Source organism: Gavia stellata, chromosome 27 (assembly GCF_030936135.1).
Source record: "Gavia stellata isolate bGavSte3 chromosome 27, bGavSte3.hap2, whole genome shotgun sequence".
In the NCBI taxonomy this organism is placed as follows: Eukaryota; Metazoa; Chordata; class Aves; order Gaviiformes; family Gaviidae; genus Gavia; species Gavia stellata.
Window position 1 is genome coordinate 4,953,299 of NC_082620.1, and position 58,946 is coordinate 5,012,244.

The 58,946-nt window shown below is 45.8% G+C and overlaps 3 protein-coding genes across 3 annotated transcripts; 2 read left to right on the top strand and 1 right to left on the bottom strand.

Annotated features, from left to right (window-relative positions):
• Positions 1-9,521: 9,521 nt before the first annotated feature.
• GPR157 (G protein-coupled receptor 157) lies at positions 9,522-24,662 on the top strand. The gene is given in 7 exon segments (XM_059830035.1): positions 9,522-9,608; positions 9,611-9,642; positions 11,869-11,918; positions 13,436-13,889; positions 20,944-21,157; positions 23,618-23,812; positions 24,339-24,662. Coding segments are annotated over 7 exon segments (1,254 nt in total). The 3' UTR covers positions 24,561-24,662.
• An 8,236-nt stretch (positions 24,663-32,898) lies between these two features.
• On the top strand, positions 32,899-42,827 carry LOC104257906 (solute carrier family 2, facilitated glucose transporter member 5). The gene is made up of 12 exons (XM_009812829.2): positions 32,899-32,955; positions 34,553-34,651; positions 35,049-35,209; positions 35,720-35,844; positions 38,211-38,363; positions 38,447-38,572; positions 38,869-39,056; positions 39,435-39,545; positions 40,040-40,141; positions 40,550-40,625; positions 41,767-41,894; positions 42,594-42,827. Exons 1-12 carry the CDS (start codon positions 32,899-32,901, stop codon positions 42,825-42,827), a joined length of 1,560 nt encoding a protein of 519 aa, XP_009811131.2.
• A 2,051-nt stretch (positions 42,828-44,878) lies between these two features.
• CA6 (carbonic anhydrase 6) lies at positions 44,879-56,167 on the bottom strand. Its single transcript, XM_009812861.2, has 9 exons — positions 56,146-56,167; positions 53,837-54,019; positions 49,835-49,983; positions 49,331-49,426; positions 48,712-48,778; positions 47,965-48,122; positions 46,649-46,772; positions 46,037-46,135; positions 44,879-45,513 (listed from the first exon to the last, which is right to left on the bottom strand). Exons 2-9 carry the CDS (start codon positions 53,856-53,858, stop codon positions 44,879-44,881), a joined length of 1,350 nt encoding a protein of 449 aa, XP_009811163.1. The 5' UTR covers positions 53,859-54,019; positions 56,146-56,167.
• Positions 56,168-58,946: the final 2,779 nt, after the last annotated feature.

Genomic DNA, 58,946 nt, shown 5'->3' on the forward strand with positions numbered 1-58,946 from the left:
CTAGCTCAAGGCTTGTGCCTAGGTCGTCAGAGCTTAAAACTCCACTTGTTGACAATAGGAGGATGACACAGTGCTGGGAATGAACTTGAAATAAATGTGCTTGATTAAATGAAGCTTATGGTGTCACATATTTCAGTGATGAGAAAGTGATTGCTGCAGATCTTACCTGACAGGACTTCTTACCTTTCATGGAATGCAGTATTTCCGTAACAGGAGAGTATTTGCATCTTCCCCACCCATCAGCTTGTTGGTTTATAGTAGTGATTTCTTTATAGGCGAATTCCTTGTACTGTTAGGTGATCCACCAAACAACTTCTTCCTGTTGCTTTGTCACCCACACAGTAACAGCAAGATTAGGCACAGACTTGCATCTTAACCTAGCACAGGATCGATGTGAGTTGCTGTGATTTGTGCAGACTGGGTCCCTCTCTACAGGAAAAGCACCCCAAAACCCAGTGTGAAGTGAAACAGGTCATATGTTATCTCTTCTCTAAAGGGAAAATTGTCTTTTTGGGGCAAACTCTGAGCCCTTAACTGGCAAATTCAACTACATGTGTGTGACCATGTAAACTTCCAGTGGCACCTCTGGCCTTTAAAATGTGCTCAGGGATCCTAACACACACAGTGCTGTCATTGTTGGGTTTGGTCAAATTCCCTAAAGCAGAATGCTGTCCATAAATGCACAATCACACTAAATTTGCCAGGTACTTGAACTAAAGAGAGGAGAAAACGATTTGCTGTTAGACAAGCTGCTGAAACAGAAAAGTTGCTCAGCTTATTGGCCAGCACATTTGCACAGGTCTCTTCTAACACTAATCTAGTTTAAAGTTGTTTGTTTTCCCCGTAAGTCTGCAAAGCTGTTCAAGTCAGTCATCGCTAGAAATAAAGCTTCTGACCATCTAGAAATAAGAGCAAACTCAAGAGCTGGATAACTTTCTTCAGTATTGCAAATGCTTGTTTTTCCTGCAGCCACTGCAGTAAGTAATGAGAGTTAAATGATTCTATCTCTCTGCAGAGGGGATGCTTTTCTGTCCCTTAGTTTTTGCTGCATAGCTTTCAAACTGGGCTTGTAAAACTCGAAGGAACCTTGCCTGATTGCCAGATTGTTTGGATTCCACATGATGGTAAATCCTATTCACATCTGTGGAGGAGGCTTGTGGATTTATTATTTGTGGGGAAAAACAGACTCATGTCTATTGTCCCAGACTCATGTAATTAAAAGCTTTTCAGTTGCAGTTTATATGTTCTCTCCAGATACATCAATAGGAAGGGTGGAGAAGGATGCTCCTACGTATCTGCCTGTGATGAGATTTCATTTATACTTAATACCATGAAGATTTTCTTTCCATATTAAGGAAAGATTATGTTTTTCTAAGATGACTCTGCATTGAATTTGGAGAAAGAATTAATATCTTGTCTCATGCCACACAGTTGTTAATGTTGGTGCAGAATAAACTCTTTAGGGGTAGGGATGCATTCTTCTACTATATCACTGTACTGTGCCTAGTACAGCAGTCCCCATTCAGTTGACATCTTGGATTGTACCGTAAAAAGCATGAGCTGCACTAATGTAGTAGATATTGTCTAGATTTATTGAGTTCTTTGGCTGCCAGGAACAGGACTGAATGGATTAGATCCAATTGAGACATACATTTGCATCTAAGATGCTGGCCCCTCGCAGCTGAAGGCTTGAGCAGATTTGTCTGGACCAGCTGAGTGGCATGCTGCTCTCCCTCTGTTCTACCTCTGGGTGTTGGGCACTTATTTATGTTTTTGTGGTCTGTCCTTCCTGTAAGGCTTGAATACAAGGGGGTTTTGCTGCTCCATGTTCTCCTGGACTGTGAAACAGTTTCACTGGATGACTTTTTTCCTCCTTTCCTAAAGCACTAGGAATTCTTATAGGTAGCAAGCAGCAGCAGGGAGGTAAAATGATTTGAAAAATTAAAAGCAGGATCATTATCCTGCTGCATAGATACAAGGTTGTTCCCCAGAGCATCTCTTCCCTGGCCCTGTCGTGCTTAATTTTTAGTGGCTCAAAGGAGAGGTTGACAGTTCCCAAAACAGCAATTCTGCAGTCTCGTATGTCCCCGGAGGAGGATGAAAGATGAAGTAGTATCTTCCTCTTCTGTACCAGATTGTTTTGCTCTCCTATAGCTGTGCTTGTCCCTGACCTGTTAATTGCCTTTGAGATAGTCTGGTTTGTTCTGATCCTGATGGGAAATGTTGGAGGGATGATTAGGTCATTGTTTAAACAAGACAGCCAGTTCCAGAGTGGGACACGTTTTCAGGGCAAGAAGGTGGGTACTGTTGTGATGTCTTGATTTTGATGTTTTGGAATTGTTTGCTTTTTTCCTCAGGGTGAGAAGGTTACAGTCAAGAAGTGATTTGTTAATTGATGCTGTCTCCTGGGACACAGGGAACGGAGCCCTTGTTCAGTTATCACAATGTTTGGTGGGTATTATTGTTCTCTTGTGCTGGTTTGATTGGCGTGCAGTTACAGCACTTCATTTCACCTTTGTCAGTCTCCTTTGATATTATATAGAGGGCACGAGCTTTTTCCATCACCTGCACTGTCATCCTGTACAGTAGAAGCCCCTGAACTTTCTCAAGACTCTTGGAATAAACCAAACAGGTTTGTCTTGGGTTACTGTATGTCTTTGGAGATAACATATGCTCCCAAATGCTGGCCATTCTGAAGAGCCGGTGATAGCCCAGAATTTGGGGTTTTAACATCTACTTTTCAGTTTGAAGTGTTTCCAGTTCTTGCCTTTCAGTTGGTGCTCGTGTCTGTCTTTGCAGGACGGCAGGTTTCTGATACTTGTTGGAAGGTGAAATATAGTTTCACTGTGAGCAAAATGGGGTGAGAGCAAGAAAGAATTCAGTCTTAGCTCTCTCTGTCTTGCTATCCAAACACAAACCAAATTCCTGTGTTTTTTGAATTGGTAACCTGGCGCATTAGAAGGGGGACTAGAAGGCTTGGATGTCTCAGAATATACAGATGTAGTGTTGCCAGTGGATCACTGAAAGAAATTAGAGGCCAGTGAGCTTCTAGTTATGCAGCATGTTTTAACTTTATACTCAAGTGTTGCTCAAGAGGCCCTAGAGTAATAACTTGCTTTTGAGGCTGTGATGCAAGAGTTAAGGAATTGCTTTGCCCTGAAGGTTGTCTTCTCATATGTTCATGTGTTTCCAGGAACTGAGGATTGCAGGAATGCTAGATAACACCGTGTCTTGAGTATCTCAGGCTGTTCCACATGTATAATAGGAAAGTCAAATGGCTTTAGTACAAGTAAGTATTGGTCCCTTTTTCATTTGTTTTGCAGATGATTGTGTTCCCAGTGAGTTCTCTTTCTGTCTAATGCAACTTATGCGTGACCTAAGAGCAGAGATGTGCAGTCAAGTGAACCCACCAAGAGTTTTGTGTCTTGAACTATTAAGCATCTGGAAACACTTTATTGTTCCATTGTCTTGCCTGAATGGTGTTGTGTGAAACGGGAACTCATTGAGATAAATATGGATTGCAGACAAGTAAGCTGGGTTTATCTTATTAATATTTGTAATTCTTAGAGGCCTTAACCAAGATTGGGGGTAAGCTTGAACAGCTTGAAAGGTGTTTTCTTTAGTACTGCTGCAGTTGCTTCATTGACTCTTTGTTTGTCCCCAGACTCTTGCCTTCTGTGAATGAGAAGAGAGGAGGAGCTCAAACAACCTGCCCTAATTTCCCTCCTTGCGTGATGCCATCTGTGAGTGTTTCTTTGGCAGTGTCTTAGCTGGTTGTTGTGAACAATAGTCAAGGAAGCAATCAGCAAGTATACTGCCCTAGAAGTGCTACACATTGTTGGGCCTGCCTCATATCTCCATGGCTTGAGAGGTGCATACTTCTGTATGCCTTTTTTTCCAGACATGAACATAATTGCACCAATTACAGGGGGTTGTGAAACTTCATGAATTGACTATAAAAGTTCTGCACTCAGAAGATAAAGGGTGGCCAGAAGGGAGTATGGTATCCTTCTGTTGCAAATCTTCTGAAACGTCATCTCTGCCTTCACAGGACATTTGTCATGAGACAGATGTTTTGAGCTAGTACATCAGATTTCCTGATAAAATACTACTTTCCTATGGCTTTTTGCTTTCAGGTTTTTTCCTCTTTGTGGAGCCAAAGATGACCATCAGTTCCAGGCTTTTTGGGGAGAAACAGGGTGTGTTGTTATAAGGAATGGGAACGGCTAAAAAGTATCATTCAAAGATCGCTACGGAGAGTACCTCTTTGTATTCTGCATAAATGCCCTTTCTAGTGCCCTTTCCCAAAGTGCCACTGCTCCATACTTGAGTGTGAGTTGGGTGTTGGCTGAATGGAACTAATGCAATGACTGGAATGTGGTTGGGGTGACAAACATGTGGGGCTTGACCTGTCTCACTTAGCATGTAATTCCTGAGCAACTTCACCTGTGTTAATCAAGTCAGTGAGTTTGAATTCCAGCTTGTAAAATAATGTTCTGCCCTTCAAGTTTCCTGTACATAACTTTGCAGTAGTGCTTAAACCAGGATGGCTAGTAGTGACTGACCATCCCATTATTTTCTGCAAATACATGGGCACTGTATTTCAAATAGTTCTGTTAAATGTGCTCTTTGCTACCTGGGCAAGAAGCATGAGGCAAACAGCATTGTTGAATGCCAAGCGGTGTTCTGGAGTCCTGCATCAGGAATCTGACCGCAGCTGATCCCTTAGTTGGATGAATGATAGTGGCTGTGCCAGGACCCGAGCGTCAGCACCCACGCATGGAGGGAGAATCTGTACATTGTTTAACACAAATATTTTACGTCTGCCTTCAAAGAAGGAGGGTGAGGGGTATGATATGGTGTTTTATTGCCCATTTTCAAGGTCATATTTGGATTCTGGACTGTAGATGTTGAGTGTCCTTGTGTCAATGAAAGAAAAAGTCTTCTGGGCTCTGCTGCACCCTTTCCCTTGAGCGGAATTCTCTTTGCTGCTTTGGACTTCATCTCTTTCAAATAACTTGTGTAAAATAACTTGAGTGAGGCTTCTAGCTCAGTAACCAGGGAAGCAGACATGCTTCATGACTTTTTCTACTTGAGGGTCTCATTATTAGCTTTTATATTCCTGTCTCATCTGTGTTAAAATTACAGGCTGTAGGCAGATCTTCCTGTTGCAAAGTACAGTGTATATCTCCAGTAAAAGCTACACCCCCAAAATACTACTATTTGGCCTATTTTCCTACTACTAAATACAAGAGATGCAGTCCATACGTTTTTATTATAGGTGATGAGAATGGCTAAAAAAATATCATTGAAAGATTGCCACGAAGATCACTACGAAGAGTGCCTCTTTGTATTCTGTGCAAGTGCCCTTTCCCAAAGTGCCACCGCTCCATACTTGAGTCTGAGCTGGGTGGCCTTAAGACTGTGTCTTAAATGTAATATTTGTTTTTGTTCATGGCATACTGTTTCATTATGAATGTACAATATTAATACCTTTATTTTTCTCCATGCAGCCACAGCATGAAGGAATATCCCATATTAATCTCCTAATTTAAATTTGAAATTAAAAACTATCACAACACTTGGAGCATACTTTAATTCATTGACTGTGCTGGCTTGATTCCAGTGGTGTAACTAATTACATTCTGCCTGTGGAAAATTCTTTTTGCTTGTGGCTTTTTTGAGAGCTGCTGGCTTGAATTCTTGTGCGATCTCTGCAGCCTGACTACGCATTTTTGATGCTAATGGAAAACTGCTTAAAATGACTAAGCATATCTCCGTGATGACAGAAAAGCCATTGTGCTTGCTAAACAGATCCAGAATAGTGCTCTGCTGGTAGGTGATGAGTGTGTCCTGTTTCAGCAGTTGTGTACACACACTCCGCTCTGCGGTTCTAGTGCACAGGAGATGGAACACAAAAGACTGTGTAAATCCCAGGCTCATCTTGATCCAGGAGGTTTTTACACGGCCGCGCTTGCCTCAGGGCCATTCTTCCATCCCAGTGCTGAGCCTGCCAACAGTTGAAATGTTGTTACTCTAACAGTTGCCTGTCATGTTGGTCTGGTTAAAGACGATAAGGGGAGTGCGTATTTCAGTCTCTTAAGAATCACGGGGAGCCAGGTTGGAATAGCAGCTAACATGCCAAAGTTATACTCGGACACTGAAAGCAGACCTGCCTGCCTTGGAGAGTGTACTTCCATGTTACTGTTGAACAACAGAGGGATGGGAAGCAGGAGGATGGTGGGTATTAACCCAGAAGGAGCAGCAGCAGAGAAAGTCACAGTATTTGGTCTTACGTAATCAAGATAAAATAGGAATTCATACAGCATTTGTTAATTCCAGAGGACTTAGAATGAATTTAAACTAACTAGTTGCAGTGCTTATTTTCAGGTAGTGTAATAGCATGAGGGCAGCTTCAGTAGTACTTCACCGATGTTAGCTTTCATTGTGTGATACATCTGTTGCCTGGTGGACCGTGGGGTTATTGGTATTAACCTTCCTTCGTATAGGGGTTAAATTGAAACAGGAGGCTGTTGTCTTAGTTGTGACTGTCTTACCGCTGCGGGAGTTTCTTGTACTCAGTGCAGGTCACATCGTTCTGCACCCATATCTCCCTTCACTGAGCTTAGTAAAATGCTGCAGGTGATAGACAAGTACGTGCCCTAGCAGAGATGTGTGTAAGAGGGAGCTGTTCCATGTATTAGCTTCACTAGCCTAGCATCTACCTTTTCCATGGCATCCAATACTTTTTTTTAGCCAGTAGAGGCTCAGTCCTTGCTTTGTTTAGATGCCCGGGGAGAGAAGAAAGAAGCGTGTACCTAATTCTGTGTAGCTAGTATAAATTCTGTAGTATAACATTATTACCTGTGTGGTTGAGTGAGTCCTGTTCTCCATGGGCTATACCCCAAGTTCCTCTAAGCATGCCTGGATCTGCCATTTGGGGGAAGAGTTCTCCTATATCCATGTTAAGCATATTCCTTCCAACAAGATCACCTGTGCAGAGCCCTAGACAGACAGGCCTGAGTGGATGAAAGATGCTGGTTCAGTGCACTTTACCTCTAAGCACCATTTTATCCTCTGCTTCATGGGATGCAGATGGAGGTGAAGGCTTTTCTACGTACGCCTTATTGCCAGCCAGAAAACTATAAAACTTTGCTTTGTAATTTCCCACACAAAGGAGAGTCAGGGAAAACAGTACATATCCTTTATAGCTCCAAATTACTGTATTGGCTCTATGCACCTCTACATGTATTGCCATTCTGCTTCCAGAAAGTCTGTTCTCTGTATGTAACATGGCCGCCCGCTGTGCCCAACTTCCAGCATTGCGCTTTGCATGCAAATGTCAGATTCCTCCTAGTTGACTCGGTAGTACCTAGTTGTACTTGTTAGAGCTGTCTTGACCCCAGTGTTTGCCAAATAAAACCTTTCAAATCTCTGAAAACTGTTTTTCTGAGACGAAAAGCCACATGAGAGTTGGTGATAGTGTCTGCACCTATTTAACTGACTGCCTTGTTGCTTAGCGTTCTTGGGAGACACGTAGGGAATATTTCCTTGTGGGTTTTTTGCTTGATTCTTCTAAATCTATTTGAAGAAGTTGTTGTCTGGAGGGGGCAGCTACTGAGAAATTGTTATGAAGGCTGTCAGTGAGCAGCTCTAGATGTCTTTCGTTAATGCTATATCAAAAGCTGTTTGTACTAGTGTCTATCCAAAATGGAATAGATGGGGTTAATAAAGTCAAGGATGAGGTCCTTAATCTGTGCCAGGACTGCTAGAAATGTAGATTATTTTTTTGTCGCATGCTAGAAAAAGCAACAAAGGACAAACATAAGGCTTTTCGCCTCTCTCTTGGAAGCCTTCTCTTAATGATGCTTCCCTGGCTTCCTTTCAGCTGATGCAGTGAACCTAAGGATCAGGTGACGACTTAGAAAACAGTCTTGTTCTCCTGGATACGAAGAGCTCGAGTGCTGGTAAAACTGTTGGCTAGCTTTTTTTATTGTTACGGTTCCAGAGTTAGGTTTATGTTTCCAGAGAAGCAGGCTTGTTAACTCGTGGCTAGATGTTCTCATATACATCGTGTCTTGCATAGGCATAGCCAGACTATGCCAAATATCTGGGTCAGTGAAAGGTAACGCACGATGCGTTTAATTTTGCATTCCTCTTAGAAGGGCGGGAGTTGGGTGTCTTACTGCTCCCAGGCTGAACACTGAGAAGCTAATGAGTACAAGAAACAGTTGTACCGACTGCCTTGAGAAGAACTGCATGGTGATTTGAAAATGAAAACGTTAAAGGGGTTTTGCCCAAAATGAGCCTCTAATGGCTGATTTTAAATTTTTTTTCCTTGTTATTTCAATACACATCTACTTTTTTTTATGGGTGCAATGAAACTGGGCTCTACTTTTTTCCAGGCTCCTACTTGGTACTACTGCCTAAGCTGCGGGCATGACGTAGGGACGGCAGAAGGTGACCAGGGTACATCTGCTGGTGTTAGAGCCATCTGCCTTCCTCAGAGATACAGACATGGCAGAGGAGCACTTGTTAGATCAGGACAATAGTGATGGGGAAAAATATTACTGCCTGGACCAGCAGTGACCTCTTGTGGGTAGTGGGGAAGTGAGGATGGCTGGTTATGGTGGCAGTTGGCACTTGGAGTCGGAGGATATTATTCTGTTGTCATTATGTCTGTGGCCTTAAAGTGGATGTGGCAAAGGGAGCTCGGATTCTCTTGGCTAGGTGTTAAAAACAAACAGCTATAAAGGGTGTTAAGTCTTTTCTTCCTCGCATGTATGTGCTCTGAAGCTGTGATGTGAAATAGCGTCCTAATTGTTCAGGAGCAGTGCAGACTCCCCTCTCCCTGGGGAACCTAGCGTTGGCCTTCGAGCACATCAGGGGAGTAAGATAGAGCGAGACCAGAACTCTTGCTCATGTACTTTTTCCGTGAAGCATCTTCATCTCTGATAAAAGCTGTCTCGCTGATCTGGCGCAAAATCAGGGGAGTAACGTGGTAGTATGCAAGGAAGCATTGTGTCTCTGACGTGCAGAGGTACTGCAGGGCGCTCAGCTCCTAATAATCACTTAGAAGCCCCAAGGCATATAAGCAGGTTCCCAGTTAACTGAGAACTATGCCTCAGCCCAGCTTCCTAGCCAGCTGCAAAGGCAAAGTAAAAACTTCTTGTTGAAGCCCTTTTTTTTTTTTTAAAGGTTGTGTCAGTACATTGTCTCTCACAGTTAGTGGAGGTAAATTTATGTAGTTACAGCTCAACTGATGCGTTATAAGATGCAGGGTGTAGCCTGTGTGTCAGAAAGCTGTTTGAGTAGTTGGTGAGATAAGTTCAAGTCAGGAAAGGAGACTTTCTGTGTCTTTCCACCAAATACCAGGCTGCTTCACCTCCCCGTGCTTTAAGAGCATCTGAAGGTGAAATTCTCAAAGGAGAGTTTGTATGTAGCTTTACATGACAAGCTAGTTGCTTAGACTTTTATTTCTCTTCCCTCTGAGCTACGCACAACACTGCCTTTGATTTGTCATGTATCTTTGGGCAGTTTCCAGATATTTCTATTCTCTGGACAACCACGGATTCCATGGGACAGAAGGTAGGAATGTGCGTCTGGGCAGAGGCAGCTGCACCGCTACCCTGCAAGTAGAAGGTAACGATATCAAGATTACAGGAACGCCACAGAGGTGCTGGGTGGTGGATGTCTTGCATGTGAAGATGTCAAGAAAATGAAAGGTAGTGGGAATCTTCAGTAAGAAGTTACCTGCCTTTTATTACTCAGTTTTGAAGCACTAACTCCTCATGCATGCCCTTCTGTTGAGTGATGACTTATGTGTAAATTTACCATATTCCTATTTTTAGAGAACAGGGGGAGATCCAGCAGAAGATCCTATACCTGTCCTATTTCTTTCTGATTGCGAAGGGAAAGATACATCTCTCAGTGAATTGAGACAAAACCAGAATTTGCATTTCCACTAACATGAGGTTGTAATTCAGATACTCCCTTCTTTCCAGTTCTATAGTAGTAGTTTGTCAGGTCATCATAAGTTGTGGAAATAAACAACTGTCTTGCAAGACTTAATTAAGCTGTGTTGTAAAGCCACATCCGTCACCCCCAAATAAAAGCAACACTCAAAAGTTTGAAGTGGTTTGTCTGGATGGTTGTGATAGGTGAGTGAGTGTCTTGGGCTATAAAAGTGGGGAAAGGGAAACCAAAGAACAAGGAAGAAGCCAACAATGTGTAAGAGCAACAACTGGGAATGCCGCCTTGACAAAGTTTGGCTCATGTTTTTTTGGGTCAGATGGTAGCTAAAGAAAGTCTGAAATAATGATTAGTTAAAAAAAGCTATTAGCATCAGATTGTGTTCAGGGGAAATGCGAGTTGCTGCAACTTCCTTTTCCTATAGAGAATATGCAGAGGGCATCGGGCTCCAAAATAAACTACTTCTAAATGTAAAAGCCTGCTTGACTGAAGTTTAACTGAGTGCTAAACGTCAAAAAGGCACATAGAAAGATCTTGTTTCCAAAGTAACTTAACAGAGTAAATGACAGATGCATCAAGGTGACCAAGAAGCAGCACGCCAAGCCTGGATATAGCTGGAGACTTAGAAAAGACAATTTTAAAAAGCTCTGAAGCTCTATCGAGCAACTTCTTGGAAAGCGTTGGTGTGACTTGTCCTTGGAGGTGATCTCGGGAGCAGAAGCAGTGTGTTTGGATGGCACAGGAAAGGCAACTGTAAGATGGTTCAGTTGTGGGGTGCTCTGTGTGCTGACCCACGTGGCCCCTTTTTGTGCTGTGGCAAAAGTGATCTCAAGCAATCTGATAAAGAGCTCTAAAGACCTCAGTCAGAACTGGCACCCAATCCCAGGTAGCCAAGGCATAACTGAATGTTAGTGAAAAGCTCTTTGTGAACTGGCAGAGGGCGTGAAGACTTATCCTGATGAACTGGTGTGTCCCCAAGGACTTCCAGGATTCATTAGAAAATTGGATTTGAACTTAGAAGTCAAAAGCAGATGAAGATAATCAAAAGCTTAAGGAGGCAGTGGAACTGGCTGCAGGTTTTGAGTACAGCTGTGCGGCAGAGTAGTGGAAGAAGAAATTGCTGCAGTGGAAAAATGGGAAAACCTGCTCTTAAACATGTAAGCAGTAGTGGGCCTCTTACACATCTGAGGGGAATGTGGGTTTACTTTTTAAAAAGTGCAATTGTTTTTTTTTTTCCAATAGAATGGCAATAGTGGAAAAATAGAGTTCAATTAAATACTAGTTATCCTGAAAAACTTAGTTGTAAAATGGTGTGTTCCAAATACAAGACTGGTCAAAAGAAGTGGTTTAAAATGTTGAAGAACCCCTTCTCAATTGGGAAGACGGGAATGTAAAACTGAAAGGACACCATGGCCAAAAGTAAGATGCAAACACTGAATAGTTTGCGTTTTTAAAGACATTTCCATCAGATGTGTTCTCTAGGGTGTGTTAGATGGCTTTGGGGTGCTGAGAGAAGCTTGGGTGGGGGGTAAGGTACCTGGTGTTACAGGTCAGAATAAAGCTTGTTAAAAATCGTGAGTTCAGCAGGGATCCTTCAGGGCTAGGTAGCTAGGACATGATTAAGCTGTCTGAGAGAACAAGACACCTGAAACAATAACCATCTCCTCTGGAAGATGAGCACATCGCTATCCACGTCAAAGGTACAAGGTATGAGTTGTCTGGGTGGAAGCCAATGGAAGTATCAGGCAAGTTAGAAGCAAACAAGGACGTGCTTTCAACTTCTAAGTTCTTTGAAGGGGGGGGGGGAAAGCACTTTCTCACCGCCAGAAATGTAAAATCTGTTCGACAAGGTAGTGAATGCTCTATTGTGTCTGCTTATCGCTTCCCGCTTCACAGGTCGCGGGATGCTGCAAGAGGCAGTGCTGGCGTGTTTCAGCGAAGAATGTGGAAGGTGAAGATAACGTTGGTGCCACTCAGGAGGGTGAAGGAACCGGGGGAGGGTTGCTGGCCTGATAACCTCTGATCCTGGGTATCTCAACATGTACGGTTCAAATGGTGCCCGTGAGTGTTCTGTGAAGTACTGAGATATGTGTGTGTGTGTGTGTGTATATATATACACACACATATAGATGTGTGTGTATATATACACAGATATGTATATAGATGTGTGTGTATATAGATGCGTGGGTGTATATACATATATGTGTATATAGATGTGTGTGTATATATAGATGCGTGTGTGTATATACACGTGTATATAGATGTGTGTGTATATATAGATGCGTGTGTATATACATGTGTATATAGATGTGTGTGTATATAGATGCGTGTGTGTATATACACGTGTATATAGATGTGTGTATATATAGATGCGCGTGTGTATATACACGTGTATATAGATGTGTGTGTATATATAGATGCGCGTGTGTATATACACATATGTGTATATAGATGTGTGTGTATATATAGATGCGCGTGTGTATATATACATATGTGTATATAGATGTGTGTGTATATATAGATGCACGTGTGTATATATACATATGTGTGTATAGATGCGTGTGTGTGTATAGATGCGTGTGTGTGTATAGATGCGTGTGTATACATATGTATATAGATGTGTGTATATATAGATGCGCGTGTGTATATACACGTGTATATAGATGTGTGTGTATGTATAGATGCGTGTGTGTATATATAGATATGTGTATATAGATGTGTGTGTATATATAGATATGTGTGTATACACGTGTGTGTGTATACATGTGTGTGTATACAGATATGTGTGTATACACGTATTTGTACACGTGTGTGTATATATACACACACATCTATATATGTGTGTATATGTACACATATATGTACACATCTATAGATATGTGTGGGTGTATACACACACAGAGATATCTATATATATGATATACACAGATATACTACATACATGCACACACACATATATCTCTCTATAGATATCTCTGTGTGTGTGTGCACATACATAGTTCTGGCTCGGAAAAGGGTGGGGGAGTTGTGCGCTCTCCTTGGGGCAGAAAGGGGGCAAGCCTGGCTTTTAGGAAGCGACAGCCCAAACGGCGTTTACTTCTGGCTCAGTCCCCCCGTCCCCTCGCCCCGGGCCGTGGCGGCGGGTTTTCTTCTCCCATTTCAAGGGAAAAGGTCCTTCCTGGGCCGCGGGGGAGGCGGCAGGTTCTCCCTGGGCGGCCGGGGCCGCGGGCAGCTGCCGCCGCTGCCCCCGGGGCCGGGCCGGGGCGGTGCTGCCGTGACGGGCGGGGCGGGCCGGGCCCCCGCCGCCCCCCGCGCTGCCGAGCCGGCTCCCCCCGCCCCGCCCCGCCCCGCCCCTGCCCTCGCCCTGCTCATCCCCTCCTTCTCCTTCTCCTTCCTCGCCGCTCTCCAGCCGAGCCCGCCCGTCCCGCCCTGTCCCGGGGCGCAGCGGGGTGCCGCCCCCCCCGCCCGGCTCTCGCTCGCTCCGTCCGCCGCCCGGCCGGTGCTGGGGCCGCCGCCTTGTGCGCTGCCTCCGTCTGCGGCATGCCCGGGCCTCTGCCCCCCACGGAGCTGTACGCCTCGGAGCGGGCGGTCGTGCTGGTCTCCTGCGTGCTCTCCTTCCTGGGTTCCGGCCTCCTGGTTTGCACCCACGCCCTGTGGCCGGAGCTGCGGACCCGTCCCCGGCAGCTCCTGCTCTATCTCTCGCTGGCGGACCTCCTCTCAGCCCTCTCTTACTTCTACGGGGTGCTGCAGGACTTCGACAGGACCTCATGGGACTGCGTGCTGCAGGGTGCCCTGTCCACCTTCTCCAACACCAGCTCCTTCTTCTGGACCATGGCCATTGCCCTTTACCTCTATGTCACCATTGTGAGGGGCTCGCCCACTGGCACAGGCTTGCTCTGCTGCTTCCATGTCGTGAGGTGGGTGCTGTTCCCTGAGAGCACGAGGTGTGGACCCCAGTGGCACCCTCTCGGTGGCCCCGAGCCACGGCTGCGGCGTGCGGCGTGCTCTGCTCTGCGATGGAGCGCTTGGATGGCTGCTCGAGTCACCTGCTCTTTTCTTAAGGATAGCGTGCCCTTCTCAAGTTCCTTTTAAACAGGGATTTTGCTGTCTTTTTATTAAGCAGCCCTGCTTCTTTCCCCCCTCTCCTCCTACACTAAGAAATGGAGATGTGGAAAAGTTAAATTTTTGCTTAAGGTCACATAGAAAACTCTCTGGCAAGAGATAACAACTGCGAAAACCCTGGCTTCTGCTTTCCCTCCGCAGTCGCCTCTGATGTCCTAGAAATAATGTCATGAAACTTGTATTTGCAATACTAGTCTGCTGCTGCCAAAACTCCTGTGTCTGGGATCCGTTTCCACAGGTCCCTGAATTCCCGGCGTCAGCCTGGTCTGTAGATCCTTCCCCTTTCCCCAGGCAGGTTGCTGTAGTTCAGTACTCGTAGGAGAATGTAGTCTACAAGTGGGGAGGCTGCTAGAAAAGCACTCTGAAGGTTGTTTTGGCATGCTTGACTGAAAGCAAGACAAAAACAGACCACAGTGTAGCTTTATGTCTCGGTTTGTGCTATTTAGTGAGCTGATTTTCCACGTTGTGTTTAGCAAAAGCTTTCATTATGCAATTTGAGCCTGGGGAATCATGTGCTACCTCCACGCCGAGCAAAACAGTGAACCTTTAGTCCTCTCTGCTGCCAAGCTTTTGCAATAAATTGTAAGAGGAATGATCTGGTTTAAAAAGAAAAAAAAAAAAGCTATCAGGGCAAGTACTGAATTTTCTTTGGTTTCTTAGTCAAATACTTGTCACCTTTTATTTTCAAACAGCATGGTTTGGGAGATGATTGAATTAGTGTTGAGTCCAGGTAAAGGTGGGCCAGAGAAGGACATGAAAGCTAAGTGTGAATCAGGGAGGAACTTGAATTCCTGCCCTACCTGTTCTAATTATGGCTTGACAGCAAGGGCTGCCTGTGAGGAAGCCTGAGGTGACCGCACATGCGTCTGGGTACGTGGGGCTAGTGTTGGTGAAGTTGAAGTAAGATGGGGCGAGACAGTGGAGTTTGTGAGGTTACAGGCTTGGGGACGAGTGGCTGGAAAGCTGCCCGGCAGAAAAGGACCTGGGGGTGTTGATCGACACCCGGCTGAATGTGAGCCAGCAGTGTGCCCAGGTGGCCAAGAAGGCCAACAGCATCCTGGCCTGTATCAGAAATGGTGTGGCAGCAGGAGCAGGGAGGGGATCGTGCCCCTGGACTCGGCGCTGGTGAGGCCGCACCTCGAATGCTGTGTTCAGTGTTGGGCCCCTCGCTCCAAGAAGGACATTGAGGTGCTGGAGCGTGTCCAGAGAAGGGCGACGGAGCTGGTGAGGGGTCTGGAGCACAAGTCTGATGAGGAGCGGCTGAGGGAGCTGGGGGTGTTCAGTCTGGAGAAGAGGGGGCTGAGGGGAGACCTCATCGCTCTCTACAACTGCCTGAAAGGGGGTTGTGGGGAGGGGGGTGTCGGTCTCTTCTCCCATGTAACTAGCGATAGAATGAGAGGAGATGGCCTCAAGTTGCGCCAGGGGAGGTTTAGGCTGGATATTAGGAAAAATGTCTTTACTGGGAGAGCGGTGAAGCACTGGAAGAGGCTGCCCAGGGAGGTGGTGGAGTCACCATCGCTGGAGGGGTTCAAGGAACGTGTGGCCGTGGCACTGCGGGACATGGTTTAGTGGGCATGGTGGGGTTGGGTTGGTGGTTGGACTTGATGATCTTACAGGTCTTTTCCAACCTTAATGATTCTGTGATTCATTTCAAGTGAGTAGAGAGTTGCACTGTAAGAATTATGGAGAGGACGGAGTGCCGGAAAAGAGCCACATCTTGCTTAAGGAACAGAAAAAGGGAGTCTGACTTCTTTACGGGCATGCAGTCTACATCAGGCTACATCAAAGAGTTGATGCATATCTGGCCTATTTATAATTTTCCTGTCTGCTAATCACTCGTTGTGTGGCCTTCATCTGTACTTTTAACTTCTCCATCTAGTTTAATGCTTCTTAGCCTTATGAACTACGAAGTGCGGAAAGAAACAGCAGATTCACTGTAATAAAGTTGGCTGTAATCTGTCCTCTCTTTTAAAACCATAAAAATCCTGAAAGATTGCTCTGCCCTGCGACAGCGGGGAAGGGAGTGTTCAAACTGAACTTCCTCTGGGTGAATTTGCTAGGTTTATGCTCAGGTCTTCACAGTAAAAATAAAATGCTCTCTTCTGTTCTTGGTATTGATCAGCTCCACATTCGCTGTTTAAAGGGTAGTATAGATAGCTTTCATCAAAGACCTATTGCTAGGTTCTGCTTCGGAAAGACTCCCATTCTGCGCAGAGCCAGTGTTTAAAGCTCCTTCCTGCTTTATCATCTGTATGAAAAGCCAGAGGAAACAAGTGAGGACCTGTTCTCTGCCTGTCCCCTTGTGACACATCTTTCCTTCCCTGCACTTTTTATCATTACCTGAGAACTCAATCATAAAATCAAATTCTGGCCATAATGCTTGGAGATGGCTCCCCTTGCCCTTCTCAGTGCTTCAAAGTCCTCCTGGCTATCTGCGGTGCTGTTAGCCTAAAAATCTTCCAGTACCACGCAGATAGGAACTGCTGCAGGTGACACGACAAGATACTAGCACGTACATTAATTGCGGAAGGCAGGCGAGGGATATTTGTCTAGGGCAAAAGGAAAGGTGGCAAAGGGCAGATGATGTGTTGAGGGTTTAAAGGTAAGTTTCCAGTATTTTTGTCTAGGCAAGAACCTGGGATTTTTTTTTTCCCCCCTCCTCGCTTCATAGGTTGCTAACGCAGTCATGCCATGACCATTGTGTGAGGAGCCGTCCTGAGACCCTTCTGGAAGGGATTCAAGGCAGGATGGAGTTGTCACGCGTGTTTCCTCTTCACAAGCAGTTACTCGTAAGGGGCAAGTGTTTGGAAAGACGAATACTCTTTTAATGTTGAGTATAACCAGAGCCTGTTTGTTCTTTAGCTGAGTGGAGCTGACTAAATATATGTTGGAAGTCAGTACCTGAAATGTTCTTTTTAGGGAAATTGGGATGTCATGCTGGATGGAACCAGTCAAACAGGTTTGTTCCTTATTGATTCATGTGGTAACACATCCACCTATTCCCCAGCTAGGCTAGAGAACTGCAGGCGCTGTTTTGTTTTTAAACTTGTGTTGAGCTCAGGTGAGCTTTGAAAACAGCTTACAGTTAGCTTTGAAAATATTTATGTCGTCGTGAGGTGTATTCCTGTCATCCAGAGCGTACGTTTCCAGGCTACCTCGCTTGTTCTGGATTTCTGAATATCAAGTATCATTTAGTTGGGTAATGTCATCTTTGCTGTGAGAGTAGTTGAACCAAACTTGGGGTGAGGAATGGACCAGAACCCACCTTGGGACTGTTTCTTGCTTTGCTTTTGACAGCAACTGCTGCCAACTTCTGAAGCATTTGCATTTCATGATCAGGCTATGCAGGTGGTTATAAGCATATATATGGTTTTTTATACATGTAAAAAATATGTGTGCTTATATACGTTTATAACCATGCGTATATATGTACATATGCATATGTGTCCATGGAGTCCCTGGGGATCCTTTCCTGTGCTGCTGTGCTGTACGTCTGAGTCCCCAACGTGCTGCCTCATGCATGACTGTGACAGTGCCGGTGCTCGATTTCGGAACTGGACTGAAGTCCCTACACGTTGCCTGTAAGGCGCGGGGATCTCTTGAAATTTGCTGTGGCTTTATCATTTAGTTTATAAAGCTTGTAGGTCAGTCCAGTCAAAGCACGAGCTACCTGACTGCTGGTGCCTTAGCTTTTAAATTCTTGCACGCTTCTCTGGGAGGAGTCTCCGCTTGGTAGCGGGAAGCTGGGACTTGGGTACTGCAAACTCAAACTAAGGTTTGAGTGGGTACAAAAAAAAGTAAAACTTAAGTTGGAACAGACTTGCTCTGGAGTTCTGCTTACAACGTATGCGCAAAGCTCTTTCCTGAAATTGGCTGGTATATCCAGAAGAGATATTTTTCTCTCTTACAGACTAAAAACAGGAAGGCGATTCCCAGCAGGAATCGCCTGCAGGCTTGCTGGTGGGATGGTTTGTTGTCTAACCTGTGCAAGGAGGTGGCTGTCAATCTGCCCTGCTTGCAAGAGCCTCTGGAAAAAAAAAGAAGCAGCTGTGCAGTAAATCAAAACGTGGTATTAAGCAATCTGACCCAGGCATATTGAGGACAAGAAAACCAACACAGCTTGAGCTGTACGCTGCTGTAGTTCAAGGGTCCTTGTCTTCCTCGCGTAAATGCGGCATTGGTGTTAATGTGGAAAGATCTACTGGGTTGTGTGTATTCTTATTAATAGATTGCTGGGGGCTACATTAGGGAAATAAGTACTGTTGTAGCTGCCTTAGAGGTGGGATTGCCAGCCTTTTTACAGAGATGCAGCGAGTAGCCGCCTTTCCCTTCTCTCCCACATGGATTGTGTTTAGATCCAAGCGTGCTCTTGAGAGGCCCAGCCTACCTAAGTGCACTGTCTTTGGGGTTCAGAGTAAAATTTCTGCCTCTTCATGTTGTCTTGGTTCCTTTTTATTCCAGTCTTTACATGTGCCTTGGGTGTATAATGTTCTGCTTCTTCTATCCCTCCATTCTTCTAGATGGGTATGAAGCATTGGTATTTTCCAGTCCTTGGGACTCTGTCATTTAGGGGTTCTTAAGAAAACCAAATCGCTAGTCTCAGTTCTCCTATCCAGTTTTCTAAAATGGAGCTGAACAATTTCACTGAAATGCCTGATTACTTTCTAGATTCTTTCTAACTGCACTTTGAGTTTGTAATCCTTTGTCTTTGGGGTTAGTTGTTATAGCCGTCTGATCCCAATACACTGCTTAAGTGCAGTTTTCTTCCACATTCTTCCTTTTACCAGTTAGATACTTGAAGATTTTTAAGTGCCTTGCCTACTGGTCTGTTTTTTCCTACTGTGGCCTCTCTGTCCGTACGTACTTAACGCTGTTCTCTTTTATATCCATGCCTAGTAATTTGACCTGGTTTTATCTTCTCTCTTTCAGTTTCAGGTCACTGTGAAGATGATTATTTAGGCAAGTTGGTTTCTAATGCACTTCCTTTTTCTTGGTGCTGGACGCATTTGTGCTTGTGTGCCTTAATATGGTTTCTTTAAGGAAGAATTCAGTTCTCTTGAATTCTTTACCTTAGTGGTCAGTTCTTGCAAGCGTACTGAAACTTGAATCTCTTTGAATCTGCAATCCTCGTTTTCAGGCAAATCCCCATTTTTACCAAAACGAGTCTTGAGTTGTGTAGAGACTTTGGTGGTGGTGGCGATGTTTGGAACGTTTTTAGAAAGCCTGCTCTGATAATAGCACGGGGAGGGCTTTCTGCGGCCGAGCTGTCCTTAAATAACAACACTGGCTTGGATCAGCACTGGCTGTTCTGAACTGAACGTTGAAACGGAATGTTCTAAACATGCTAAAAGGTTGAGTCTGAATTTTTTACAGCATTATGTTTACATTTGTTTTGTTTTGTGAGTAGGTGAACCCAGATATTATTTAAGAGTCGGAAATAGGGTATTTTTGAGATCTGATATCACGGGATTATCTCTGATTTTCCAGTTGGGCTGTGGAATTTCAGATAATCTGGTCTAGGCAACTGCTGGGTGCCTACGTAGTCTGATGCATGTGAAACTGATTTTGGGAGGAAGATCCTTTTCACGTTCTCTGCAGCTGCTCCAGGCTGTCAGGGAAAGGCGAGTGTGAAGCAGGAAGGTAATGAGAGCAGTACAGTAATGGCTTTGTTCTCTTTGCATCTGGAGGGACCAGGAGGGTTATGCTGGAAGCTCAGTCTGAGCTCTCCGAAGCATTGGTGTGGTTTATTGAGGAGGTGTCCCTTGTCCCTCTAAGGGCTCGACAGAACCTTTCTCTGAGGATGAATATGAGAAAGGCAGGCGATGTGTTCGGGTGAATGCAGGGAAGTATTTCAGTTGTGGAGAATTGTGAGAGTTGTACATCACAGGCTAGGGCAGGCCTGTGAAGTCCTGGGAATTACCAGCACTCAGGAAGGGGCTGAGTATTTTTACATTTGGGCTTACGGAATTTTTCAGTTCTTGCTCATGGTTTTTTGTGGGCAGCCCAAGCTGCTGAGTGGCAAGTCATGCGTGTCATCAGTTATTTTTCTTCTAAATACTTCCTTATATTTGCCTCTGCTGTCAAGAGAGAGGCCAAAGTCAAAACATAGCTCCGAATTACATGAATATGGCTCCTCTTCGCTTTCTTAGCTTTTTGCTGTTACTGCCAGTGCTTTTTCTTGGGAAGAAGCTTGCCCTTAGTCCTTCAGAAGTTATTCTTTTGCTCCCAAAATATTGACTACATCTCTATATAAAAACAAAGCAAACAAACAAAACCCCCTGTGGAATAAAACTGTGGATTTCTCTGTGTGCTGGTCCTTTGTGCCAAGTGTCACGGAGGAATCGGAACGTGGGATTTGATTGCTTGCCTTCTGAAAGCTGTGAATCGGCCAGCTTGCTCTTGAACGGCTGGGTCCAACAGGATGGTCACCTTGCACAATGCTCTGGCCTTGTCAAATCCTTGACCTCACCTCTATCCAGGAGAGAATGGGAGAAGGGGAGTAGGTGGGATGTCTCTTGTTCACTTGGCTGGACCCTGACCGCTTGCTGTGCGGGCCAGGTTCTGGTTCAGAGTGTAGCACACCGTGCTGCATCTGTCCTTCAGGACTGGGGATCCAAGCTCCTAGAGAGGGTCCCTAGGAAGGGGATTTACAGTCCGCATTCATATGCTGTCAAATACTGTTTGTCAGTCACTTCCCTTAGGCCTGATGCAGGAGTGTTGATGTTCTGCAATAGGTATTGGCCTCCTGTCTGGTGAAGAATCCCTTGGTCTGTCACCCATTTTCCCTGGGGTGTGGAATGACTAAGCTATCTTCTCGGCTTAACCTTGCTCTTCATGTTCTTTCCTCAGCTGGGGAGTCCCCCTTGGCATTACAGTGGCTGCTGTTGCTCTGAAGAAGATTGGCTATGATGCCTCCAATGTTTCTGTTGGCTGGTGTTGGGTCAACTTGGATGCAGAGGATCGGGTCTTGTGGATGTTGTTAACGGGGAAGGTTTGGGAGATACTGGCCTATGTGATTTTGCCGGTGCTCTACATTCTCATCAAGAAGCATATTAATAGAGCGGTGAGTATTTTGCTGCTTTCAGCTTAGGTTACAGACTTGCTATGTGATTATATACTCCCATGCTCTGCAGATTTTGCCGCATACGTGGCGGGTACGCAGGCGGGAATTGCTTCATATGCCGCTGAAACGCACCCACTGCTGGGAGAAGCCCTACACCTGATTGAGCAGCCTGCAGCATCACTACACAATGACTTAGCACAAGAAGGATGTAAAAGCCCTTTGAAAGCTTAAAGGGTTATGGGATGTACATGAGTGAAATGTAAATCCTACAGTAAGAATTAAAACAGGATGTAAAGGACAAAATTTGGCTTTAATCGCGGTTCCACCTGTACCAAGCCTGAGTTTGGCATCTGGACTTATCTAACCTCAGTCATTTTAGGATCTCTAATGATGGTTTGCATTTATGAATCCCTCTTTTGTACTAGCAGCGTAAAGCCCCATTTGGGAATCTGGGCACTATAGCGTTAGGCACCATATGCATACACAGTACAGGAAGACACCCTGTCCTAGGAGGGTTTCAGAATTCAGAGGCTGATTTGCTGCTCTTTCTTCTGAACACAAAGAATCCAGGCATCTAGGACAACATTTGCATAATAGAGAAATCTAGATTGAAAGTGGCAGGAGGAACTACATCCAGAGATTCCTTTTTTCTCTACGTTGTATCGTTGGAAAAAAACCCAAACGTGTCTGGATAGATGTCCTGGAGAATGCTGCCACTGCAGACCTGCTTGCTGTGGTGCCGCTGTGGCAGTCGTAGTTAGGGATAAACACAAATCTGGTTAGGGTGGCAGGATCCTGCAGATGAGTTGGAAGAACAGCGTAGTCTTTAGCAGTCCTAAGGGTGCTGGGAAAGGGGAGTTGAGAAGGTTTGCTAGTGCCTGTCACCATCACCTGACGTAAATCAGACAGGACGCTGTGTTCCAGCAGCTGTCAAAGCAGTGTGACTGCGTGGAAACCTGACCCGCCACCCGGCCGGGCTCTTGCCCTCTTGCTCTGCCAGGGATTCTTGGGCACTGTGCGCTCCCTTCCCCACTCCCAGCCCTCGCCCTCCTCCAGGAGCAGTGCTGGGGGCAGGCTGCTGCCACTCTCCCTTCTCATCAGGGGGGGCCTCAGCAGCACACAGGGCCTTCTGGACTGGAGCATCTCTCTTCCCATCACTAGGGACTTTGCCAAGCCTGGTAGCCTGCTTGCCAAGCCTGGTAGCCTGCTTACTAAGCCTTTTCACAGGCAGGAGGTCTCCCACTTCCAAGGAAGAGCAATAGGCAACCGGCGCTGGGTTTGGGTTGTGCTAATGGCTGAAGTGGGTTTTGCAGTAGTGGCTGCTGCAGAGGCGGAGAGGCAGGAGAAAGGATGGAAGTAGCTGTTGTGGGGGGACACAGGGGCTTTCCAAATGGAAAAGACTGCATAAAGTGGATGGCAAGCGGCACCGAAAGCCCTTAGCGAGCTTTGACTCAGGCCACCGTGCAGTGTTGTCATACAGCTCTGTTCTGGAGGAAGTAAGGTGCCAGGACTGGGAGTGCTGGAGTGAAGGAGAGCACAATGCATCAAAGTTGTGTATGCTCTGTAGCCCTGATGGTAGGAGGAATAGTTTTCTGCAGGTCAGCTATCCTGGGATTTAATCTCTTCGCCCACATTAACATCCTGGTGTTCAGCACCACGTGTCCCGGCAGCTGCTCTGTGCGCTGTGTTGACCTGCTCTCCCCCATCCAGGAATCTGAGTGCATCCAGTAGCTTTCACCATAGGAAGGTCTCATGGGCTTTACACCTCCAACCGCCCTGATCCAGGGCACAGATCCCTGATTTTTTTTCTACATGTGCTGGTATAGAGGGGTTTGCTGGCTTGTCCAACTCTATGGAAGCTCATTGCTGACAGTATATGGTCAGAAATCAGGCAGCAGGTTCTACACAAACATACTGAAGGACTGGTTCACATGCGCAAAAATTCCTTGTGGAACTTGCTGGTTGTGGCCGTGGTGAAGGGCAAAAGTTTGAACAGTTTGAGGAGGATAAGCCAGACTTCTCCCCATATATAAATATATGTATCTTACCAAGAAGCCTTCCCAAGGCCAAACCCTTGGCCATGCATTTACAAAGTGGTAGAGCCAGCAGCGATGGGGCCGGGCCACTGGACCAGCACAGATATTTTGTGGAGTACCACTTTTTTTTCACATTGCTCTGACCTGGTTTCTTGGCAAGTCCGTAGCGATGTTTGCTAATAAAGCTTTAGTGGGACTCTGACAAGGGCTGGATACCCTTATTTGACACTCCTTGGCTTCAGCAGGAATGTTTGCATTAGCAAGGGGAGAATGTGGCTGAAGACTGGTGCTCATAACTGTGTCCCTGTTAACTTCCCACAAGGTGCAAAGATCTAGTTTGCTTTGGAAAGAATCCTTGCAGCTAAATGTCCAATGTGTGTAGCTTTTTGTTTGTTTTTTGTCTCCCTCCCGCCCTCCATGGAAGCACGCAGCTCTCTCAGAGTATCGCCCCATTCTCTCAAGAGCACCTGCACTTCAGCCCCGGACTTCCATAGCAGATAAGAAGTTGATTCTCATCCCTGTCATCTTTATCATCCTCCGCATCTGGAGCACTGTGCGATTCATTCTGACCCTTTGTAACTCCCCTGCAGTGCAAAATTCAGTCCTGGTTGTGCTGCATGTAAGTATTTTCCAGGAAATGCATTAGAAGGAGGATCTGGGAGGGAGATAAGGCTTTGTTGCTCTTAATACCACTTTTTCTGTGGCAGGATGCAGCGCGCAGTGGTAAAACAACATGCGCGGTGCAAGAACGCCTGGTCCCTACTTGCAGGCGCTGTCTGGGATGCTCAGCAATAGCTATTTCAGCAGCATCTAGTGGCAACATAAAATAACTGCAATAGGAGTGTTGGGCAATGCCGGCTGCTTGTAGGAAAAGCAGGCGCAGGCCAGAAATGTTGGGTGTCCATCCGTCAGCAGGGCTCAGCCTACTCCTGCCCCAGACCAGGCTGCAGAAACAGCAACCCACAACAGCCCTCTGGTCTGCTTTTGGGTGCAAGGTTGGTTCTTCTGAATCTGTTTTTCTCATTTAGGTGGAAGTTGCTGACTGCCAGTTGGGTGGCACAATAGTCGGTCTGACACGATGTTTGCTCTTCTCTGGGGGGTGCCTGTAGGAACGGCACTGGTTAATTCCTTTCTTGCCCTTGCAGGGAATTGGTAACACGTTCCAAGGAGGTGCCAACTGTATTATGTTTGTCCTCTGTACGCGGGCGGTCCGGACTCGGCTGTTTTCCTCCATTTGCTGTTGCCACTATGACGAGTTGGATTGGCCTTTGCAAAGATCAAACAGCCACTGGCAGTGCCCAGAACCCCGCAGGAACAAGGATGTGCCAGGCCCCGAGCGGACGAAACCCCTGCTTTCCAGCACCTGAGCCTGGGCTGCCTACATCTCAGCGTTGATGACTTCTTTCTTGGTAAAGATCTAGTGTGAGTCTCTCCTCCTGCCGTGCCTGTGCATAGCTTCGTGATGTGAGGGGTGGGGAACAGCTATCCGTAAGCAGTTGACAGAGAGGTAGGTTTCTGCTGCCACTGTGGGGGTTCCCTGTCTGACTCCACAGCAGCTCCCCATCGTGCTCCTTTGGGGTGAAACCATTTATAGAACTGACCCACGCCCCTCCCCTGCAAGCTGGGGTAGTGTCTGTTACTCAAGCCTGTAAAATGAGGAAATAGTCTGCAGAGCTGTCTGGCCAGAAGGACGGGACCCCGGTGAAAACTGAAGAAGAGGAATTAGTGGCTCCTTTTGATGTAAAATGCCACGCACACATACATTTCTTCAGTACTGCACAGTTCAGATGTATTTAGTGCCCCAAGTATTCCTCATAAGGTAATGCAATCCCTGCTGCCGGTCGTCAAAACAGAGGGTAAGTGATTCATCCAAGCTTACGTAGAAAATCTGTAGGAGCAAAAACTTGGCAGAAGCTCTTCATCATTTTGGGTACAAGATTGGACACTGATGACCTTGCATTGGTCTAGTTGTGTGAGCATCTTGTTGCCTTGTGCTTGACTTCATAAGTGATAGTGGCAGAACATTTAGGGGTGTCAGACTGAATCTATTTAAGAGCACCTGGGGCTGGGGTGCTGTCTGGGCTTCTGCCTGTGACGTGGGTATTGATAGCGCTCTCTTCAGTAAGAGAGTGTGGCTGAAGGAGGTAAAAACCTAGAGCAGCTGTCCTGACTGCTTAGGTAAATGTAAACCGTGATGTGCCAGGAACTGGCGGGCTCTGCAGAAAGAGTATGAAACCCTGTGTACTTCTGCAGTTATACTTAGCCTGCAGGTCATGCTCCGTAAAAAGGGCTGGGTCTGAAAGGCAGCGAGCCTGCCTGGGTCACGGGCACAGCCGGGGATGCGCATCGAGCATCCTGGGAAGAAAGCTGTGTTTGGGTATGGTAGGTCTCCGAGTAGACCTCTCTCATGTACGTCTGTTTCTTGTCCTTGTGGGCCACAAAGCCCGAAAAACCAAAGGATTTATTTTAATCAATTGACAATTCTTCTTAATTTGTATAACAAGTTTTTTTGCAAAAAGAAGAGGAGCCTTGTGGATTGCCTGGGGAGAGAGGGCAGCTGCCAGGCTCCCACTGCTCCGGGCACCCAGCTGTTCAAAAGCTGCTCTTATTAGTTTAATTTTAGTCATTTTAATAAGATGCAGAACAGTTAAATGATACAGTGATCTCATGGGACTATAGGCAGAGGTGAGTCCTGTTATTTCCTGAATTGAAGACTTGGCATTAAATTTATTATATTAATATATTTAAACCCCCTTGTACCCAGGCTGCGTAAATGTGGGAGAGTGGAGTCATCAAGAGCTCATTAGCTCATTTCATGGGGCTGTAGAGGGGCTCAACTCTTTAGCATCCCTTGAGTCTCTGAAGGGTAGATGCAAGTATCTTACCTCTTGTATAGATGACTTCAAGAGGTTTTGCCTCCTTTCAAGGTAGCTCCTTTGGTAGCTCAACCTCATGTTAATCCACGTGGCTTGGAAAGAGGACCTATGTTAAAAACAGGAAGGTAGGATGGTAAATCTTAAAATCTTAAATTTTACGAGACTTAGATTTGTGCTGTGTTCAGTTTTTTGGAGCCAGCACCAAAGAGGTAGTAAAATTGTCACCAACTTGGCTTAAGGGAAAACAAAACACACCACCACAAACACAAAAATCAACTGTCCGCTCCCCCTCCCACCTAACCAGGACACAGGTTCCTTGTTCTCGGTTTGCCTTTTTCCATAACAGAGCTCTGAGATGCTTTTGGAGGAGTGTGCAGCTTGACAGAATTACACTTCCAGCTCCCAGGGGTTCAGGGAAGTGTGCTGGGCTGTAAATGCCAGCTAGCGGCAATAGCACCCGTGCTGATACGAGTGGAAAGTCTCTGGTCATCTTCATGTAGGCAAGGGCAGAGAAAGAACAGCCAACGGAGAACCTCTTAGAAGTGCCTGTAGTTCCTAATGCTGAAGCTGACTGCAGCCTAAATACGGGGTAATAGGGGAGGGGGTGTGCAGAAATGCTTGGCTGCTCCTGGCAGGTCCCCCTCAGTCTCTGGCATGAAGCGCAAGTGCAGGGTGGTGCTGGAGTGCAGTTCTCCCTCCAGCCTCAGCTGTCTGTGAAGATGACTCTGAACTCTTTCCTGTCAGGCATGGACTGGAGAATTTGAACTCTGATGTTTTTGAAGGTGGCTGAGGTTGGGGTACCTGGTTGTACTTTAGGAATGGGTCCATCACGCCTGTTGTCAGCTGCTGCAAGGTGATGTCCCTGTGGCTTGAGCTGCAGCAAGCCTGTTGTCCTGGCTCAGGGCAAACCGGTGCGCACTGGCTGGAGAAAGATGGAGCAGCCCTGGATTTTACCTGTGCTTCATTTTGAGCAGGTGCGGGATCATCCCAGAGTCCCATGGAAGGAGCTAAAGCCTGGGGAGAAGCACCGCTGGAGTGGCTAAGCAAACGGAAGAGGTCCTGCTCCTCCTCGGCATTCGGATACCAGCTGCTTTGGTCTTGAACTTTGCTCAGGATCCTCTGGAAGATACTGTTTGGCTGTATTCCAACTTCCTGGTTTTCTTCCCTCCTTCCCCTCTTCCTCCACTATAAATCTTAAAAATGGTTTGGGGTTTTGCTTTTCTGTCTGACAAGGCAAACGTGTTGTGAACAAATATCGTGGTGATAGGAAAACTTTAGTAACTGCTGAATAGGACTATCCCGGGCACGGATTTCAGTCCTAGTGTGTGAGGTCTTCCAGGGAGCTCCAGACTAGCTCCTGTTCTTCACTTGAATGTGGACAGTAGTGCGCAAACACGCTTGTTTGGTGGTGGTGATGGATGGTTCCTCTTGATGGTTTATTTCTCCTCCTTGGTGTTTAGGGGTCGTCATCATCAGGGTTTGTGGTGGCAGCGTGCTTATTGCCTCCTGGGGAAATCTGAACTCTGCAGACTCCCTTGGTGCTCAGGGATATCTGGATGTACCACCCCAGCCTCCAGCAAGGACAGCCCTCACCCCGCAGCAAGACGATGCCTGGCATGTGCTCTGAACTCCACGTGTCCTCTGCCGAAGCACAGGCTACAGTCTGTTCTTGCGTTGGGAGTGTTCTATCAGAGCTGGGGAGGGGATGGTTTTTGTTTGCTATTTGGAGATAGTGTTTTACTTTATTTACAGCTCCTCACTTGTTTTTTAAACATTTTCTCTAACTTTTACAAAATAAAGTTTTGTTTCTTTACCAAGTTGTTGTCCAAGCATGTTGTGATGGTTCTCAGCACCTTGGAGAATTTGGATGAGAAATTGTTGCAAGATCTTACTTCAGGTTTCTTTTGTGTCTACCGTAAAGACTAAGGCATGTACAGGAAGACAAATATTTTCTACCTATTTGCAGATACGTTCTTCTTCCTATCTTTTTTTCTATGTATAGCAATGTAAACCTCTCATCAGTTTGAGCAACCTGTTCACCAGTATGTGGTGTTACAATTCATTCTTACTGGCTTTCTGCTATGAATTGTGAAAGGACCTCTGAGAAGTGAGTATGTGGGTCTTGTTGACCTTCTGGACTGTGGCTCTCAGCTATGTGAGATTACAAATGTTACATAAACATGAAATTACGAATTGCTCTTTCTCCAGATGAGGCCAGGCTGTAAGGTAGGGGGGACTAATGTTGGGGAGAGCTGGTGCCATCCCAGGACTTGCCCAAATAGAGAAAATTCAAGTCGTTGTGGGGAAAAAACCTGAGGCATGGGCAGGCTGACAGTTGAGTATTGCTTTGTAAGTTGCCATGGGATCCCAACCTGTGAATGAAATTTTCTCAGAATAGGTTCAAACTTTGGCATCTCCCAGGGCTGGAAGCAGCCAAGACCCCTGGTGTAATAAGTGGTGCTGGACCATGGCTATATTCACAACTGATGGAGTGACAGCGTCTGTTACTAGGGGTGTACAATGCTTCCCATCTGGGATATCTGCTTTTCTGTGGTTTGTAACTGCCTCAGATTTAACTGGTTGATCTGGGCGGGCGAGGAAAGGAGTCCAGATGCTGTAGACAGCAAGCAGAGGGAAGCTTGTTTGTACTGCAGTTAGAAGTGATTGAAGGCTCCTTGCAGTATTTTGGCTGCTCTGTCAGGGGGACTTGTGGTGTGGGCTTTGTGTCAACACTGCCTTCCGACTGCGTGACAAGCCTTTGAGAAAAATGAGAAGGATTTGTGGTAGTTGGAATTGGAGTTGTAAGTTTTAAGACTGACTGGATAAAGTACAAGCCTGCAAGGAAAGTGTTGAGTGGAGGAGAGTGGGCTGTGTGAAGGAGGCAGGAGTGGGATGCAGCTCTGGATTGAGGGGAATAAAGAGCAAAGGGCATAATGGCTGGAGGATGCTTGCCCACGCTCTTTCACAGAATCACTACGGTTGGAAAAGACCTGTAAGATCACCAAGTCCAACCATCAACCCAACACCACCATGCCCACTAAACTATGTCCCACAATCCCAACACAGGAGTTGGTTAGAACTTGGTGAGTTCACTTCTCACTTATACATACTATGACTACTGTTACACTGCTTATCACTACTGTTGATACTGATTTGGTCATTGCAAAATCCTATTCTCCTCTGTTCCCTTTTTGTCTTCTTCCCAAGACTTGAATCCAACTGTGCAAGATGATCCCTGGCTGTAGGAGTGAACCAAGGTTCTGTAGTACAGGGGGATTTTGGTGATGTTGGGTTTTACTTTAAAACCTAGAAGTTGTGTGTTTAACAAACCATCTGTTTGCAAGAGAAGGATAAATCTTGTTGCTAAAGCAGAGCAGCATCTTACAAAAGTAATTTCTGGTTGTGCCACTGCTATCTTCCCTTCTCATCATGGAGAACAGTTAGAGATGACAGCAGAGTACTCTAATGCTGCCAACCCTATTGTTTGTAAAATTTATGGTTGCATAATACAAGTCACTCCTGCTACTCAGAGCAGTGTGAATGTCGTGCTGCGCTGAATTCCATGTATCTTGTAGTCTGTGCAACCCTATAGGGAACTGCAGAGATCAATGCAGAGTGGCACGAGCTGGCAAAAGGCAGGTCTTGGCTGGCACAGTCGGTATTTCTGTCCCGGGTAGAAAAACAAACCCACTAAGGTCCAAGAGGGCAGTGTGGGTGTTTTGACAGTCAGGTGCTTCTGCTGAACAAAGTGTAGATGGAGATTAATACCCAAGCATTCCAGCACTTTCTGAAACATCTTCTTAGTCATGCAACCCTGCCAATAGAGAAAGGACCAGACAGTTCCCAAACCAACTTATCAGATCGTGATATGGTAAGTTTACAGATCTGTCTCCTCCTTTGTTTTTATTTTGGGGGTGCATCTGTGTGGCTGAGGCTCTTCTGAGATGGTCTTCGAGGACAGCGATGGATAAGGAAGAAGGTTGGCAGGATGCTACCTGGCATTGCCTTAATAGGGTCTCATTTACTACTTAGTTCCAGAGCCTCATGTCTGCTGCTGTTTACTGGCAGTATGCTTATTTATCCAGCAGCCCCCTTTCCTATTGCTGGGGATTCAGACTGCCATATCTACCTCTTGCTTAATTGGCTGGAACCCATTTATGCAGCTGATAAAGCAGTATCTGTATATGACTTATTTGCAGGCAAATAATTTGTTACTTAAATTATTATTTCATCTTGAGGCCCCAGTTGTAGCTCAGGACTGCACATGATACTGAATTAGCTTTGACTGAACATGCAATTCCTTCCCAAAATGCAGATGAAAAGGCTGCTGATGTCACTTGTTTGGACATACACTGTGGGATGTCTCCTAACAAGTCTCCTTACCGCAAGCACTGCAATCAGCATACTGCAGCATGGCTGACTGCCAGCTCCTAATCTAACCATCACTTTTCTATAGCTCACTGCTAATGTTCTCCAGCAGATTTATTCTCCTGGAAACTAAGCCTCCCCTCTTGTTTATTTTTGCCAAAGAGATCAGGATTTCATAATATCAGGATTTCATAGGATCCAGCTTTGAGCACAGACTATTGGGCTGAGTGTAAATGGTTCCCTGCACACATGCATAGGAACTCTTACCATGTGGTGGACAAGTGCAGAGGAGAAAAAGGTACAGAGCTGAGTTAATGTCTTCAGGCAAATGCACTCTAGGGTGAAGAGCAGATTTAAGAAGCTTAATATGTGCTGTAGCTGAAATGGAAAATGTGTTTGTAAAATGCCTGTAAAATTGGCTGTCTTTTCTTGTTACTGGCTCTGTTCTTTGCCCAAGTCCAACAGGATCTCAGGTGTTGAAGAAGGTATACCCCTGCAATTGCTTTGAAAGTCCAAGGAGAAGTTCATTCACCCTCCTGCCTCCCTTCATCGATCTCTTCCGAGATCATCCCAGTGCCAATTACTGCCTTACAGATGCCGTTACCAGATTCTTGCTGTGATTGGCAAATGTTCAAACTGTTCTACTGCCATAAGCAAATATTTACTCTGATGAAGGATTTCTGATTGCAAGCATACATGTCCTGTTTGATTTCTGTACGTGTCAAGATTATATCTTCAAGTTCAGGAAAGGATTTTAAAGACCATCAGAGAGAATTGTCCTTTCTTATACTTACCAAATGTAAGAGTGGCTGTCATTCTGCCAAGAGCTCCCAGAAGGATGGTACTGTCTTTAAAGAAAAGGAATTTCATCGAAGAAGGTTGTCCTCCTTGCAACTTGCCCACCCCTGGGGCAGAATGGCTCACTTTGCATTTTCCCCTCTTCTGGCCCAAGATCTGTGAAAGTGAGAACTAAACTAGTTGCTGAGTGAGCCGTGACCTGTCCCATTTGTTTTGGGGTGCTTTGAGCGCTGTTGGAAGGCAGCACAGGAAAAGCTGAGCTAGCTCAGAGTGTCTCGGTTAGTGCCAGCTGGTGACATTCTCTCAATGGGAATGCAGAGGAAGGTAGAGAAAGATGAGTTATGGGTGAAATGAATATTTTAGCCTGCACCTCTCTTCAGTTGAGACACCACGTGGCGGGTGGGACTATGAAGCAGGAGTAGCTCCTGAAAGAGACAGGAGTGTTCTTGAAGTGTCATCCACTGTCAAGATACCCTAGCAAACGGCATCCTTGAGGATGTTAACTTATAACAAATGCAATAAAAGACAAATGACAAGAAGTCTAGGGACTAAGTTCCACTACCCTGAAAGCAAGAGGGCTCTGTTCCCCTTCCTGTTTTTAGAGCAGGATGCTTTCACCTGGAGGAAGGGAGGCTGCAGCCATTCAAAGAATGCATGCGAGACATGTGAACAACTCCTGTTGCTCAACAGGATGCATTTTTTTTAAGCTGGCTGTTAAAGACAGACCAATAACAACAAGGTTTGGTTCCAGTTCCTCCAGCTGCTGGAGGTATCTGTGAACTTTGCATTTCTCTGATAAACTCTAGAAATTGTAGTCGACTATTAACCAAGTCCTGTACTGTTCAAAGTAGTCTCATAGTGTAGGAGGTTAATACTAAGCCAGCAACACGTGGTATACCTTGCATGTAGAGGGAAAGGAACTAATGTGCTTCGGTGGAAAAACTGTGTGTTCTGTGTGCTGCCAATAACACAAATCTGAGAGGATGAACCTGTTCTCTGCGAACTCCAAAAGTGCCCTGAGCGAGCTGGTCCGTGCAAGGTAGGACAACGAGCAGTATTTCAGTGCAAGGGCGGGTACGCAACCTGTGGCTGCAGGAGGGTTAATACAGTTCAGTTTTATCGCTGTGGCCCATGGCGAACACCCTCTCTGTTGCCAAGGCTGCTCCCACAGAATGCCCATTTTCCCCGGAATGCAGCAGTTGCCAGGCAGCCTTTCCAGCTGCCCCGTCCACAGCTGCCCATGAGCTGCAGCATGAAGGAGCAGCAGCTCTATTGCTATAGACTCATCTTACCCAGGTATATATAGCTGGGAGAAAACAGCTCATTTAGCAGCTTTTGCGATAAGTCTGCCCCTTCCAGTTGGACAGATGAGCCTGTTTCCCCTGCAGCTAGGCAGCACCTCTGCTTGAGTCGGGATCTGGGAAAAGAACACCTGACCTAGCGGCAACCGACTTGAACAAGGAGAAGAAAGAGAAGACACGAGGGAGTCACGCAGAGTAAGGGAAGGATCAGACAACAATAACTTCAGCTGATAGCGCTTGTCGATTGGATGTTTTCTGAAAAGTCAGAGAGCGGGATTTTCTGTGTAGGGCGTTTCCACCCCCGGCGTTGTCTGTTTTGGCTATAAAAGCCCATACTTGGCATCTGTCATTCAAACGCCAAAATGAAGTTGAAAGGAGAGAAGCGGGAGAGCTGTGACTACAATGAAGGTTCAAAGGGGGTAAGTATGCCAGACTCTATACTTCCAACCTGAGCCTCCCACAGAGATAGAGAGCAAGCTATTTGAGATCTGCAGGTACTTGCAGAGGAAGGAGAAGACTGAGATCTTTTGGGCTAACAGATCCACAACTGATCTCACAGGGAGAGCGGAGATGCATACGTTCTTGAACCCAATTTATGTCTGTCTGCAGCGTAGTGTTGCTCTGAGTCTCATGATTTTCTCTCTCTGTCTGCAGCTGACCTACCACGTAACTTCTGTGTGACTTTCCCCTTCTGTGTGTAGTTTTCTTTCTTACTTTCTAACCAGTTCTAGGTTGCAGATGCTTCTGGATGGGGGCTGCCTTACACAGCAACATTTTTGTGGAATCTTGCACAATGCAATGCTTGTGTACGCCAGAGTTTTCCTAAAAGTGCTGCATGTGAATAATTAACACCAGTGGCTCTTTTGAGCCTCTGGGATTTGTGTGATGAGAGCAAGGCAGCCTGCTTTTCATCACCCATGTGAGAATGTCAACAGTCTGCTCCTAGAAAATGTAGCTGGAAGCCTCAGCTTCCTCCTCATCCTTACTCTGAGATTTACTTGAATTTTGATCTCCTGCTGTGCCTTAAACTCTGCAGACCTCTGGAGTTGAGCTGCTAGAGCTTCGGAGGAGCAGGAGGAGTACCAGCAGCTATTTGGACAAACATTCAATTAGAGAAATGACAGCTCCTTCATGTGGGACCTGAGCTGAGTGTTGGGACATAAAACCTTGCAGATATTAAGGCTAATGACGGTGGCAGAAAATTATATGCCTCTGAATGAAAAATTACTTATTGCTGCTACATCAATATATTAGTGAGCTATTAAAAAAACCCCACCAAAACACTCAGTTAACACAGAAGGGCCAGCCTGAGGACTGAACAGCAACTAAGCTGTTGCAAAAAGCAAGTTGCTTGTAAGCCTGAGGACTGTGTACCCACAAACAGTCGTGGTTGGTGTTTGATCCTACTCCAGATGGCCATTTCACCCTTCTGTTAACTGCGAAGTGCTGCTCTTATAGCCCACAACCAAGCCCTCACTGAGCTACTTGGGTAAGTTCTAGTTGGCTTAATGGCAATCGGATTAGATCCCGAAACAGCTTGATCCTGAAATGTGGGAGGCAGGACAAGCCGGCATCTGAAAGCAGAACAAATGAACAGGAAAGGGATTTCGCCACTTCATGCAAAGTCTTTTCTTTTTAAAGCTTTCCTGTGCCAATATCCCATGTTACTTCACTAACCAATTTGCATGTTGGAAAAAGAATAATTGCATACAACTTTTTTCCCTGTGGGGTGGTATTTTAAGAATGATAGCATAAAAATTGTTTATCATCCAAATGATCCATCAATACCAGAAAAGAGTAGAATGAATTACTGTAATGACTATGTGCAAATCAAGCAGAACAAAATGAGTTATAATGAAAACATTATAATTGGGCTTTCTTTATGCAGTAACATGAAGTGAAAAACACAGAAGGCAAGTTTTAGGGTATTTCTTTATTTTTACTGAATGCCATTTATGCCTAAAAGCCAAACCTGCTTCTAAGGTGTTCTTTGTGTGTTTTTGTTCCTCTCTGCAGAAAATGACACTTCTGCTTGCACTGGTAACACTGATATCTGCATTTGGATCTTCTTTCCAGTATGGCTACAACGTGTCTGTGATCAATTCTCCAGCCCCGGTAGGTTGGGCTGGGGAGTGGGCCATGACCTAGCAGTAGGTTTACAAACAAAACCCGGCAGGAGCTCTTTGACTCACCGGGCGCCTGGTAAGAAGTGGTTCCCCAGGGAAGGAAAGGGGGGCTGTTAAGTGTTTCGGACTTTGTGCCCAGCAGAGATGGGGCATGAAGAATGCCTTCCCTTCTGGAAACCAGGCAAGTCCTATAAGGCAGGATAACTTGTAGTAACAGTTATCTAGTCCAGGCTTCTCCATCCCTCTCTTGCATTCATTTTCCAACTCAGCCGTTCTGTTTTTTATCAAGACATTTGTGTAAAACTTTATGGTATTTATTGTTAACTAGCTTTTACAGCACGAAAACTTTACATACTGTGCTAAACATGCTCTGTATTTCATTCCAGTACATGCAGGACTTTTACAACCAAACCTACTTCAACAGGAGTGGAGTGCCTATGGACAGTGGCTTCCAGACACTGCTCTGGTCTCTTACTGTGTCCATGTTCCCTCTGGGAGGCTTGTTTGGGTCCCTCATGGTGTGGCCTCTGGTCAACAATTGTGGCCGGTACGTGACAGTGGTGTTTAACATCCTTCGCCAACGGTTCTCTGGGTTCAGATAAGACTTGCCTCACCGGTCACTCCAGCTTGCCCAGCCCATCAGGAGCATGACTGTGTCACGCACACCGTGATTGTAAGGCATACGGGCCACTGATTAGGTGCTGGACTCAGCAACACGTGTGGTCTCCCACGTGTAGAATTCATATGGTTTCCGTACGGTCAAGGCCAGGCTGTATGCTGGGCACTGAGCCAGGTAGAGAGCAATGACCAAAGTCCTGGGCTGGGATCTGACATCAGGTCCAGCTTCTGCTGCTCAGGTTTCCTGAGAAACATCAGTCTTTTCTTGAAGACTTCATTCCCTGCAGGAAAAATGGGACAATTGCCACTTTACCTTTGATTAGTCTATAGGATGGTGATTCATTTGAGTTTTGGACAGTATAACACAGATGGGATCTATCTGCTCTTGGGGCCATAGAAAAAATAAACAGGATCTGTCTCTTTCTCTATCACTTTGCAGAAAGGGCACTTTGCTGATAAATAACCTCTTCTCCATTGCTGCTGCAATCCTTATGGGAACCTCAGAGCTAGCAAAAACCTTTGAAGTAATCATCTTTTCACGTGTTATCATGGGAATATATGCTGGTAAGTGGATGGTAAAGGGAGAGCAATAAATATATTCTTGGTTATGCAAAGGTCTTTTATTCTCACAACAGACGGTTTCGCAAGTAGCACATTTTAGCGATACATCTGCATAACAATGCTGTACTTGCTTGAATAATGTGGTTGTCATTTGCAGGTTGCAGAAGATCTCTAAAGATCTCTAGTAAACAATGGCAATGACTGGAATTTAAGATGGACAGAGGAGATGTGTGTCTGTAGATGCAGCTATCCTCTGCAATAACTATCCTCTGCAATAAGCATCTGCTAGGCACTGGAGCTCCAACAGTTGGGAAACCTGCTGATGACAATCTGTTTTCCCAGACATCTTAAACCAGATAACTTGCTTTTTTTTGCCTTTTTTTTTTTTTTTTTTGTTCTTTGCTTTTTAACATAATCAGGAACAGAATAATCCTTCTAAGTCAAAGTCATTGGAGACAATGGCAGATCCAATAATCCTGTTCTGGAACTGACCTTCTTGCAGGAGGAAGGAAATGTTAAAAGGGAGGGTGAAGGGTTCAGAGCCACTGGATTTGCTGCAAAGATAGTGGGAAGCCAGGGAGAAGAGTGTCTGCGAACTGCTGGTATAAGTGGCTGTATTAGAGCTACAGTAATACGGAACAAACAGAAACCCAGAATGGCCGGGTACCCTGTGCAGTACTGTACGGAGCGTGTGCTGAGCCAGGTTGATAAGGGTCCTAACAGCATTTAGGCTCAATTCATTGGCTTTGGGCTGGTGAGAGTGAATGCTCCATGGGTTATCAGTGAGTTGGGATAGCCTGTAAAGATAAAACAAGAAAACAAGAAACTGACATAGGAAAACAGCTTGATCTGTAACATGCAGTGATTGCAATCGGTGAGCTAAGGCAGGAAATTCATCTAGCCCAATGGCTTTGTTTTGGCTTTTGACTCTCCTAAGCCTTAGCAGCTTTGGATCTCTGAATAAATGCTAAGGGACCTGTTAAGTGTGATCCCTCTTTCCAGTTATTCATAACTGACAAAAGAATCTGGACTGGCTGTCCTGACTTGCCCTTCATAGCTTGATGTCACTTGAACCGTGGACGTTGTGTCTGGGGAGGGAAGCTGCCGAGCCGAGGCAGCCTGCTTCAGGCTCTGGTAGGATCCGAGTGTCGCTCTGCTTCGCAAAAGGGCAGCTCAGGTGCTGGTAGCGCTGCTGCCAGCCCGGCTGTATCCAGGGCCCCCCTGCGCCGGGCTTGACCACGTAAGCCCGAACAGTCAGAAGACCACTGTTGCTTGAATGCACTAGTCCAGGAGTCACTGCTAGCATGTTGAAAGGCACTCTACCTCATGAGTTTAGTTTTATAATGTTTTCTAGTTGCTTTAATACTTGTTTCCATGCCTTTTGGCTTTCAGGTAACAGCTTCATCACCTTTGTAACTCCAAGCTCCTGCAGGCTAGGAACTTGAGAAATGTAAGATAAGAGTCTCATGTGGTCATTTGACTCCACGAGTTTGGGTTTTGCATGCCAGACTTTACAGCATAAGCATGGGAGCTGGCAGCTCGCTGGGGTTACTGTGGGTAACCATGCACTGTTCCTCAAAATAACCTGTGTCCTCAGTGTCCTGCGAGAGTGGAAATACCTATTCCAGCACGCTACCAACAAAGCTCTCTGCAAAGAGTTACTGAGGAATTACAGGAGCAGTGAATTTTGAAAAGCCAGCGAGAAGTCACATCCTTCCCACCCTTCCACCCTCACATCAGCTTGTTTGGATACAGATTTCTTTTTCTTGTTTTAGAGGAAGTAGAAACTCCTCCCTTACACTTGGAGTTTGTTTCCAAACCTGAAGTAGCACACGATTTTTCTTTGCATGTATTGTGTCGAAGTACTTGGCAGACCCTGCTGGGAGACAGCTACTTTTAGGAAGAGGGAACACTGAGAGCCCCCAAATCATCTGCTAGCTCTGTAGGCAAGACAGGCTACTGCTAACCTTCTCAGACTCTTAAAATGCTTTGCTGCTGAGCAGTTAATAAGCTAGACCCTCAAAGCACCAGAAGGTGGGCAGGTTGCACTCCCAAGGCCAGAGCTTCTGAGGGCAACAGATGCAGTGATGGATTTTGCACCTCTCCACATACTGAGTGAACCAATGCCACATGTTTTTTGTCCCATCTTCCACTGGAGAGTGAGGAAAACATACACAGCTTATTCACTGCTCCAGAAGATGACATTAGATCTTCAACTGGAGCAGAAGGGCTCGAGTGCGAGGTTTCCGTATGTACTGTGGTGCAGCAGGGATCACTTTGGCCTCACATGGGAAAAAGGCATCTTACTGAAGATGGTGAGTGTGCTGATGTCAGGCAGCTGCATATCTAACATTATTCTCTAATACTAGGTCTGGCTTCCAATGTGGTTCCCATGTTCCTTGGAGAAATGTCCCCCAAAAATCTGAGAGGTGCTATTGGAGTAGTACCTCAGCTCTTCATTACTCTTGGGATCCTTGTCGCTCAGATCCTTGGTCTCAACAGCATCCTTGGGAATGCCGAAGGTAAAGCCCTGGCTTGGGACTTTTCTGTGGGCTCCGCTGGGGAAAGATTTCTCACCGTTGTCATATTGTCTCACTTGTTGCAGGCTGGCCTGTGCTGCTGGGGCTCACGGGGATCCCATCACTAATTCAGCTCCTTATATTGCCCTTTTTCCCTGAGAGTCCCAGGTATCTGCTGATACAAAAGGGCAATGAAGAGCAAGCACGACAAGGTACAGCATCATCCTTTAATGAAAGGGGAGGTGGAATGGGATAGATCTGACTGTGGGACATGACTGACAGCAACCAACAGTGAGGCAAGCAAGTGTGAAATTCTTCATTGACATATTGCTGGTGGATGGAATTCCTGCAGCATTGCTCCTTTCTCTACATATGTGAATCCTTGACTTCCCACCGTGGAAGCACTGCTGCCCACGGTTTACATATTGTTCTGACTTGATTTGAAGCAGGAGAGCTCCCTGTAGGCCTGCTCTCTGGGGTGCATAACTCACCTTCCTCTCCCAACTAGCTCTGCAGAAGCTGAGAGGCTGGGATGATGTGGATGATGAGATAGAAGAGATGCGCCAAGAAGACCAGTCAGAAAAGGAAGAAGGACATTTCTCTGTATTGAGCCTGTGTACCTTCAGAGGCTTGCGATGGCAGCTCATCTCTATCATTGTCATGATGATGGGCCAGCAGCTCTCTGGGGTTAATGCGGTGAGTGGGAAGGCATGTGGGAAAGGCCAGTGGGGTGAGCAATAAAGGGATGGGACTTGAGAGTGGATGATGTGCTGAAACACAGTCCTGAAACAGGAGCACTGGTTCTGTGTCATGTTGTGGTGGGTTGACCCTGGTCAGTACCAAATCCAGTACACACACGTACTAGATACAGAGTCAAGCTGTCCTGTTGAGGATAGTTTGGACATATTTCGAATAAGGTGCTTGTGCCTGGATCCAAACACCAATGTCTCCAGAAATTAAAGAATTCAGTTCTCAGGCTTCTGCGCACCGGTTCCAGGATGTAAAAGCAGCCAAAATGGGATTCCCGTGTTTTGCCTTTGGCCACAAATAAACGCAGCTGTGGTTTTGCTGCAGGTCTTCTACTACGCAGACAGAATCTTCCAGTCGGCAGGTGTGGACAACAGCAATGTTCAATATGTCACTGTGTCGATAGGTGCCATCAACGTCGTCATGACTTTGCTTGCTGTAAGTTTCTATTAGGGCTCTTCAAGTTCTAGCATGTCCAGTCTCCCCTCTCTGTCACTGTTTAAATTAGTTTGTTATATACACATACTGTGAGCTGCTTTGCACAATAGATGCCCTGCGGTGTCCCTTGGTTGAAGGCAGCTACGTTAACCGAAGCAATTAATCACGCTGATTTCTCACATGCCGCAGAAGTTTTCAATCTCTGGTGTCCAGGCTGATATGCCCTCCTTCTGCTGACCAGTGTTACCACGCGGGGCTTCCACCCAGTCCTCACTGGGACTGGGTGCTGAAGAATGACCTGCCTATAGTCTCAGTGTTATTGACACATACAGCTTTTTGCAGTTCCTGGGTGACTACATGCCCACAATCCATCAGTAGATGGTGGAAATTTCACTGAAGTTCTTAGAAGACAAAGGCTACCTTCATAAATTTTTCTGGAATAAGAAGTGCTGTGCTCCAGGTGTCTGGTTCTCACCCTCTTCTGTCTCTTTCAGGTTTTCATCGTGGAATCCCTGGGGAGGAGAATCCTTCTTCTTGCCGGCTTTGGATTGTGTTGTGTCTCCTGTGCAGTGTTAACTTTGGCCCTCAATCTCCAGGTGTGTAGTTGAATGGCTCAGGTGATCCTACCCGTGCATTTCTGGACCTTCCAGTGAACAGGCCATTGGTATATTTTGAAGTTACTTCTACACCCTTGCGGGGAGGAGGTAGCATGAAAGGTCTCTGTACTTGTATATCTACCTAGAGTAAACCCAGGAAAAGCTATGATCCTGCTTGTCTGAATACTACTTCCATTATGTCATGTTCATAATACCCGTTGCATCCAATTGTTGGAAGCAAGGATCATACCCAGGCTGTGATTTTTGTGGCTAAGTATGGACATACCTGGCAATGGAGGGTGTCAGTGGCTTTAGAATGCCTTCAAATCTTATTACAAATAGTGCCTTGAATGTGTTAGTGGTATTCAGATAGGAACCACATCTAACCTGTGATTAAATCCTTCACAGACCACTGTCTCATGGATGTCTTACCTCAGCATAGTGTGTGTCATAGTTTACATCATCGGACATGCTATTGGAGCCAGTAAGTATACACGGTTTAGTCCAGTCTCCTCCACAAGCTGGGTAAAGCCAAGTATTACGCGGAATTTCAAATCAAAAGCTTTGTGGAGCTAATCCAAGGAGATCAAGTTTCTTCTCTGTGTGGCCATGCACCTTGTTGATGGTCAGCTAGGCTTATGTTCGAGTGATTTGCTGGCTGTGTCCGTAAGGCAGGGGAGCATCTGGCTTTCAAGAGGAAAAGCAAAGGCACAATTGTGCTTGTGTCTGAGATTCCCCCAGTAAGATCTGGAGCAAAACTACACTGAGATAGTGAGCCCTACCAACTGGGCAAAGACGTTGCCTGCTTGCATCTATAGGCAACAAATGAAATTAGAAGCAACTCAAATTATACATGTAGCCCTGCAGATGACTTTGCAGAAAGGAGATGGGCAGACAGATGTGGATATTGGAAAGGCTTTGTCCTGACTCAGCTTCTCAGCGTGGTAGAGTTCTCTGTTTAGCTTGGAAAGTCCTGCCAGACCCTTGCTGGATGAAGCAATGTGGTTTTGAAACTCCTGTAGAGGTTTCACTGGCAGATGGAATTACATACAACCTTTCCTTTTCCATTTATGCCATCAGGCAGATTCAAGTGTCGGGGACAAGGAGGTTGCTGGTGGGAGAACACCAGGCCAGCTGGACCCGTGGCCTGACCCGGTTAATGCCAACATGGTCTGTTTCTGCCTAACCGTGCCACGGGGCGGCGGTGCCGGGCAGGGGCCTGAGGGCTTGTTCCACAAGTCATTTTTCCAACACCTGCTTGTGTTGGGGTGTTTCTCTCTTTTTCTTTTTTTTCAAGAAGCAATGACTGACTTTTAGTTGCTACTCATAGGGTGCTCTCTGGAGAGACAGTTCGTATTCATCAACCTTATTTTACAATTTGTGCTGGAGATGGGTTCATGGTTAAGGTGCAGCCATAGAAGAGAAGAGGTTGGTCGCTGTGAGGGAGCTTAGGAAAGTCATTTAGTTGCCCTGGTTTTTTATTTAGTCCCTTATTTGATTTATTGGGTGTTTCTAACACTAGTAGTTTAGAAACCATTGCCTGACACCGAAATGAACAATGTAATCCAGGAATTCAGAGTGGGAGAATTGCCTTGGGGATTTCCAAATATGCAACTACCTTCCAGGTCCAATTCCCTTTGTGATGATCACCGAGATGTTCCTGCAGTCATCCCGGCCTGCAGCGTTCATGGTGGGTGGGTCTGTGCACTGGCTATGCAACTTCACCGTGGGGCTTGTCTTCCTCTACATGGAGGTAAGATGCAATCATACGACAGAGTAAGTCCTCAGCTTAAAATTAGTATCTTCACCCCTGTTCTTAGGGAGCCTTTTTAATCCTGAGAGCCATAAATGCCCAAGCTGGTTCCCAGTACCTGTATGCAGGATTTATTAAAGGCAAGAAACTGATGTTAATCAGCATTTTTTTATCGCATCTGTCTGTTGCACGTGTTTTAGAAGAAAGCAGTTATTTTTCCAGGTGAATGTCTGATCCTGAATTCAGGAGCATGGAAAAGATTGCTAATTCCCCACCTTCCATTGGGTGATGGGGGAGGTGTCTCAGAGCCAATTTTAGCTTTTGATCTCTAGGTCACCAGTTCAAACTGATCCCCAGCAGTAGTGACCCATAAATTGCTACAGCTGCTGATTTTAGCCTGTGCAAAGGCAGCTGGTGAGTTTAGTTTGATTTATGTAACAAATCCTCACCCTCCTTTTACAGTAAATCCATGGTGGTTTCCAATAAATCCATGGTGGTTTCCAATAAATCCATGGTGGTGGTATGAGAAGACAGAATCTAGAACCACCCCTAACTTCTAGTTGTTCAACTTAAAGTATGCGCACATCACTATAGCAGCTTTTTTTAAAGCTATTGCAGGGTTTGGCATGTCCAAATCATGTTATGCACACAACTGGAGCATTCATCTGATCCCTGCTCTGTCATCTTTCATTGCCCTAGGCTGGACTGGGGCCCTACAGCTTCCTCATCTTCTGTGCCATCTGCCTCGCCACTATAGTCTACATCTTCTTTATTGTTCCTGAGACGAAGAACAAAACCTTCATGGAAATCAACAGGATCATGGCCAAGAGGAACAAGGTGGAGATTCAGGAAGACAAGGAAGAGCTGACGGATTTCCACGCTGTCCCAGGCGGGCAGGCAGAGAAGAAAGTAACCTCCAGCAGTGAGCTATGACCCAGCCCAGTGTTTGGCCTGGCCCAGACGTTTTTCAGGATCTGTTCAGCTGGAGAAGAAATACCTCGATTTGTCATTTGATACTGATCTTCATTCAGACCTTCTGCAAACTTCCCACAGCAGGAGTTTCCAAATAAGCCATTGTGTCTTGAGAGTGGTCTCCTTGTGAGTAATTAGCAGAACTATTCTGTTTCATGGCATAGCCACTGCCAAGGCAAATTACCCATTCACGGCATTTGTTACAAGGAAGGGGCAATGTCCTCAGCCAGCTCAGTTCTTGTGATCAAGTAACCTATGTCATAAGGTGATGTATATCCTAACTGACACATCTCAGGTGACACAAACCAGCACTTGGGCTGGGTTTTGGTCAGTCGTGTGCAAGGAGTGCACTATATTCCTCTGAGGGACTGTCATTCATGTATTTGAGGTCCAGCGTGGCTGATGCCAGTCCTTTGGTGCTTTGGGGTGGAGAGAGCATCAGTTGTTCTGAGGTACTGAGTTCTGAGGTTAAATGGGCTGACAATGACATTTATCCTGTCAACTCGTGTCCTCCCTTTTGTCCTTCAAAGGACCACTAAACTGGAAATGCATCTCCCTGTAATCTCACGCCCACCCTGCTCTCTGGACTCTCCTTCAAATCACACTTAGTCCTCAACTGTTGCTGGTGAGTCCTTCCAAAGCCTTATTCTTGAGGTTAGGCATCACCCATCTTGCTGATGCTTATTCACAGCCAATTTATTCCCATTTGTTCCAGTGGCACTCTAGTCTTTGAGTTATTGAGCTCATTTCACTCCCTAGTGTTTACACTTCAGTTGCTAAAGAGCAACAGTCCCTCTCTTAATCCTTTAATAACCCCCATATCCCTACTCTGTATGCCTTAGCCAGTTGGAGCTTATTCCTCCCCCAGATACATCCTATTGAACTTGATAAGAACCTCCCTGCTGAGTTGCAGGAGTCAAATTCAGGTTAATTCCTGTGCAGTAGGCTACAGGTTGGAGCCTGTGTTTGCAAACATGTCCAAATTTGTCTTTAGCTTCTCACAATGACTTGCTTAAATTTAGGTTTTGGAATAACTCAGCTCTCAGGTACTTGAAACCACTTGAAAAAAATCTTCAGATGGTTTAGAGCTTGCTCCTTCTACTGGTTTCTGGTCAGGTCCCCTAAGGGCACCATTCTACCTGAAGGCTAAATTGGTTTGGAAAAGCTCTGAGTCTGAAGGACTAGTGCTAACTCTCAGAAGAAAGTAAAGTGCACACTGATAAGTGGAGGGTTTCTTAAAGTATTTATTAGTTTAAGGGGTTTGGGGGTTAATTATGGTGTATTTTAACATGGGGGAATTCAATTTACTTATTATGTGGGGCTGCTGCCCTCTGTTTTGAAAAAAGCAGAATTGTTGAACAGCCTGGCATGGATTTTGTGTTGTTGATGGAGATAGTCCTTTGCATGATTTACTTCACCCTTAGCAGATGAGTTTTATACCTGCTCCGAAACTTGCGATGTATACATGTTGAAAAAGTAGCTGTTTCCGCACTCAGCCTCTACATCCGTTTACAGAAGGCATGCCACTGATCAAAGCACAATAATTGCACAGGACCACGCTCTGTCCTGCAAGGGCTTTACGTACCCTTTCCTATGTGATACGCCTGCAGGGGAAGGGGTGGTGATTTGATGGTGAGAAATGGGAAGGAAGGATGCATGCAGGGAACATGGTGAGAATGTGAGAGAAATTTTGCTTGAGAAAGTGGCTCCTTTGACCCAAGAGAGCGGCTTTTTGACATGTAGAAAGACCTGTGTATGGGGACCCAAGTCAAGCTCCTGGGAGGGATGTGACAATGCAAGGTGTTGGCCTGTGCCGAGTTCCACTCTGTTCTTTGCCTCTATCCCACTGATGGAGGCTTTGCTCCCATGTACCTACCGGGACAAATGACCTGGAGCACTAGCAGGTGCATACAAAGCAGAAGGAGAAACAAGCAAATAATCAAAATTTTTCTCAGTTTCCCCAGTAAGCAGTTTGGATTCTTCCACTGCTTTAAAAAAAAAAAAAGTTGGGGTCACTGACAGCTGGTGTCAGACTCCAGAACCACCCCCCCCAAGAGGGTCATGGAGGTTTCTCCCCATGCTATGATATCTCCCTTCAGTTGCCCTGGTTTGCACAGTGCAAGTGCCCGAACATCTGCAGGACTGAGAACTTGGCTCCACAGGTTCACATGAGTCATCCACCCTGCAAAACCATTGGAGAACGTCCCAAGAAGAGTGTCTCTGTCTTTCCCAAGGACAAGTGTCCCTCCAGCCTGGCTCACATACCCCTTCTGGATACTCTTTGCTTTACCAGCTGCTCCATTGAGCCATAAATTTGCCATTCCAGACTGGGAGGCCCATGCCATGCAGTAGTGCAGCCAATCTTGTGCCTTCTGGTACAGGGGGAAGCTGATGAAATGGCCTCCTATCCACAATCCCACATCGGTGCCCACAGTCATCACTAGCTCATTATCCCTCTCCTGTGTGGAGTAGGAAAGAACAGTCTGACTGCCAGAATGCTGGGCTTTTGTCCAGAAACATAAGGTGAAGGCTTGGAGAGACATATCATGGAGGGGATGAACATTCACAAAACTCTCAATGTTTTCCACGGGGAAGTAGAAAGCTGGGAAAGTGCTGGATTTAATACCTGAAATAACCAAGAAGCCAGCTGTTACATTTTCTGCTGTGCTTATAAATCAGCCCAAATCCTGAAGAATACACCCAATAAGAACTGGCAGGGCTGTGGCAGTCTTAGCTGTCTTGAGCCACAGTTACAGGCATGTGTTGTACCAAGAGGGAAGGGGCTTGAAATGATGAAAAGCTTAGCTCCCTCACCCAACTGTTTGGGAAAAATCACTCCCCCTGCCTTCTTTTCTCATCTCGTGTAAAATAGAGATGATGATTATTGATCCTAGGGGAACTGTGAGCTTAAATCCCTCACTGTTTGTAAAAATGTGCTTACACGTTGTAGGAGAAAGCGGCAGTTGCTGTGAGAGTAGCTAGATTAGGGCTAGCTTTAATGATGCCATAGTTGAAGAATTTCCATTAGCAGGCATAGATATGGGACAAAACTCTACCTGGATGTATTGGTACCAAACCTGTTAATGATTTAGGCCATCAAGGACAGCAGGGCATGGGCTCTTCATCCTTGGAAGGTAAGCTGGACTCAAGAATAGGTGTGTGTTGCTTACCTATGTGGCTCACTCCATTCAGCAACTCTCTCTTCATATCTCGGAGCTGCATCTGGATTTGTTCCAGTCTGAGGTTGACGACTTCTGAACGGCATGGTTCTAGAGCAATCAGACAGCTGAATTTACAGAAGGTCAGGACCTGCACGTGGTAGATCTTCTGCTTTCTAGTTGGTAGAAGGTTTTGGGAAAAACCTTGGTTTAAAATGCAGTGTCTCAAGTCCATATGGTGCCTGGCTAATCAGCCACGCCAGCGCTGTTTCTGCAATGGTTCATGTACCTCACCCATATGGATGCAGACACACCTGAACCATCTTGTGTGGTGCCATGCAGCACCACTTATCTCGGGAGATCTGTGTGACACCGTTGCAGTCAAACAAAGGGCTGGCACACAACCTACAGCCACCCCTGCACCATTAGAAGCAAGATGTGTTGGCAGGGGGCAAAGAGGCACATGGGCCATCTCCACCTCCTGTGCAGGGACACTGCTACTACTCCTGGGAAAGGTGATCTCCAGCATGTCTAGCTTAAGTGATTTGCAACTGAACTCCTTCCACACAGGTTTCTTGCCCCTCCCCGGGGAAAGCTCGAGTCCTGCCTGCTGACTCCCTTTACCTTGGGTGAGTTTGGCTCTGAAGGAGGACTCCACCACCCGCCCGTTGAGGGGCTGAGCATGCCGGTAGTCGTTGCGCAGCGTCTTGTTTTGCCAGTCCAGCAATGTGTTTTCCAGGAGGCTGATCTGTGAGACAGTGCAGGCTTATTAAGGAGGGCAACGGGAACAGCAGTTTTGCTGAGAAGTGCAGCGCAGATCCTGCAGCTCAGGATTAAAACTAGCAATTATATGTTTACAACAATTAATGTTACAGAAAAACCTGCAGGGTCTCTTGCTGAGTATTAGCAAGGGAAAGGAACAGAACATGAGGGCTCCTATCAGCTAATTCATGATAAAGACATTTTGCCTGAAGGAAGTTTTTAACACCTGCCTGATGGTATGCATGGTTGGAGATTTTGCTGCTATTCTGTAATGTACTGTTTTCTCACAAGTGCCTACTAGCCTTCCCCCTGCCAAAAAGAGTATATCTTTTTCACATGAGAACACACTGTCATCCTCCACCACTGTAGTCTCCATTTTATCTTGCTCTTCTCCTAGAATAAAATGTTTCTGATGCTTCTTCTACATTAAGGAAGATGAACCACTCTGCAAGACTCAACAGTAAGCTTATTTTACTTGTGCTACTTTTTTTCCCCGCTGAAGCCTTTGTCCTGACCAGGCAGACAGGAGAGAAGGGGATCCTGCCATGTGACAGTCTTCAACTGCTGGCACAAGTGGGGTTACTGCCCAGTGCGCCGGTGCGCCCAGCAAGGATCCCCGCAGTGCCTCTGCGGGAGCCTGGACAAACCCTCGCCCGTCTCCCAGCAGGCCACTCCTGAAATGATCTGATCTAGCTGCACAATGTAAGTGTAGACAAGAAAAAAAACCATGAAATACTCTTCTAAAAATGTGCCAGTTATTCTGCAATTATTTTAATGTTATGAATGGTTCTCTTTTTTGGGGGGGGGGGGGTGATGGGCAGGGGTGGCGTTGGACTTTCTTGCAGTAGTTTTTCCCTTGCTGCTTTTGACTGGTCTCTTTTTATAGTCCTTCAGTGTGGTTGAGCTTAACTGAGCAGAGAGCTTTGTTATTGCTCACCAGACCTCAGGTAAACTGCTGCTATACAAAAAGTGGCCCTTGCTGTGATGTAGCATCACTGTGCCATTACAGTCACCTGTAACTCCAGTCTATCCCAAAAGCCCTCTATGAGAAATGCCCTATTAGCTCCTCTGTCAGGCTGTTCTCAAAATCACTGGAGGACAGAAAAGGAAACTTGTGTGGAAAGGTGAAGCGTGGAGGAAAGAGAAGCTCCTCTGTCTGGTAAACAGCGATCACTTACCTGTGTGTGTGACAGGACAATTGGAGACTGAAAGATGGTCCAGATCACACTCTCAGAGCAAGGTGGGGTTGTTAGTGAGCCCTGGTACCTGTAGAAGTGTGAGAGGTTTTCCGGCAGCATGGCTTGAACATCCAGAGAATTGAGCTTTGTTGATTGACCTGAAAAGGAAACAGAGAGGCAATAGTAACAATTAATGGGGAACGAAGAGAAAGGTGAGTGGCATTAGTTAGAGCTGGGGTTGGCAAACCACTTTGCCCAGAGCACTGGTATGTTAGACCTTTGACAGAACTGGATGAAGATGGAGGGAAGTGAATGGTCCTTTCAGTGGATCTAGGGTTTGTCATTCAGAGCTACCTGGGGTCCTGGAGGCGGAGGGCAACTGCACCTCAGTCCTCTGCCAGTAGCTGTTAGTCCTCCCAGGAAGGACTCCGTGTACCAGTGCGGTCTATCTGGGCGTGCAGACTGCAGGATCGTAGGAGGTTGGTATTTGATGGCGTTGCAGTGTGTTGCGTAGACCTACCAGGAGTATGTTTATTGATGCCTTGAGCATCTTCCACGCCAGCCTGCTGTGTAGGCTGCTGTTTGAGATGCGTGGGCAGGGATGGCGTGAAGTTGTGCGTGGCTGAGGATGCTTGGCGGCCACGTAACCACAAGCAAAGCCGCGGCAAAATGTCTGTCCTCAGACCCAGTACATACATACAGGCTTTGAGAACATCAAGGATGGAGAAAGGCATTCCCAGATCTTACCTGCAAATGTGATTTTTGCCAGTTTGGAAATGAATTCACTGTAGTAGGTATTCTCGAAGTGCCCATCCTAAACACAGCATAGAAATTTGAACAAAAGGTTAGTGACCTGCCTGTCCTATACTACTAATCAGCTTGGGGGACTAATTGATGAATTGGGAGACAAAGAGAACAAATACTATTGCAGATCTCTTAATAGGTTGGACAATCCTAGGCATGATAAGGTATGTACACGTAGATCTCAGGTACAGTAGTGAACTGCAAGGATCCTTTTTCACCACTTCTAAATCCACACCAAATCAAGTGTTCCCATTTTCAAATCAGAGCAAGGCAGGGAAAACCCAGCTGCCACACCTAATAATCCATCTGTACTTCTTACAGGGCAAACTTTTCTGGGGCTCCCCAGTTGTATTGGCTGGTATTGTGAGAGCCCCAGATGACATAAGGGAAGAACAGTCCTGCTATGGCACAGCTTCCTCAAACTGGTGGCAGACATCATCTCTTAGGATATACGTGCAAACGTAGTACAGGCTGCTCGTGTCTGGACCTGCTCAGACTGCCGTTATCGTCTAAACAGTGATCACGGACAGGCCTTGATCAGCAGCCGGGGTGTCAAACCTACTGTGTACAAGAAGGCAAGCACAGCCAATCCATTTGGTTTGTCTTTGGCTTCTTCAAAGCTTGAGTAGTCAGCTGAGTTGTAATGGACAATGTGCAGCTGTCAAAGGAAACAGGGTCATTTAGCAAGGAGTGATAAATGGCTTTCTTGGTGCTTTAAAGGACCCAATACAGACTGAAGGCAGAGTCACCATCCCATCTCCTGCTGCTTGTGCCTCCCAGCACAGCCAAATAGCCCTTCGGTTTAATAGGTTTGCGATGAACGTGGAGGAACAACTCCATCTTTGAAAGACATTAGTGCTATTGCAACAGCTTTTCTTTAGTCTTCTGCGCCAGCACCATCAGGCTCAGCCCTTGCACTGCACCAACCACCTGCACTTATGGGACCCCCTTTTCTCCCACTTGCCTCTACATTGCTTCCTGCAGGCTTTGTGAGCTGCAGCTTCCACGTTCCCAACAGCCAGTCTTGCAATGTACCCTCCCTCCAGCCTACCCCCTTCACAAGTACCTCTGCGAAGTATCTCATCCCGTCTATGGTGTGTTCAGAGCCGCTGGTCTCCAGGTCCAGGCCACCCCAGTGCAGATGCATCTGTACAGCTGTGTAGAGGCCTGGGAGCCCTCTGGAGATGTGCATGGTGGGTGGCAAATCAATCTGAACTGAAAAACAGGATTGGAGACAGCAATGGATGCAGCTATGCGCATTCTTGTAGTTACGCTTACAGTGCCTAGGGCTTTCTGCAAAGAACATTCTCTCTGCAATAAGCTGGCACAGTCATGTTCAGGGAGCTAACTCCAGCATGCAAGGAAAACCACTGAAGCTTAAAGCTAGGCGTGCTTAAAATCTTTCCTGACCTCAGGCTTGTGCATCACAGACCACACCAGGCACAAAGATGACGGGGCACTAGCTGTGTCTGCAGCCTTTTTTTTCTGTCTGAGCAGCTCTGACTTTTTCCTTAGGCAGTAATGAAAGTGCTTTAATGCTTGTCTCTGGCACAGTACATCACATCTTGTAGGGCTCTGCACAGATTTGTTAACTACTTTGTTTCCAAGGAAGAAAAGGGGGATAGAAATCAACAGTGTGACTGGCCTCATCTAACCTAATCGTCATTTCCAGCATTCTGGCCTCTGAATCTTCTAGGAACAGGCACACTGGGCCAGAGCCCTGTCAGTTTGAAAAGGTTGTGTTAATGCTTGAAGGATTTGTAGAGACAAATCTCTTTGCTTCTCCTTGCTGAGGAGTATTCACAGAGATGATGAAACATTTGTCTTCCTCCTAACGTACTGCGGCAAATCATATATTATGTTAATAAATATGCCAAACCTAGGAGTGAAAAATGAAGAATTGCCTCATCCTAATGGAAGCCCAGAGCATGTTATAAAAAAATAGCAATTATCCTTGCAAAATGTAGCACAGTATATGATTTGTTAGTCATAGTTTGGGTTTGTGAGAAGTTTTTTTTTGTTTGTCAACTATTTGCAGACAGACAAGATGAAAACCTGTTTCCTTGTACTATCCCAAAGAGTCTAGAGCGGAGGAAAAAAAATCTACCTTACTTTTTTACATCGGATCTCTGCTGACTGCCTTCCCTAATTAGGGTTATTGACCTCAAGTACATCACTACGGTTTCTACTTTCTGCAAAACACAGCCGGAGAATTGCCTTCTGAGCTTATGGGAAGCTGAAGTCTGCTGTAAGATATTTTATGCAAATACTTTGCTGAAAGCATGAAGGTAGGTAATGGCCCAGTTTGCTTCTGCTTTTCACCCATATAAAGTGCGTGTGGGAAGTTTGACTGCTCTGAGCTGGAAGTGCCTTACTCCTGTTTAGCTCTAGCTTTGCCAGGCAGTGGAAAATCAGCTGGGATTATGCAGTGCGACTCTGACTGCAACGGCACCTTCCTCTAGCATTTCTGCTCAGCAGTTTGGGCTCTTGTCCGTTCCTGCCTTACGGATGCCAGCACACGCAGCCAGCCTCTTTGCCCCCTCTGAGGCGGCTGATTTAATGAGTTAATGAAGGCCACACTTGAGGTCCCAGTAATAAGAAAAACCTGCTACTGGAAGAAGTTGCACACAGCCTGCATGGATGACATTTTAATCTTCCAGAGCTGTGCGTGTCCTCGCTACCTACCAGAGGACCAATCCTGTTTCAAAAAAAAAAGAAAAGTCCAAAAGCCAAATACAAAAGGCTTCATTAACCTGAGGTTATCTGTGCCAGTGCGTCTGCACAGACGTGGCAGATAGGTGCAAATTCCTCGTGCAGACACTCTGCACTCCCGCAAATAGGCTTTATCAAGTGGGATTTAGCCTGGTAATTATACAACTAGAGAAAAAGTGTAGCTGGTTTCTTAGGTGAGACACTTGGTCTTCAGCTCCTGAGAGCCTGTAAGGACAGTCCTGCTGATAAATCCATCTCCTGTCCCTTTCAGATCTGCTCAATGTTTTCTGATGTGGCCCAGAGGAATATTTTCCTTGGAAGTTATTGCTACCCTGTCCCATCTCACTGAAGCCAGTAGGAAAACCTAGCCTGACTTCCCAGGAGCTGTGAATAAGGACAGTCACTTGCCTTAGTGCTTTACTAAAATGCCCTGCATCAGAAAATCATTGTTAACAAAAGAGTAGGAAAATACAGATGTGCAGTCAGATCTAAAAGCTAAACCTGCAGGCATTAAATAGTAGACAGTCACGGTAGCAATGCTGAGCTTGTGTGGGCGATAAACAGGAGTTACAATTTGTAGAAATACAATCACAACAGTCTTTCTCTGAAGGCAGTATGTCTCTCATCACTTAATTTCCTTGCTCTCACTCTGTATTTTTCCCTCTGCTACAGAGAGGAAGAAAGGATTGTCGTGCGGGATTATAGAGCTACCAGCTTTATGTTCCAAACACCTTCCCAAAAATACTCATCCCCTCCCCTCTGCAGCTATTAGAATATTCTCTCATTGCTCATCTGTAGTCCAAAAGCATTATCCCAACAGCACCAGCTGATTAATTATTTAGCCAATGAATTACAGACTGCAGCAGGGGAATCTAGGACCTCCTAAATGATAAGCCTTGCCCTGAGACTGTGTGGCCAAAGGCAAGGCTTTTAACCCGTGCTGTGCTCCAGCTTCCCTTCCTGAGACCCGAAATACCAATCCTCTGACTATAAGGGAGGGATTCTCCTCTGTGTTGTACTTTGTGTGACCTACATCTAACTGAACCTCGGATGCAAACTTGCTACTGAACTATGGTTCTCCATTCCTATCACTTCTAGTTCTTATTACCGCACAGGGGCAAAAGATGCATTTTCTGAGTGCAGAGAGGAGTCAGTATGCCCCAAATACCACTCACTGCTGTAGTCCTGCAGTCTTGTAGTTCACTGAAAGAAAGGGTCAATCTATAATGTTCTAGCTGCCTTTTATCCCTTTTTAATGTCTAACAGAGAAAATACCATGCAGAAATGTAACTGTCTTTTATTTCTCTGGTTTATATATGTGTTTCTGGAGAGCTTTCCTGTGCGATTGGGGAAAACAACAAAACTAGGAGAGCAGAACGAAGTGAGATGGCAAAGCAAAGTAAGGTGCGTTTAAAAAAAAAAAAAAAAAAGGGGCATTGTCTGTGAATAGCATTTCAATCAGCTAAAACGAATAATCTGTTCCTGCACTGGCATGAGCTTGACATCCTCCCAGGACATCTGCTCAGCCAGGGAAGAAAAAACTGCCTACCGCTATGGCAAAGCTGGCTCATTCCACCGCATTTCAACCTAGTGTCACTTGCTGGCCCCAAAAGGTTTGTGTTCATGTTCTGGCTACGGCAGAGTGCTGAGGTGAACACACAAGAGCTGTTCCCATATCCCATGCGTGCTGGGAAAATACATACCTGAACTCATAAACTCTCCTTTATACCCCGAACATGATATAATAAGTGCATGCTACGCTGCCTAGGTGAAACCTCCAGAGGATACACCACAGCCTACTTTATAGCTTAAAAGCAGAAAGCTGTCTGGTTCAGGCATCTCTCCCACCAGCTGTCCCAGCAGGAAGGTATGTTCTTTCTCTACGCACTGCAGGACTCAACCCGGGATGATGCACGGAAACCTGAACTCATCCGTGCAGGGTGTGAACAAAGAGGTGAGGATAAAAGGGTTGGGTTTTCAGGACGGACCAACCATTAAAAGACATCGGCGTTTCAAAAACGTAAGGCCTTTGCTCTGCTGCCACTGGCCTGGTCCCTGCACTGCTGGCCACCAGCATCACCCGCTGGCACGGAAAGAGTGCGGTGACCCACGCATCTACCAGCCAGGGCTCGGGGCACAGTGGGGCTGAAGGAGACAGGCAGCATTTGCTTCCTCCTGCCTTAGAGCTTCTCTTCCTGACAGAACGGTGAGTGACAGCTAGAGCTGCTGCCGGACCAAATAAACTCCTTGAGCTGCATGCCCTGACTTCTGTTTGAGGCTGCTCCTTTGTCAGCAATGAGTTCTCGACAAGCTCCTCTTTTTAGGTAGGTAATGAGAAGGATCCCCCCAGTCTTACCAGAGTGACCGTTGTTGGTCATAGTGAAATCCCCCTGCAAAGGCCCGTCGTAACCACTCAGCTCCAGCTGCAGTAACTGGGGGTTATACCTCACTTTTTTCCTCTGGATGTCAATTGGAGATTGGTGCTTGCCAGCACAGTCTGCAAAGTGCTTTCCCCAGTGCTCCTCATCCAGCTCTCCTTCTGTATGGAGAAGCAGCAAACCGGGTTATTAGGACATGGTGAGAACTGTAGCTCAGGAGTCAGAAAACTCTCCTCATTTGCCCGCAGGGCATGCCTGTCTAGTTATTGTAACACCAGCAGCTGCAGCAATAAAAGCTTGCTCTGCCTTCCCTAGAGTGAAAATAGACATTACTCTGCCTGCAGGACAACTGTGCTGCAAAATAAGAAACCTGCATTGCAGTAATAGCTTACTGATCACAGGAGACTGAACCTCCACTGAAAGAGAAGCAGTGATTATATAGAAATGGGGATTTAAATGGGTCTCAGCTGCCAAAGGTGTGGAATCAGGTTCTCAGCCACCACCAAGTGAGAGTGAATAGGGCCAGGGGAATAGGTGCGAAGTCTCTGCTTCGGATCAGGAACTGGCAGCAAATTTGCTTTTTTTAACTAGGGAGAGAGCTAACAAAAGAAGAACAGGAGTGAAGTAGTTTAAATAAATGGGACCTTTTGTATGTTTTCTGGGATAGAAGTGGTCTGGGGTGGCTTTGATGTTCTGGGTGTGTTCTTATTAACAAAACCCACCCCTTCTCCTGAGCGCAGTGCTATGCCTCTTCCTGGGACCCCGTTTTTACACAGAACAAAATAACGACAAAAAGTGATTCATTGCTTTTGTGAGACAGATCCTGGTGTACAATAGGACCTGAGTATCCCAATTTCAGGATTCCATTGGTTAGGCTGAGCCCCTTCAGCCCCAATAGCCCCTAAAGGTCATGCAGAATGTTAATACCAGCTCTTTTTACTGCTTTGTGTCACTCCTCAGACACAAACATTTTACATGGGACTAAGAAGTAAAGGCCCTAGCTTCACCTGCATGTGCTCATCGTCTCTGCAAGTATTTAATGCTAAAAACCGCCTGTGGTCACCCATGGAGGGAGCAAACGTGTAGGAGAACGGGCATGCTGGATGCTATCCTTTTCCCAAGGGCTCTAAGCCTCTTAGCTCTAATTTGAATCTTTCCTGCAGAGGTCTGGGTGCTGCTGAAACTATTAACAAATGCTTGAACCCTTCAAGGCTATTTGCTCTCTCCGTAGTGCTATATTTAGGACTTTAAGCATAAGTAGAAGTTTTAATGCCATCTCTGTAGTGGCTGTGACTGACAATCAGTATGGCAACCTTTTCTTCGTCACCCCAGAACTGCAATATATTGATCAATGTCAGAGTCACGTCTGTCTGAGACAAACAGAGCTAGAGCTAAGGAATAATCATCACGTGATTGTTGAACTCCCTGACTTCCGATCCTGCAGAGGTGGTTGGGAAGGAGAGGTGATTGTTTTAAAAAGAAAATAGTTTGAAGCTACTTCATCATCTTCCTAATTTTCAAATTATTATAATTATGGCCACACTTGGGGATTTGTTACCATTTGCCAATTCTTTTCGTTTCATCTAAGCAATGTCAGTTTGCAGGTATTTGTTTCCTGACGTTGATTAAATATGGGGGGCTTAGGAGATGCAGACAGCCTGCCCAAAAGAAAATCCAGAGAGAACTTCTGCAAACAGCTTGTTACCGAAAATCGATGTTCTGCAACAAGCTTACTGTCCTAATCGCAATATTGTTTCTATTCAACAATATCCTTTGTTTTAGCTTGATTCCCAGCCCACTGAAGATCATAAAAAGACTGTTTACTTCAATGAGCTCTGCAAACAACCCCCTGAAACAAATGAAAATCAGATCAAATTTCACAAAATATATAAATACAGAAATAAGCACTTGTTAGGGATCTGTACCGCATGGGATAAGACAATAAAATAATGAGCAGGCACTATTTAAAGCTTTTCCTTCCAGGATCATCCAAAGGGCAGCTTTTATTCTAACGCATTGTGAAGATTTTCCCCATTGTTTGAACCTCATGGGTCTGCCAACTCTGACAATGTGTCCTAACCGCACAAAGGAGTAAACAGGGGTGACATTGAAGAGAATCGCTTTCAAGACACACAGGCATCAATAAAGTGGAATAAATTAGCTGCTCTGTGGACATCTTTCACTAATGGAAGGAGAGTCAAGCTGAGTGTTGCATCTGCAGCACAAAAAGGATGGGAGCGTCTTTAGCAAGCAGTAGCAATCCCGAACCAGCTTCATTTTTCATTACCTTTGTATGTCCAGTGCAGTAGGTGAGAGCAGCTCGGATGCACCAGGAGCAGGCGGAACAAGACAGCTGCGATCCACATGTCTCTGGCTGTATCTGCAGTCGGAACCAAGGTGGGGAGGGCATTGCTTCAAAAATCCTCAGGAAGCGTAAATACCAATTTACTCCAGGCCTGGCCTTTCCAGCACCCATCCCACCCTTCTCCTCACCCGTCCAAAACAATAACAGCAGACAATGCCACAGGGATATTTTATTTGGACAGACAGCTTTAAACGCTAAAGGCACTTTATTGATCCTCCGAACCAAGCTGCCCGTGCAAATGGAACAGGTTTCCCCGATGGCCAAAGCTGATGGCCTCGGAGTCACGCTCTGAGCCCAGCTGCTGCGTGCTCTCTGCCCGCTTCTCCTGTCCGTTCATTCCTGATGAGCAAGTAGAAAAGCTCCATTGCAAGTATGTGTAAAACAGCGCTTTATAAGCAAAGATATCTAACACTGATCTCAAACACTGTCCAGAGGTGGCCAGCTGCTTCCTTGTTACACAGAGGAAGGAGCCAAGGCAGAAGGCATTTAAGGGACTGGTTTTCAAAAGTGCTGAGCATTCACAGTCTTATTGGAAATCAAAAATGTAGACACTTAGTTCCTTTGAAAATCGGACTTCTGGGGCCAGATTTAAAAGTGCTCCACACCCACAAGCCTGGCATTTCAAAGCACTTTGCTTTCAACACCTTCCCTAGTCACTGAAAATCCAGTTTTGAATGTGAGAGGTTTGCAAGCTTTGGAAAATTCAGAGCTCTGAAAAACCGTTTAGACTGTTGAAAGATACAGGCACGATACAAGATACTGAAACCCTAATGGCTTTTTAAAAATCGTGCAGGAATTCAAATAAAAACTAGCAGGTGTCAGATGTCTAAATGCTCTTGTGGCCTTCAGTAGCTGCTCTGTACATCTTCAGACACTTGATTTCCTTAAAAAGTGTGTCCCAAGCAAATAATTGCCCAAGGTCCAGTAAAAAAGTCATTTATCAGACCAGGGAACAGCCCATGGATCTTCTGCCTGCCTTTTTGTATCCTGTTACTCGGCAAATGTCATTCCCTTTGAAAAGCTTTCTCCTCCTTCCAAGAATGACACACTACCGACAGCCCTTTCTGCCCAGCGGTGCCTCCCAACCCATAAACCCGCGGTTGAATAACAAAAGGGGAGCAGAGATCTCCCTGGGAATGGAATTTTCACCTGGTACTGAGAAGAGCTACTGCTGCCACCAAATGCAGTACAGCTTTGCTGTTGATTTTAAGTGGCAGGCAGCAATAGTAAATATTTGGCAAGAAAGCTCACACAAGTGAAATCGCAGCACTTCTGTTTGCAATGTCCCTGCCACTTGCAAATAATATCTGCAATTAATGTTTTCAGCAATAAGGTACGCAATAACAGCAATTCAACAATAAGAGCCATAGGTGAGTTACAGATTTCGTGTGAACTCAGGTTTCTAGGATTAGACTGTGCTGAAGAACAGAAGCAGGTTTTTTATTCAAAATCTTATTCTTTGCAAGTGAATTGTTAGCATTAAAAGGCCTTTCCTGGTTTGCTGTTTTATGCGGGGCATATTTAACCTTTGGGAACTGCTGTAATATTGAGGTGATGAACCAAATGTGTATTTTTCCCTCTCTCCCCTAAAGAAGTCATTTATTCTGACAGTTGCACTGAACTGTGTAAGGACTAAACTAATCAAACATGCCCTGCAATGCACTTCGTAATCTTTGTGTATCCAGTTGGGTAAGTAGGCTTTGAAATTAGCTGAGGGAGAAATTTTAGGGGTTTATACCTGTTTACACTCCAGGATTCCACACAGCAGCACATGAAGGTGTGAACAAGAGTCAAGAACAGGAGGTCACCTCTGCACCCAAGCATCCCTCCTGTCACCCTGCCTGTGCGTGCGTGCCAAGAGTGTTTAAACGGATGTCGTTTAGGGACAAGCTGTTTCTCTTGCCTGTGCTTTATCGATCAGCTAGCCCAGTCTGCACAAAGGATTTGAAATAAAGCCCATTTGGGAATGTACTGGTGCCAGGAAACTGGAGATGACAGTGAATTAATTTTTAATGGAGCTTTTGCAACATGCTAAAATTGTGACATTTCGCTTGACATCAGCAGGAGCTGTGGGTGCTCAGCACATCAAAAACCACATCTCTGTTAGCTCAAGTTAGCTCCCCCCAAATTAGCGGCTACTCTGGAAGACACAGCAATCTGGGGAGAGGATTTACTAAGGGCACTAAGTATTAATTTGTTTTGGAGTTATGATAGAACAATAATTTTAATTAAACTCTTTAAATGTATTTGAATATTAAGCTTCTAACTACAAACTGACTAATCCGGAAGGAGTCCTTCTCCTGTATAAAGTACTGCACACGTCAACAGTTGCTTATTGGTTCTTGGAGCTATAGCTTTTTCTAGTGTATATGGTATTAAACTTGGCTGGCTTGAGGCTTGTCTTTACTAGTCATCTGCTTTGCTACCTCAATATAATTGCTAGAGAGAAGTATGGACGTAGTGCCTAGGAACTCCAGGTATCACGGCAGGACCGTGCTCGAAGTAAACTGCTGTTATTACAGGTGAAGAAGATTGTAGGTCTAAGAGGAATCATCTCTGCACCCAAATTTAGGCAGTGGGAAAATCCAACGTCGGCTATCTCAGCCATGAATATTCTTGGCATGATTGCTTCACACAGGCAGGCTACTTTCACACAGATGCATTGTACAGACTTCAGCCTCCCCCCTCCTGCCCCGACTACAGTAGGAAATAAGCCTTTAATC

Excerpts from the sequence above, each read along its gene's own strand:
- LOC104257906 (XM_009812829.2), top strand. The coding sequence starts at position 32,899 with ATGAAGTTGAAAGGAGAGAAGCGGGAGAGCTGTGACTACAATGAAGGT. Across the intron at positions 35,210-35,719 it reads CTGGTCAACAATTGTGGCCG|AAAGGGCACTTTGCTGATAA; the intron begins GTACGTGACAGT and ends ATCACTTTGCAG. Across the intron at positions 41,895-42,593 it reads TTGTCTTCCTCTACATGGAG|GCTGGACTGGGGCCCTACAG; the intron begins GTAAGATGCAAT and ends TCATTGCCCTAG.
- CA6 (XM_009812861.2), bottom strand. The coding sequence starts at position 53,858 with ATGACCAACAACGGTCACTCTG. Across the intron at positions 49,427-49,834 it reads GGATGAGATACTTCGCAGAG|CTGCACATTGTCCATTACAA; the intron begins GTACTTGTGAAG and ends TTCCTTTGACAG. Across the intron at positions 48,779-49,330 it reads TGCTTGCCTTCTTGTACACA|GATGGGCACTTCGAGAATAC; the intron begins GTAGGTTTGACA and ends TGCTGTGTTTAG.